Source organism: Rhinolophus hipposideros, assembly GCF_964194185.1.
Source record: "Rhinolophus hipposideros genome assembly, chromosome: 8".
NCBI lineage: Eukaryota > Metazoa > Chordata > Mammalia > Chiroptera > Rhinolophidae > Rhinolophus > Rhinolophus hipposideros.
In genome coordinates, this window is record NC_138054.1 from 68,040,995 (window position 1) to 68,110,448 (window position 69,454).

Genomic DNA, 69,454 nt, shown 5'->3' on the forward strand with positions numbered 1-69,454 from the left:
AGCGACTCAATGTCAAACCTGAAGAGCTGAGGCAGGGTCAAGATCAGGGTCTCAATTATTATGAGCAGGTGAAGATGGGTTACAACTGGCAGTTCAGGTATACTCACGGGCCCTGAGATGGTTCGTGGGTGGTCCTGCCTGGTTCAAAGAGCCAGGGCAGGTCCAATACATCCTGCTTCACAAGCCACCCCTTACTTTCCTTCTCCTGCTTACCTGGGATTCCTGGATCCCATGCTAGATTCCAGGGCCTAGTGTGGGAAAGTCAAGGGAAGCCACACACTGGCTGGCACCCTGCAGGGCAGGAGGGCTTCTCCCTGTGTTCACGACTGCCAGCTCTACTGCTGCTGTTGGAATCCCATGTCTTGTTCACCTGAGACAGAGAAGCTGTCCCCAGGAGGCTGGGCTTTGCCTTTCTAATGTCTTCGGGAATCAGAAAGAATATTCCAATCCAAGGTCTTTCCCCTAAAGGACTTAAAGTATTTTAAGGGGGGCAGTATTGTGTGGTAGCTAGAAGCGTAGGCTCTGGAGACAGACTGCTTGGGTTTAGATCCCAGCTCTGCATCTTTACTAGCTATGTGAACGTGGAGTAGTTGCTTAACTGCTCTGAGCCTCAGTTTCCTCATCTGTTAAATGGGAGTAATAACAGTATCTGCCTCATAGCGTGCTTATTAGGAATAAATTAATATGTATAAAGTGTTAGGATAATGCCTGGCACAAAGTAAGTTCTCTATATGTGTTAGTTATTATTAAGGAGCTCACAAGCGTAGCGGCGCAGTCAGATTCGTGCCCACATCATTCTGTCCAGGGTGACAGCCTTTCTTTACCCTGCTAGTTGAAATTCTTCCCCTGCTCTCCTGGGTCTCCTCTACTAGCTCCCACGTTTTACAGACTGGGAGGCCCAGAGACGGTCTTATGTGGTGTCATTGGCAAAGATGGGACCCATTTTAGAGTTTCAGATACCACTTCCAGCAACCCCTGCTGCCTCTCCTCACTTCCTCCTGCCTTGGGTTATAGTTCTCTGTGAGCAGGAATGAGTTCTTGCCCATCTCTGGGTCTCCAGGGCACAGAGCAAAGAAGGTGCTCAGGAAGTGACAGAGTCAGGACTTCCAAACACCTGTCCTTTGTGAGTCATCAACCACAGGGGCCAGGGATATGGCTGCTGACTGGAGATCCAGGTAGTGTTCTTATGCTGCCAGGGCCCCAGAGAGAAGACATACACTGCAGCCAGGAAAATGGGACAGGGAGGGAGGGAAGGAAGTGGGGTGGGGGGAGAGAGAGGGAGAGAGAGAGATATCCACTGATTCTAATTCCTCCCCAGCGAGGTTTGCTAGGTTTGCTGGGAGTTTCTAGGACCAGCTAGAGAAGCCTTGCCTCCACTCTTGGCAGGTGGGTCCTCATCGCCCACCCATCACCCGTTGCCCCGCCCACCTCAATTTTTGCTCCCACAGGAAAAGTCCCTCCTTTTCCCCCCTCCCCCCCTGCTCTTTAGCATCCCCGCTCCCGACCAATCCCCAGACACCCCGACACACTTTTGACAGATGCCTAGAAGTCCCTCCACTGCACATGGCCCACCCCGAGGCTGTCTGCTCCCCTTTCGCCCCCAGTTTGGAATAAAAGGATTCCTTCCCACAGCCTTGGGGTCGGGAACTCTCAGCTGCCAGTGCAGTCGGGGAGGCCAAGCCGAGCTTTGGGGAGACCCAAATGAGACGAGGAGGAGGTGTTCCCGGGGCCCTGAAACCTTCCAGACCCTCTCAGTATAAACCGCCTCGGGTTTGTGTCAACATCCGAAGCCGGAGACTGGCGGCAGCTAGGGACCGGCTCCGTCTACAGAACGGGAAGACGGGAGGGTGGGGAATAGAGGGGTCCATGGGGTTGGCAGAGGGGTCCTTCTGGGGAGATCTCGAGGTGCCTTATGGGGGGGGGGTCCATGAGAAATAAGGAAGGCTGGGGAGGGCTTGGAATTAGGGGCTGTAAAGAGCCCACGACTAGTGTGGAACCAGACAGAGAGCGGGTACTTCGCCATCCATACTGCGCTCTCGGCGCCCATCCACCCTCTTTTCCCATCCACCGCGTGAGGGGAGTGGGTGTGTTGGGGATGTGTGATGCGAAGGTGTGAGCTGCAGACCACCCCATCTCTTTTCTCCCCCACTCAGCTCCTCGGCAGCTCCTTGTCGCCTTCTTCCAATTTGGGGTGGGATATGGAGGGGGTCACATCGTGTGACTCATCATCCCCTCTTCTATCCCCACCCCCGCTGGGGCCCAGGAAGGGAAGGCTTAGAGACTCGGCTGTGGCTTTCCCGTTTCCATAGTAACAGTGCGGTTGTTTTTGCGAATCCACTTCAGTCGTTTACACTTTTCACCCCAGACTGTGGCCTGGGGTCTGAGCCTCAGGGCGAGGTACAGTTGGGGGTACAGCCCTCCCCCATCCTCGCGACTCCGGGAATGTCAGCGAAGGCAGGCGGGGCGCGCTCCTGCAGCCGGGTCTCACTGGCCATCCGGTCCCCACCTGAGACTCCGCCTGCCACTCCGCCCGAGCGGAGCCAATCAACGCCCAATCTGCCCTGGGTGGGGCGGGGCTTATGCAAATCGTGTCGCCTCCGAGAGACAAGTGATACAAGAGCTGGGAGGCGGCTCCGGCGCGGACCTGGGAGAACCTGGCCGCCAGCCCGCGAGCCAATCTCTGTCCCTGCGGCCCGCCGAGGCTCGGAGCCATCCAGCAAACCAGCGAGCGGCCTCAGGTAACGCGGGAGGGGCCGGGAGGAGGCCCTTGTCCCTTTCCCCTCCACTCTCTCCATTCCTATGCTCGTCTCCTGCCCCCTCTGATTCATCTCCCAGACCCCTGGTTCTGCCCTAGGTGGCCGCATCTGACGGGCCCACTCCTGGCCAGGGAACCCCTCACCCAAGTCCAGGCCCCATGGGTGCAGGAAAGGAGGCAGAGCTGCCTCCTTACCCCCAGCTCAGGTAAGAACAATCACTGCTCTGGCCCCCAACACACACGCGCGCACACACACGCAAACACAAACACACCTGGAAGTGTGATGCTCATGCTAGAGGAGGCATTAGTCCCCCTCCTCCTTTGGAGATAGGTAGTCCACCCAACCCCATGGCAACCTCCCACCTCAGAGATGGCCCCCGCCCGCATCATCCAGCACCAGCAGCAGCTCAACATACTTCACATCACAAGGTCCCTGCTCCCAAAGACCACCTCCACCTCCACAGAAAATCCCCTCCCACTTCACATTGTCCTCTCCTCCCACCCCTCAAGCTGACAGAGCTCACAGCATACTTGGGGGAGGGAAGAAGCTCCCCTCCCAAACACCCCCTCTCCTCCCCTTCTCCGCATGACTCTTTCTCAACAGCGCCCCCTCCCCATGGTCTTAGTGCTCGGCAGAGGCCCCATGTTTGGCCTCTTTCATCCTGGCTGGAGGATGAAGCAAGGACAGCATCCCCCAGGAGCCCTCCCATACCTGTCAGTCACTGCTGCCAAGGACCCAGCCTCTTCCATCCCCTCACCCCCCACAGTCGAAGCACCAAGTCCTCTCATTCTACCTCTCAAATGTCCGTCTAAGTTGTACTCTCTCTCGCCTTGCACCCAATTGCTCCCTCTCTCCTATCTTCCTGCTGCTCTGCAGGGACTGTGTCAAAGCTCCATATGAACTGTCACTCCTTTCCCTAAGGTGGCCTGAACCTGGAGAGCCAAAGAGCTGGGTTCAAATCTTGCTTTTGCCTCAGTGCTGTCTGACTTTGGTCAAGTCACTTCCCTCTCTGATTCTTCATGAAATGGGGAAGGGGTCAGAATAGAGGGGAGATTAGATGAGGTGATCTTGAAAAGACTTCCAAAGCTGACACACTCTGGTTCTATGGATGATTTTGAGAAAACAGGAGTCTTTCTCTCTTTCCCTGAACCAGGAAGCTATTTCAGAGAAGAGGCCTGAGGGGCTTTAGTCCTCAGCGAAGGGACATTGCTCCTTAAGGAGGCCTAGATCCAGACCTTCTCCTCCCACACACTCTCCAGGCCTGGGCCCCTTCACAGCTATTAGGAGTCCCTCCTAGACCAGCAGCCCACATGCCATGGGTAGCTACAAGCTGAAGGTGGCCAACAGAGCCCACCCTTTATCATCCCCTGACTCTCATTAAGAAGGGGAGGGAGAAGATGTGGCTGCTGCCGCTACGGCTGCTGCTTGGAGAAGAGCAAAGGGAGGAGAGGAAAGAGAGAAAAATTTCCTGACCAGGGAGCTATTGTCACTATGGCAACCGTCTCAGCACCAGCTCCTCTGAAGCTGGGTGAGGTGTGGGATTATTGCATCCCTCAGTCCCTCCCACCCTCACTGTCACCTCCCCATTTGAAGCCCACAACCCTGAGCCCTGCCCTCTGGAAGAAGCCTCTGGGTAAAGAGGGGCAGCGGCTTTATGTATGGGGCAGTGCCAGCTCCTTCACAGCTGGAGGGCAGCCCTCAAGAGGTAAGCAGAGGAGCCTGCACATGGTCAGCTGGGCTACAGCACCAACTGAACATGCCCTGAGTGAATTCTGGCCTTTGCCTTGCTGCTGATGGACTCTCCTTGACCTTGGGTGAACCCTTCCTTTCCCTAGGTCTGGCTTCTATTTCTCCTTAAGTGGATGCAATGGCAGGAGAATACAGATAAAACAACAGCCTGAGGCCATTCCACAGAGGAAGAAGGGGGTTCTATCCCTCTCATGTAATCCGCCAAGGAACATTCAGTGAACATTGCTGGGTTCCAGGCATGGCCTTTAGGTCTCTGCAGGGTGGTTCTGTGCAGCCACAGAGGGCAGAGTGGGAACCCGGGTGGGGCAGCTACAAGAGGGCAAAGTTAGGAACAATGGGAAAAATACCTTTCTCCCGGCCCCAAAGAGGACTGGGTCATATTGGGAGGGGATAACCTCTTTGCCACTGGGCAAAAAGACCTGGAGAACTTTTCTGGAGGGTCAGGCAAAAGTTTAATGCAAAGGCCTCTTCCAAATCAGTCTCCATCCTAGAATTCTAGAGCACCAGGTGAGGGTCAGAACGCATTGAAGTCTACATACTTGTGAGGCTCAACTCCATGGTCTCACAGGGTCTACTCATGCCCAAAATACTGTGCCATGCTGCTGACTGTCCACTGTCCAGGCTGAAAGAGGCTGATCATCAGAAGTGGGCTTCAGTCAGACCTGCAGGCTGACTGTAGCTGTGTCAGCCCAGGAGAGAAGAGAGGATATTAGGGGAGGAAAACAGCTAAGCACTAGGTGAGGTAGGTTCTGGCTGTGAGAAACTTGGCTTCAAAGGAGTACACAGTTGTGAAGGAAGCAGTGGGAGGTAAGGCTAGACAGTCAAGCACCTTGACACGAGATTCTGGAGTTTAAGGGGGCCTGTGGGCCATTTCTAACCTATATTGCACTTCTGGGCAAAAGCAGGAAAGACATTCCCTCAGAGGAATCAGAAGAGGAATCAGAGGAATCAGAGGAATCAGAAGAGGAATCAGAAGAAAGGCACTCCCTCTGAGGCCGTGAAGCCCATGGGCATAGCTTGGCAAGCAGTTCCCCAGCTGTATTTCAGCCTCCTTAGCTGTGCCCCTGGCACTGACTATGGAGAGAGAGAAGACACAGAGACTGTTCCAGGAGCTCTTTAAAAGAAGGAACAATAAAACTTGGTGGCAAGTTGGACCTAGGAAAAAGGGAGAGGGGAAAACTGAAGGTAGCTAAGATGGCATTTTCCCCTTGGATGAGGGAGGAAAGGAAAGGGCAATGGAGAGAGAAGGTCAGCCACAGGTTGAGGATGAGTCTGGTTGTACTTAGAAGTACTGGTGGGGTACCCCGAGGGGTGCATATTGCCTGGGTATCAGACACCATGGCCTGGAGCTCAGCAAGAAGGACCCACTGAGGCCAAGAGGGAGATCGGAGCTATGGTTTTCCAGAAAGGCAGGAGTAGGGAAGGCCTGTACTGGACAAGAGTAGCCAGTATTTGGAGAGGATGGACCAGGCAATGGCATGGATTCAGCCTGGGTGTTCATCTGGGCCTTTCCACTGACCAGCTGTGTAACTCTGAGCCAGTTTTCTCCTCTCTCTGGGTTTTCACTAAAATAAGGGGATTATCTTAAAGGGCATTGCCAGCTTTGACCTGCTGATCTGAGAGAAGTAGAGGGAATGAGGAGAAATGAAGGAGGAGACAGTTCTCAGTGCACCTGGGACCAAATGGGAGCAGGAAACAGGTATGGCCCCAGGAGACAGAATTGTGGGAAGGCAACACAGGCCAGGGAGGAGAAAAGGGGCAGAAGATGAGAGCCACACGGATACTATGACACACACAAAGACTGGTGCTCTGACAGATTTGCAGTCTCATACACTGACGGGCTCCCACCCACAGCCCGCCCCTCACACAATACACAGGCACATCCCACAGCAGACAGCGGAAGAGGCTCTGCCTCTCCTGTCAGACACCTCCACCTCCGGGCTCTCTAGCTTTCTTGACTGTACTGTGAGCCTTCAGTGTGCTTTGGAGTTGGGGAGGGCACAGCTGGGTTTGGAGCCTGATCTTTCTGCCCACTAGTTCCAGAGGCATGCTGGACTCTGGCTCCAGTGCCACTGTTTTGGACCCCACAGTTCCTGGTTCCTGAAGATGGCATGCCTTCTCTTCCCTGGCTTTTCCTGGGGGCACATAGTATTCTACATCCTCTGAGAGTGGTAGGTGGGGGGAGATGTCATCCCCAGCTTCATCATCCTCCTCAGGGCCCAGTGAAAGAATCTGAGTCCCAGAGATATCCGATAACTAACTTGAGGTCATGCAATAAGGGAGGGGGCATGGAGCAGACCGATCTCTGGTTGTTTAGGGCATTTCCAGCAGTAAAGATTAGAAGCCACACTGGCCTGGGGGTGCTGTGGAAGTGGAATTCCTTCTGCTGGTCTGAGGGCTTCCTTTTCCAGAGTATCTTCATGACAGGCTACCCTGGGGTTGGAGGCTGGTGCCCTTCCAAAGACTCCAGTCACCGTCAAAGTCACCACCCAGGCCATGTCCTGGGAAACTCAAGCTCTGGAGGGACATTTCTCCCATAGTGTTCGGACAAGAGTGTCCACCCAGCTTTCAGGGCTTGGTGGGGCCTCACTCTGGCCACGCTTCTTGGCGAGGGACTGTCCCCACTTCTGCAAACACTTCCTCTGGCACAGGCTACCTGAAGGGCTCACGTTCCAGCTGGGGACTGACTCTTCATTCTCAAACTTGCTTCTCAGCAACACCACCTCCATGCACTCAGCCCAAAATCTGAGCATCTGCCTCAACTCTTCTGTCCCTCTCACCCCACATCCAATCAGTCACCAAGTTCTCCGTCCTAAGATCCCTCAGTGCTTCCCCATCCCTTCTCAACCCTATGCTGGTGTCATCGTTGCTCACCTGAACTATGCAGCAGGCCCCCCTCTGCTCTCCCTCCTCCCCCACCCAAGTCATCTTGCACACTGCATCCAAAGGAAAAATTCTAAAATGTATTCCTTCTCTCTGGGTCCCCAGCACCTAGTTCAAGACCTGCTAGACTGTAAGCATTCTGTGTTTGTGGAATGAATGCTGTCTTTCTAGCCCTCGCTTTAGAACCCCAGGAGCTTCTGTCCCCTCCAGTAAAGGCCAAACTCCTTGGCATGGATTGAAAGCCCTTTGTAATCAGCCATCTACTTCTTTGATCCAATTATGAGTTATTGAAGGTTGGCTCATGTCTACTTTATCCCCATCACTAGCACAAGGCCTAGCACACAGTCAGCCTCAATAAATGCTCATGGAATGAATGAACTAATGGAGAGCAGAATGTAACGGGGATCATCAGTGCTACCAACTAGGACTTCCATTAGTACAGAGGAAGGAGGGAGAGAATCTGTTGGGGTGGTCTGTAAGGCCTTGAGGAAGAATTTGGGAGATGGCGCCAGGGGCACACATGAGGGTCCCTAGTAGGAGAGGAGCCTGCAGAGGCAGGTGGGCGCTGAGTGCGAAAGCTCTGAATAGCAAGGAGAGAATTAAGACTCTATTCTATGGGTGGGGAGAGCTATGGAAGGTGTAAACAGCAGAGGATGAAGACTGCAGCATGCGGTATCTGTCAGTGACAAGGAGAGCTGAGAACCGGAAGGCTAGAGATCCTGGGTGCCAGGAGAGAAAACTTGTCTGAGGAGAGGGGAGGGGCCTGCTGTGGAGGCCCTTTTATGGGAGAGGGTAATGACGGGAAGGGATCCCCCCATACCTCGTGCTGGTGGGGGGACAGGGGCAGGGAGGAGAGGCAGGAGGTCCGATGGGAAGGGATGTGGTGAAGGACAGAGTCCAGCTGTAGGAAGATGAGGCTTGTTGAGGGTGGTGGTGAGAGGAGGGGGACCCACCCTGGTGCAGAAGTAGGGATCCCGGCAGTGGGAATGTGGGGTTTGTTATGGGAGGTGGCTGTCATGGAGAAAGGGTACCCTGTCCTACGGGGACTTGGAGGACCGCTGCTGAAGTGAAGGCCTTGCCCTGGACCAATTTGAAGGAGACCCCTGTCCTCCAGGCCCCGCCATGGGGAAGACCAACAGCAAGCTGGCCCCAGAGGTGCTGGAGGACCTGGTTCAGAACACCGAGTTCAGCGAGCAGGAGCTGAAGCAGTGGTACAAGGGCTTCCTGAAGGACTGCCCCAGCGGCATCCTCAACCTGGAGGAGTTCCAGCAGCTATACATCAAGGTGGGCAGGCCTGGGCCGGCGGGCGGGGGCGGGGCCAGACACCCCAGGGGCAGGGCCGGCGGGCGGGGGCGGAGCCAGGCTCCCCAGGGGCAGGGCCGGCGGGCGGGGGCGGAGCCAGGCTCCCCAGGGGCAGGGCCGGCGGGCGGGGGCGGAGCCAGGCTCCCCAGGGGCAGGGCCGGCGGGCGGGGCCAGGCACCCCAGGGGCAGGGCCGGCGGGCGGGGCCAGACACCCCAGGGGCAGGGCCGGCGGGCGGGGCCAGGCACCCCAGGGGCAGGGCCGGAGGGCAAGGCTGTCGCCGCGCCCCAATGCCCCGCGTCTCTGCCTCAGTTCTTTCCCTACGGCGACGCCTCCAAGTTTGCGCAGCACGCTTTCCGCACCTTCGACAAAAACGGCGACGGCACCATCGATTTCCGGGAGTTCATCTGCGCCCTTTCGGTAACCTCCCGCGGCAGCTTCGAGCAGAAACTCAACTGGGCCTTTGAGATGTACGACCTGGACGGTGACGGGCGCATCACGCGCCTGGAGATGCTGGAGATCATTGAGGTGCGTTGCGGCGGATCGAGAGGCCCGGTGTGCTAGGGTGACGCGCCCCTTATCTTCCCTGCCGGGCCCCCTCGGGCACCGTCCTCTCCAGCGACCCTCCTCTGGGGCCTCAGGAGCCTCCTCCCTACAATCCACATCTCCGCCCACCCCGCCTCCCGGGTTCGGTTGGGCTCAGTGTAGGACAGGCTCTGTGCTAAGTGCTTTACCTAACAACCCTGGGACGTAGGTCCTGTCAGTAGCTCCTTTTACAGATGAGGACGCTCAGCAAGTAGTATGCAAGGAGTCTGACTCCAGAGCCTAAATTCTCGTTCAGCAAATATGTATTGACTGCCTACCACGTGCCAGGCACTGTTCAAAGTTCCTGCTTTCAGGGGACATTCGTTCTAGTGAGAAAATTTAAAAACAACAACAACAAAAAGAAAACGATGCTATGTAAGCAGTAAATGTTATGAAGAAGATATGCATAGCAATGTACGGGGAGAGAGAGCAATGGAGGGAAAGTAATTTTTTATGCGGTGAAATAGGAGCAGCAACCTGAATAAGGTGAGGGAGCTATCCACGTAGATGTCTGGGGAAGAGTGTTCTATGCATAGGGAACAATAAATGCAAGGACCCCGAGGTTAGATCGTGTTTGCAGTGTTTAAGGAGTGGTCCGGGGAGCCAGGGTGGTAGAGAAGTGAGCAAGGTGAGGGTCATAGGAAGGAGGTCAGATAGGAAGCCAGGCGCCCAATCACTTGGCATCTCATAGTCTGGGGTAGAGACTTGACTTTATTCTGAGTGAGATTGGAAGCCAATAAGGGCTCTCTTCTCTGTGTGGAGAATAGACCAAAGGGGTGGGAGAGCCCCAGAAGCAGGGAAATCAGTTACGAGACTTCCACAGCAGCTCAGTCAGGAGCTGATGGAAGTGAGAGCCATGGAGGAACAGTCAATGGAAGTGGTTGGATGTGGGATTTATTGCAAAATTAGGGCCGACAAAATTTGCTAAAGGATTGGATGTGGTGCGAGAGAAGGAGAGTCAAAAATGGCATCAAGGATTTTGGCCTGAACAAGTTGAAGAATGAATTTGCTATTTACTGAGACAGTAAATAGATAGTAAATGCTGGCGTGGGGGCGGGGCACCAAGCTGGAGGTGAAGCGTTGGGTTTTAGACATGTAGTATGAGAAGCTCATTAAATATCCAGTCTTAATGACCATACATGACCTTCCAGTATCCTCCCCATCTCCCAGTGTTCTCCCTGCCCACCCCCAGGCCCTTCATTCACCCTCTATCCTCCCTGCCTCGTGTGAGTGTTCACACCTCCCTCATTGCCTTACCAGGCTATCTATAAGATGGTGGGCACCGTAATCATGATGCGCATGAACCAGGACGGGCTCACACCCCAGCAGCGTGTGGACAAGATCTTCAAGAAGATGGACCAGGATAAGGATGACCAGATTACTCTGGAAGAGTTCAAGGAGGCCGCCAAGAGTGACCCATCCATTGTGCTGCTGCTGCAGTGTGACATGCAAAAGTAGAAAGCAGAGGCTGGTGAGGGCTCCTGCCAGGAGGGGTGTGGCCACCTCCCAAGTCCAAGACCTCTCTGGCTGGCCCTTCCCCAGGGGATGAGGTACTCCAGCCTCACTCTGTGGCCCACCCAACCCTCTGCCCAAGCCTTTGCTCCCTTCAATCAAGATCCTTGAGGGACCATTTCACTCTGAAAAAGAGACAGATCCTCAGGTATCCTGTGGTCTAGCGCCACCCTCAGTCTTGGCCCAGAACCAACATCCACTGGGCATAGGGGAGGTGGCTTTTACCTCTAGAGGCAGGGTTAAGGAGAAGGGCTGGGGTTCTGCTTTGAAATTCTGTTCTTCCTGGCATTATGCTTTATAGGACGTGGCCCCACAGACCCCAGTTACAGGGCCAAATTGAGTCTGTCCTTTGCTAAGGACCCAGATCCCTTAAAGGTGGTCTCTGCCCACCCCCTCGACTGTACCTGGCCCTTCTGGCCCCAGCCTTTAGAACATTCATTCAGTCCGTTCCCGTTCTTCAGCTAACATTTATTGAGCACCTGTTCAACGTAAGGCTTCTCTAGGCGCTAAGGGTATGGTAGTCTGCCAGCACATTCTGTGCCCTCTGAAAGCTCGTAGAGTAGTGAGGCTGACTTCCAGTGGTCAGTCTCAAATGGGAACATTGAACACAGCTGAGCAGAGGGTGCGGAAGGCTGGTCAGTTTGAGAGGAACTTTCCATTGAGTTCCACACAGAACTGCAGAAGGATGAAATGAAAGTGGAAGTCTAGGAAGCATGTGAGTGGAAGTTTTAAGAAAAATTAAAGTTTATGTAATACTTGTTTTTTTAGTACCCTTTAAAAGAGCTAAAGTCATTTTGTTAGTTTAGGGTATTAAAATATACTTTATATTACTTAGTTTTTTGTAAAATGATCAAAGGAATATAGACAATGCTAATTTTCATGAAAAGAAAAAGGGAAAATACCACCAAATTTACCAGATAAAGCTTTTTATTATCAGGCTAAATCCTGAGCTGTCACCATGAGCAACTTCTGCTGCTTCCTCTTTAATGACCTTTTTCAATTCAGCAAGCAACTCTGTTGTATACTTACTCTGATTAGGTGCTGACTTTGAAACAGAAAAAACAAGGTTGGCCGAGAGTGAGACAGTATATTTCCCACATCTTAGTAGTTCCTTTCAGGATTTGGTCTAATTTCAAGGATGGGCTTGTCCTTTCACTACTACAGAATTAGAAGGAGCTAAAAGAAGAGGACCACCTGGCCACTGTTTAGGTTGCCAGGTTGCATTTATGGACCAAATGCCTAAAAATGTGGTGGGCATGTTCCATTTGAAAAGCTTTTTCTAACCCCAAATCCTAAATCTGCCAGGTGATTCATCGTCTTCCAAGTGCACTGGCTTTGCTTTCCAATGTCTGCTTTCTGATTTTTGGATCCATGAGCTATATAGCTGCATGCTTTGACTGCCAGAAAATTCACCTTGCTTCTTCATCAAGTTTTTCACTTTACTTTCTCTTGTACTTGTGATCAGAAATTAGCTTTGATGTGCAGTGACAGCTGATTTTCTCTTGAACCACTGGTGAAAACAGCCTCTTACACAGGTGCTGTCAGGGAAGGATGGGAGCAGGGAATGGTTGCTGAGTCGGGGGGTGTGGGATAGTATCTGTAAGAAAACAATGAAGCATGCCTCTTACTTCTGAGTGTTCACCTGTCCTCCTTCTCTGTAGGTAGAAACTCGTGGGGATGCTGACCTTTGCTCCCCAACTCTGTTGGATCTTCCTTCTTGCTGCCCTTGGAGGTAGCAAGGCCACTGGGTGGCCATTCTCTTTCTATCCTGCCTGTGACCAGCCACATGGTAAGGCTGGGGAATTCACATCCTCAGGCAATAACTAGCAGGTTTTTATCCAATAACACCTCAAAGGATATTCCATTGCTCTCAGAAGATGGCCATTGGGTGTGTTGTGCTGTCAGTCAGCACCACGGACACAGAAACTCAACAGCCTGAGTCAGCTGACACTTCCCGTGGAGGCTTTTTACAAAGTGGGCTTCCTATCTCCCAAACATTGAATCTAACTTAAATCCCAATCATAAAGAACTTCATGGCTTTCAAAGGCTTGCCATCTACCCCATCTCATTCTATTCTCATAGCCTAGGGAAATGGAGGTTTTTATTCCTTTTCTCCAGACTTGGAAACTGAGGCACAGAGGGGGGTCCCTTGTGCAAGCGCACAGTGAGGAGGTGACACAGTGCCGAGCCTTGAACCCTAAGGCTCTAAGAGTGTTTCTTTCTTTAAGAGTCTCTTCCCTCCTCATTTCTCTGAGTTGTACAGAGGTTGACTGTGGGGCAAGCTAAGTTGGTTTCGGTGTTTTACAAGCTTCCTGCTAAGAAGTTTCTGAGGCTGTGGTCTTACGAAAAGAAACAGGAGCTTGGTTGAAGTCCCCATATTTTCAAGCATCTTGTTTCCTGCTTCTGGGCAGCTCGGCTAACAGGTCAGTGCTGTGCTAGGCGGCCTCTGACTCAGAACCCTGGAAGCATCTTGCACTGTCTTTACCATCACCTTTCTCCCTATGAGAACTGGTTTTTTGTTTGTTTTTGTTTTTTCCCAGCCGGTAGGCAAGTCCTACCTGTGAGGGCATATTTGATTACTCCAAGCTCCTGGACACATACCCCTGGGTGATATTTGCTGATCAGACCAAAGATTCTTAGACAGCCCAGCAATGTTGAACACATAATGCCAGGCCAAGAACCAGGACCACCATCTAGCTGATGGGAAGAGCCACAGGCAGGCCAGGCCCTGCTTCCACGTGCTCCTGGATGTCCCAAGGACTGTGTGTGTACTCAGGAGCTCCTGTGGTAGAGCACTGGCCATGCTGTGAGAGGAGACGCACGCCTCCCCTCTCTGCCCCAACTGAGAGGGACTTGTCACAGGGCACAAGGTTAGCAGAGATTGAAGTATGACTCACACAGACTCAAAAATATACAGACAGTTAAAACACTGACATATCCAAGTTCTGTTTGAAGTTCTGTATCTTTGCAGCAACTCTGAATTATAAGTTTCCAGAATCTGCCTTCCAACTGTATTCTGTCTTCATTCAAACTTTTGGATTAATTGATGAGCCCCTTATTTCTTCTCTCTAACACTCATCAGCAAGGGCTACTTCAGATGGCCACTCCAGCCCTTTGAGCTCTAGTCAGGATATATAACTTAATTTAAATCAAAAGTTAAGAAAAAGGAAGTGCATAAACAAAGACATTGAATCTTTTCCTGATGATGGCAGAGTTCCCTAGAGGTAGACGTTCATCCTGCTGCAGAGAAAGAAGGAGAGAACAAGAGAATAAGCTGGGGTTTCTAGGTAAGGTAGTAAGCTGACACTGTAAGTATTTTTACGTAAAAATTTGCAAAAGCAACAAATATTTCCTGAAGATCCACCCTGGGTGAGGCTTTTTGTGCTGACTTTAGAGATCACTGTGGGGGCAAGAATACATTTCTTACATATTTTATTCATGATTTTTGAAAACCGTATAATTCAAATCCTGCAATTGAAAAGTCTCAGAAAAATCTGGGATTTTCTTTCTGAAATTTTCAGGGTTTTCTTTTACCTTTGCCAGAATGTGGGGGCAGGACTGGGCTTCCCAGCGTGTCTGGCCCTTCCTGCTTGGTGGAGGCTCCAGGAGTGTGGAGGCCTGCAGGAGGGGGTCTGGGTGGCAGAGGGGGACCTCCCAACTCATTCTCCAGCATGGCCCCCTTCCCCCTTCAGGTGTGCCCCTCATTATACAACCCTATGCTACGTGGTATGTTTTTTTTCACTGACAGTGAATAAAAGGTGTGACTGTGTTGAGGGTTCCTCCTATTCTCTAAACTAGGATAGGGCTGGGGTGAGGGGAAAGAGGGGGAGCTCACACGGTGGGGTACCTCAGCAACTCCTTGGGGCTGAGGTCCCTGTTCTAGCAAGGACTCTGGTTCCATGGAACAGCTACCCACTCGATGGTTCAAAGGAAGGGGTAAGTGATTGCAAGGGCCCTACAGATAGAAAACCAAAAATGAACTACAACTAACAGTGGGGCTTCTCTTTTCTCTGGGCCCCAGTGGCTCTCAGGCCCTTGGCAATATTTGCATCTATGCTCTTTTCCTTGGTTTCTCTTCAGACTTCCTTGGTTTGCCTGTATAGAGTGGCTCCATCCCCACCTCTGTGTGAAGACTCGCCAGTGACTGACAAGTCCCCTCTGTGTCTCCTAATTCCAGTTCTTAAGCAAGAGAATCTGATTGATTAAGGTTAGCTTTTGGGGGGGACCCCTTGGTCCAATCATCTATGGCCAGACCAGATGCTGATATTTGCGGTCTGTGGACAGAGCAGTTCCCCCAGAAAGGAGCTAGTGGCAGTGGATAGTGTGGCTTAGTTTCTCCCTCTGTCCAGTGGAAGGCATCATAAAAGCCCAAATGTGTGCATAGTGGGAGAAAGGCCACAAGCCAGGATTACAATGGTCCATATGATGCCTTTTGTACAAATTAGGAAAAGGCGCCCCTTCTGAATGGAAGTATCCCCCAAAGTATGCAGTCAGATCAGTGGATGGCACCTATGGGCTAATTAGAAAAATATATCCCTTCTTCTGAACAAATATAGCCTTGTCATGCCATGATGCACAGCTTGACAAGTGGAGTGTGCCCAGGATTTTAGGCCCCACCTGCCCTGCTGGTCAGAGGTTGTGTGGCACGTAACCTGTTACACCATCCACAGGAGCCCAGCCCAGAGACCCCCAATATGATGGGGATGGGAGTTGGTGGTGAAATGTTTCTCTCAGAACATTCCCCAATAGCCAGAGAGACACCGTTCCGGCTGGGGTTGGGGTCCCAATAGCCAGTGGCAGCTGAAGCTGCCTGCTTCCTCCTGAAACGCTCAATTGCTTTTACAAGGGCTTTCTCAAGGACGCTAGGAGGGGGCCAGCTTCCTTGGCAGGAAGCAATTAGGACAGAGGAAGGAGGCTGACCTGGCCTCAGGGCAGCCATGAAACTAGTGAGGTGACTCAGAAGTCTGAGAACTTGGAGCTGCTATTCCCAGCTGAAGCCACACGGGGGATGGGGAGTCCTGTTTCCTGTCTGCCTTGGGGTACAGAGGTCTTGGGTTACCATCTCCTAAAGACTACCCCTCAGGCTCTCATCATGTCTAGCCCACGTTAGTCCACCTCTAGGCTTGCTTTCTGTGCCATCTAGCTGCTCCGAGAAAAACCAGAGCCATCTCCCTAAAGCACAAATCTGACCATGTCAACTTTTCAGTCTCCCCTCTGCCCTCAGTGTGATAAGCTCCTTAAAAGTCCCTCAAGGGCCTGCATGATGGGCCACCTGCTGACCTCAGAAGCCTGTTCTTGCCCTCTCCTGCACCCTGAATTTGAGCTACTCTGAATTGTCCCCATTTCCCTAAGGGATGTCTTAGGCTTCTGCATCTGTACACAAGCCATTGCCCCTCCCTGGGCCACACATTCCCCTGTCCCAATGATCTCGTCGGTGAAGCCCTCTCAAATCTCAAACAGTTGGCTCCTCATGTGTACACAGTCCATCATATTTATCATACAGTTTCTTATGAGATTCCCTGTCGACTGAGCCGGACACATGTTTAAGTCTCCAAGTAAAGGGGGCTGGATGAGTCAAGCCTTTCGGTTCCAGGTGAACAAAACCCAATTCAAACAAGCTCAAGAAAAAAGGGAGGCTTATTGGCTCATGTAATTGGGAAGTTCAGGCTTTGCTGGATCCAGAGGCTCCACCTTGCACCCTCTATCCCTCCTGGCTTCTGCTTCTCTCTGTGTGACCTCATTGTCCTCTTCAGAAGCACTTTTCCAATGATCTCTCACCTGCCACAGGGAAAGATGGGTTCCCAGCTCACATTGTCCCGAATTAATAGCCCCAGAGAAGAAAGAACCAAATTTCCCAGCATCCCTATGTAAGAGTATGGAGAGTGGCCCTGCTGGAGTCATGTGCTCATCCTCGGCTCAATCACTGTGTCTAGGGAAATAGGGTTCTACAGTTGGTCAGGTCTAGGTCACATGTCTACTCCTGTGACCAGAGAAGCAGGGCCAGTACTAGAAGAAGAGGGTGGGAAAGGTTGCTAACCAAACAAAACCATTAGCCACCACCTTTTTTTTTGTTGAAGCAATATGGAGAATCTCATGGAAATTTAGAGATGGGCACGATAGCCAAGATCTTAACAGAAGCTTGGAAAACTATCAGGACCAGAGGCAGCTCCCTCTCAGGGCAGCCTGATTTCTCTTTCTTGGGGTCTCTGCTGCCCTCTGCACATCTTTTCCCATCTTTATCTGCTGATTGGCTCATTCTTGTCACAGAGTTTCTATCCCCTCTTGATTTCATGCCAAACATAACTGCAGCTGCTAAGGCTCCTTCAGGTCTGTTGGGAGCCAACTGTACTTCACAGCATCCGCAGCTTCTATTCCTGCGGGTGACGATCCCTCCTGTTTCCCAATTCCAAATTTCTGACAAAGAGGAATCTGATTGGCCCAGATCATCTTTTCCATCCAGGCCACACAGGTTAAAGGTCACTGGACAGCATGGGGATGGTTCACTTTTCATCAGGTGCTCTCATCCATACAACCACTCCACATGTTCTTCCTAAGTGGCCTCCTCCTCCTCCACGAGGAACTCGAGGAAAACGGACCCTTTCCTGGACTGTCATTATTTATTGCTGTATGACAAGCCACCACAAAACTTAGTGCTCAGAACAACAGTTTATTAGTTTTCATGTTTCTGCGGGTTGGCTCGGCTCACCTAGGAGGTTTTACTTCTTCATGTGCTGTTAGCTGGGGTCACTCACCCAGTGGCATCGCACTGGAGCTGAGCTGGGGCTGGAACAGCCAAGATGGCCTCACCCATGTGTCTGGCAATTGGTGCTGATGGTCGTCTGGGAAACCACTGTTTTCCACTGGCTTCTTATCCTCCAGGGCCTCTCTGTGTCACCGTGTGGCCTTTCCCACAGGACGGTCCAGACTTCTTTACATTGTAGCTGGTTCCCAAGAGGGCAAAACTGGAATCTGCAAGTCCTCTTAAGCTTGGACACCATATAGCATCACTTCTATAGCATTCTATTAGTCAAAGCAAGACACTGAGTCAACTCAAATTCAGCTCCACCTCTGGATGGGAGAAGTGTCAAAGTCACATGGCCAAAGCAGGCATGATGGGAGAGAGTTTGGGGTCGTCTATGGAAACAATCTACCAAGCCCAGAGAAGGGCAAGTCTAAACATATTTCCCCAATCCTAAAACTTTTGTTATTATCTCCAGCTTCCTCCCACACAAGGTTTAGTTAGTTCCTCCCAGGACATGAAGGAGTCTGGGACTCCTGGGACTCCTCCATTCTGTACATCTTCCCATGGGGACGCTTTCCAGGTTAAGCCAGTATTTTCTCCTGCTGTTCCCACCCATTTGTGCACACTTCTAGGCTCACACAGAGATGCATGCCCCTTGCCTGCTTCCTAGATTGTGCCTTGGGATGGGTGGCATTAGTGTCTGCACTCCGGGCTCTCCACCAAGGGGTACAACGCCCTTAAACTCCAGGATGGTGATGCAAGTCTTTGATTCCGAGGCTCTCCTTTCCTACCCTCCTACTCAGCCGCTTTATGGCCTGCAACGAACCACCCTAAACGTGGCAGATGGGACCTGGGAGTGCGCGCCCCCTGCTGGCCATCGAGGGCCCAGCAAGAACTGAGGTTCAGAGTCCTTGGGAGTCTCCCAGTTCTGGGTCCTGGTCCAGAAAGAGGGGAATCTGGTCTCGCCACGGACTTCAAGGTCCCTTCCGCCTTGGTGGGGAAGTGCTGCCGGGCTGGGCCCTCCACTGTGCGCCCGGGTAGGAGCGGGCTCCTCCTCATGGACGGAGCTGTCCATCCACTACCCCCTCCGCCTCCACGGGATGGACTAGCACTTGAGGAGAGTCCTGGCATCGGAGGGGAAAGAGGAGGTTAGCTTGGGGGCGCGGGGCGGCTAGCTTTTCACTTTCTACTTTGGGATTCACCATCCTGGTGAAAGAAAAACAAAGTTGTCAGGCCTCCCCTCTCTCCTGGAGGGCCTGCGAAGAACACCATCCCGGCTGGCGAACACCACGACTCCGCAGCAGCCCGCAAGCTCCGCTTCAGGCTCCCTCTACCTGAGACCGGAGAGGCCCACCCCCACGCCACCCCTTTCATTTCGGGCGTGGGGCGGTCTGGGAAGGAGAGCTCAGCTGTCCCCCGATACACATACAGCAGCTACACACCCGCAACCCAGAGGGCGACTTTGGCACCCCCGCCCCCACCCCGCCCTCCCGCCCGCTCGCCAGCCGACACTCCCCGCCGCCGCCCGCCCCCTTCTCACAGCCGGGACGCGCCTCGCTCCGGCAGCCCGGCCCCGAGAGCTCCGCGTCTCCGCCGCCACCCGCTCTGGACGGGCTGGGTCACAGCCGAAGCATGGAGTCCGGGAAGCCCTCTGAGCCCCGCGAACCCGGGCCTGGGGCAGAGACCGCCGCGGTCCCGCGTTGGGCGGAAGCCAAGACTTTCCACGACAGCCTCGCGCCCAAGAAGAAACCCAAATCGGTAAACACAGGATGTGGGTATGGAGGGAGGGCAGGGGAAAGGTCACCAGGGGAGCGGTCATAAGCCCCCTGAAGAGGGACCTGTGGCGCCCTTCCGGGAGGGGACGCAGCCCCTCAGCACCAGAATGCGCCGGGCGGTTGGAGCGGACTCGTGTTTATTTTGGGAGCTCTGCTCCGGTGTTTTTTCTGGGACTCGGGTTCTACGCCAGGATCCCCCTCCCCCACGCTGCCATCAAGGCCCAGCTCGGGGCCGGAGGCTCAGCCCCTCCCGGAGCGGGCTGCCTGGTGCGTGCCCGCAGCACTTGTTGGCAAAGCCGGTCAGGGATGCCTGCGGAGGCGCCCTGGGCTCCGGTAACCTGACTCTGGAAACCGGGCCCCTTGCCGTGTCCTCTGTTTTCTGCCTTCTGGGTACCGGGCTCCGGACGCAAGCCTCTGCGTTTGGGGTCTGGCTCAGGGCCCGACGTCCTGGGCTCACTACGCTGTGCTCTCCGTGTCCTAAGGGTGCGTTTTGGACTCTGCGCCCCTGGTTTCAGGCTCCCAATGCTGGGCTCTGTGCCCCAGCTCTGGGTTCTGCTCCCTTAGCCGTGGGCACCAACATCTCCGCTACGCCTGTGTGGTTTCAGCACTCCCAGACTCACACAGAGGAGAGAGGTCCTCTGCCCCATCCGACAAGTTCCTGATGCCCTGGTTGGCGCCCCCAGGCCTTGTTCACTCCCGCTTACCAGATATCAGAGCTTGGGGAGGAAACTGAGAATAGACGCTGGCTCAGAGCATCCTCCAAAGAGCTACTGCCTGACCTTAAAGTGTCCCGCTACTTCCCTCTAAGAACCTTTCCCCAGGAGGCCCACCTGTCACAGTCATTTCTTGAAGTACCGCCAGGCCCCTTCGGCAGTGGGGACTGCGAGATGAGTTAGGCTGAGTCCCTGCCTCAGCAGCTCACACTGCACAGAGGGAGACCCTGCACATGGTGAGAGCTGAGGTGAAAGACCCTATAAGTGCAGTGGGAGCAGAGGGAGGGAGTGACTAAGTTAGGCTTTGTAGAGAGAGGTGATATTTGAGCTGATCTTAAAGCCTGAGTAGGCGTAGTTTCCCAGGCGGAGAGGGAAACAGGATGGGCAAAAGGTATGGAGATGGCAACTGAGTCAAAGAATGCGGAGAAGAGTTGGAGGGCTGCCAGAGACCCACGGACGGGCTTGAGTGCCAGGTTAAGGAGCCTGGATCTTATTCAGTGAGGAGTTTTAAAACTAGATTCCATAGAGCCCCGTGTTTCAGGGGGTCTGCACACATGTGAATCCAATTTATTTTCTTTCTTATTCAAAGTATGTTTTAAACAATTAAAAATGTGAAATAAAACTCAACACACGGAAATGTGTTATGTGTACGTTTTAGCACCTGAGAGACCACCAACATATTAATTTATACTGCAGGTTGATTAAAACCTCAGAATAAAGCTTTTCCTGTGATCTGTTTAATAAAAGAGTATCTTGAGGTTGCTGACAATTATTGCTGAGTCTCTTGAGGCTTGTAGTTTAAAACAAAACAAAAAACCTTTTACCATTTGCAACCACATATTGGTATGAATCAGGATTTTTTTCAACACAGTGCAAAAACCAACAAGCACAGAAACAAATTGACTAGATGATGAAGCTTACGTCTGCACTGGCATCCTAAACCCCCAGTTCCACATTTGTCATTACCCAAACAACTGTGTTCTTTTCAGTGGTTGATGGGATAATAAATACTTTATGTACTTATTTATGTAAATACAAATGTAATGCATTTGAATTTGCAAAATACATTTATATCAATAACATATGGTGATATCTGGTTTACCTATTGGGGTCTCCTCCAAGAGTTCATTTCAATAAAAGGTCAGCCTACTTTTTTAAAAAGTATGAAAACAATAATGGAGCTATTGCAGGATTTTTCAGCAAGGGATTAACTTGATCCCATTTTCATTTTAGAAAGATCACCCTGGGCAGTGTGGTGGATGGATTGGAGAGGGTGTGTCTGGCAGCAGGCAGGGTCTGAGGACGAAGCTGGATTAATGTCATGGGGAGGGTGATGAGTGGGGCTCACCAATCCATTTCCTCCCCAAGCACCAAGGAACCAGGGAACCAGGCCCAGTTGTTACTCATGACTTCTCTGTCAGCCCCTGACCCTCACAGTTCGGGGAGGAAAGGAGCTGAGTGGTTTCCTGGCCCCTACTCCTTCCTGCAGTAGTCCCTCCTCCCACAGGCTATTTTGGGGGCTTTAGGCCTCATGGGCCCTGTGGGGACAGAGTCCCAGAGAGCAGTTGGCCTCACGTAGAAAGGTCCTGGCTTAATTATTAGATGGCCATCCACTGTGGCTGGGTGGCCATCAGCTGTTACCAGTTAGCCATTAGCCACTAATATAACTGCCGTGGCTAAGCTAGCAAGTACGGATTGCAGCTAGCAAGTGGGGGTTGGCTGGTTGGCAGAGAAGTGGACGGTAGATTGCTCATCATGTGGCTCCTATTTCCTGTGTCTCCAACCCAGCCGCCAGCGAGAAATAGTGGTATGACTCCCCTATCTATGGCTCCATTGGTGCTCCTTTTTGGCCTCACGATATCCTGCGTTCTTATGCGGGGAGCGGGAGCTGAGTCCCTGCATGACAGGGCCCATCATGGCCTGGCCTGGGCTTATGCTCATTCCCAGGGGCCTGTGTGAAATATTAAGCTCTGAAGGCCCATAGGAGGCCCTTACCTCATGGGGTCAGAGGATTTCCTCAGTATAGACCTCTCTGTCCTACTCTTCTCCAGCAGCCTTTCTCCCTCCCAGTCCTTCTACAAATAATAGTGTTTGGCCATGTTCCTATCTTGGGTCCAACAAGCAGAAGCACATATCAGCCAAAATGAGAGCTCCTGAGACACGCTGGGTGGGGCTGGGCTGTCCTCCATCATCCCCTCATCGTTATTTCCCAAGCCAGAATAACCAGCCTGCCTCTCCACACACATCCCAATGGAAGGCAGAGAGAGCTGGCAGGCCCCTGGCTTCCTGGAGGCCAGTGTTTCCAGGCTGAGTCCTTGGTTTAGGGTAAGGGTCTTTCTGACCCAATTCCCAGTCTGGAATCTGGACTTCTTTCTGATTTATGGAGGAACGATCCCCAGGTCACCTGACAACGCGTGACAGGGTGGCCTCCCTCTGCAGCTACATCCAGCAGGGACTCTAAGTGCTCACTTCTCCCCCCTCTGGGCAGCCCCTTTCACCTGTTCCTTAGCTCCTCCTGGAGGCTGGACAGGTCGCTCATCTTTTCCAGCTGGGATCCTTATTTCCATAGCAGCTTATATCCTCTAGGCCCTTAGACTTTACTTGTACAGCGTAAGAACAGGCTGAGCCGGGAGGCAGGGTCCTGTCCTTGGGACCTCCATTCTGAGGGGAAAGAGAGCCCTGCCCTTAGAAACCTTGGTCTGAAGGTGCCATTCCCCTCACCATTTCTCCCAAATCCAGAAAGGAAGAGCTGCGTGAGGAGAGTGTCCCAGAGAAGTGGCTCAAGTAGCAAGGGTTGCCTTCTGGGAGCTATTGAGGATGGGCATATGAAGGGGGCTGCTGTGTGGACAGAGGCCAGGCTGTAGGCCAAAGACTTGGGATCTTATCCTGGCTCTGCCTTGGCTTTGCTGTGTGACCTAGAGTAATATTCTGCCCCTCTCAGGGCCAATTTTCCCATCTGTAAAAGAAGGAAGTGGAGACTCCTAGAGCCAAGGAAGCTGGCATAGTTTTCTTGCAATGGCCCAAGGTGGGATGGGATGAGGTCTGAGCAAGTCAACCAGAGGGGACCCAGAACATGGCTGCCTGGCAGGGATTGTGGGATAGAAAGTGAGGAGTGAGACCTTGGCTGGCTGCCTGGGCTGGAGTGACGGGCTTGGGAACCTGCCTGAAGGGGCTGGGAGGACATCCCGCTGTCTGTCCTTGAAGAGATGATGGGCCTGTGCCCTGGGGCAGTGAGCCCAGGGGGCGGAGTAAGCTCAGCCCGTGTCCTGAAGGCCAACAGGCTTCCTGGGTTTATGAGAGTGGGTCTCCCTATTCTCCCAAGCCCATCCTTGCCATTTCTGGCCATCCTTCTATTATCCCTTTTCTTTGGGTCTTTTAAGTTTACCTTCTTTTCTTGAAGGCTCACAGGCACTGAAGCGGTTGGGAGGTAGGCAGCCCAAGGACACACAGACACACAGGGGTGGTCAGCAACTGGGAGAGTACTTGAGCTAAGCCCCAGGGGAGAGGCACCTGTCCTGCCACTGCCTGGCACTGACCCTGCTGGCCACATCCTTGGTTGGAGTAAAAGTCAAAAGCAAACTGAGGTTCACCTCATGAGCTTGTGGAACTCTTTGGTCTTCCACTCCTACTTTAAGGTTCTAAAGCCTCACTAGCCACTAGCCATTTGCAGATACTTAAATTTAAATTGATCAAAATTAAACACAATTAAAAATTCAGTTTCTCAGTTCCCACTAGCCACTGTCAAGTTGCTCCATCGCCACATGTAGCCATGCAGACCTCACTGGACATTTCTATTATCACAGAAAGAGAGCGCTGTTCTAAAGAATGACACAGATCCCTGCCTTGGGGACAGAGCATAAGCTCCATGGGGGCAGGGATCACACTTGTCTCCTTTCCTGCCATGTACCCAGCCCAGTGCCTGTCACATGGGCATCACTCAATGTTGTCAACTGATTGGAAGCTGGCTTGACTCCAGAGGGAAGCAGCGGGGCCGTGCATGGCCCGCAGGGCTATCAAGAGCAGGCCGGAGTGCGAGGTCCATTTGAGTCTTGCCTTCAACTTGAGCCCCTGTGTCCTCATCTGTGTAGTGGGAATCGTGGTCCCAGGACTGCTCAGGTCGTAGAGATGTAGTGAGACTCTGGGTGTCTGTGAGTCCATTGGGCACCCACATCTGCCCTCCCCTGGGATTTTCAGCTGCCTCCCCTGTGATGGCATGCCCTTGTCTCTAGTCCACTGGAGGTGGTGAAGGAGTTCTAAGGACCTCCTGGGGCCCTGAGAGAAGGCCCTCTGCAATCGAGCACCTTACCTGTACTCATCTGCCCCCCTGCCCCCATGCCCTGGGCTCTGCTCACCTGTGTGAATGCACTGTGTATGTGCATACCTCTTCATGCCTTCCTTCGCCCTGCTCCTCCTTTAAGGCTCTGCTCAAATGCCTCCTCTCCCGTGACAACTTCCTCTGAACCCCTGTTGTCAATACTTGGCTTTCACCTGTATTCTATCACTCATTTCAATCCCTTTTACAACTCTGTTTACCTGTCTTTCTCCCCTAGCAGCCTGTGAACTCTGAGGGCAGCAGCCAAGTCTCTACCAGGACCACCCCCCAGGCAGAAGCCAGCTGTCTGGCACAAAGAACCAACAAATATTTGCTAAATTTGCATCAACCAAAAAAATATTTTCTGAGCACCTACTATATATTAATAATCTGAACAAATTAGGGCACTGCACTGAAGTTTTCTAGTTCATGTTAAATTCATCGTGGCAAACGCTGTTTCTTGTTGAAATACATTACTTAAAAGTTTGGAGGCATTAAAAATTTGCTGAGCACCTACTATGAGCTAGGTGCAGTTCTGAGCACTAGAGATACAATAAATGAACAAGATAGTCATAGTTCCTGCTCCCTCAGAACTTAAGCATGATTCCTGCCTGCTTCCTCTCTAGAACTCTGCCTAGAAATAGAAATGATTAAGTAAGCAATTACGATTTAGTGTTAAATTTTACTAAAAAGGAAATAGGAAAATAGGAAAGGAGAGTTAACAAACCCATGACTAGGGGTGAGGGAAGGCTTCCTAGAGGTGACATGTAATTTGGAAGAAGTTAGCTGGATGGAGAGTCAGGGATAGGTCAGGCAGGAGGAACATCATGTGCAAAGGCTCAGAGAAAGACGGAAGGTGTGCTTGGACGTGAGAAATGTCAGATTGAGCAAAGTGGGGTCATGGGAGGTGAGAGCAGAGAGATAGGTAGGGGTCTTGTGAAGAGTTTTCTACTCTATACTAAAGGCTATCGACTAGGGTCTGAGGAGTGGGCACCACACAAAGGGCGGGGTACATGACCAGAACTTGAGAAAAATCCCCTGACAGCAATATGGCTGACAGATTGGAGGAGATGAGAGATGGTGATAGATTGGACTGTGGTAGAGAAGACAGAAAGAAGTGGATGGATTCTAGTGGAGCTGACAGGTTTTGATAATTGGTTGATAGGGAAAGGAAGTTGAGGAAGAGGGAAGACTTGAGGCTGACTTCTGGGCTTCTGGTTTAGGTGATGACTGCTTGGTGCTGAGCAGTGAGCTGAAGGAGGGGGAAAGAGACCAGGTTTGGGAGTGGAGAGAATAGCAGGAATTTATCCTTGGGCATGTTTAGTTTTAGTGTCTGTTAGTCAACTGGGACAGTTAGATATATGAGTCTGGAGCTCAGGAAAAAATTGTGGGCTGGAGATAAACTTTCTTATATAATTGTCGTGTGTCTAGGCACCATGTCTTCCTAAGGACATGTAGCTTTCATCTTATAATGGAAACCATCTGGAGACCATCTTGAGCATCAGTCATACTCTGGCTACATACACTGTATTCAGTTTTCTGTTGTGTCCAGACGACTGGCTAGATTGCAAACTCCGGGAGGGCATGTTCTTATCCTGCTGTGCTCCTCTTCTCCGTCAGTCCCCAGCTGGGTCCTGCACTGAGGGGGTCCCGACGTAGGTCTGCCCCTGCCCGAGGCTGAGCCTCCTGAGGGCAGAGGCTGGCCTGGGTCTTCTCCCTGCCCCACTACTCAGAGGGGCCAGCACAGGACACTCACGTCAGGGGAGTGTGAGTGACGGCCCTTCTCCTGCACCTCCACAGCCAAAGCCTCAGAACGCGGTCACCATTGCTGTGTCCTCGCGAGCCTTGTTCCGCATGGATGAGGAGCAGCGGATCTACGCGGAGCAGGGTGTGGAGGAGTATGTGCGATACCAGCTAGAACACGAGAACGAGCCATTTAGCCCGGGGCCGGCCTTCCCCTTCGTGAAGGTGAGGGGCAGTCCCACTGCTAGCCATACAGTGCCTTTGTGGGGGCTTAGACAAAAGCACCCATGGGTGTCTGAGTAGGGGAAAGGGATCCGCGGGGTTGATGCCACCCGGCAGGAGCAGGGCTTGTCTAGGGACCAAGCCATGGTGGGAAGCAGAGCCCGCCCCATCCTCTCAACTAATGCAGCCCCACGCCACACCACGGAACCAGCTTGCTGAATGGCTCAGGGGCTGGATTTCAGGCTCCACTCACTCTTGCAGTGAGGCAGCCCTGAGCAATAATCAACCTGCAGAGATCAGGAGGGACAGTCCATGCCCGCTGATCACCCCAAGCCTGGCCCCTGACCCCCCCTCTCCTCCCATTGGATCCCAGCACCAACTCCAGGTATCAGTCTCTGGGGTCTGAGTTGGAGAGCCCCCTTTCCCATGCAGGCTCTGGAGGCTGTGAACAGGCAGCTGCGGGAGCTGTACCCCGACAGTGAGGACATCTTCGACATCGTCCTCGTCACCAACAACCACGCTCAAGTGGGCGTCCGTCTCATTAACAGCATCAACCACTATGGTGAGCATGAGAGGTGTGGCCAGGGGACAGCCCTCCCAGACTGTGGGGACAGGGCCACACCTCTGCAGGGTAAGGACATACCACCCGAAGCCCCAAACCCAGTGGTGTGCTGGGAAACTGGCTCCTAAACACACACACACACATACACACACGCACACACACACACACACACACACACACATAAACTGACAAGAAAACCCTGAATGTAGCATTACTGTTTTCAGGGTATAAACATTCCCACTGTGGCTGGTTTCGAGCTACCAACAGTTGAACGATCTAACTGGCCCCCAAAAAATCCCTGAATGTTTAACATCCGGCTCTTAGAAGCCGGTACAAGCCAGCTCCAACGCACCACTGCACAGGCCCCACTCTCTGTGTGACCAGGCAGGGCATTTGCTGCCTCTGTACTTCAGTTTCTCTATTTGCAACAGGCCCGCAAGGCTGCTGGGAGAAGCAGCCGCAATTGTCAGAGTAAAGGGGCTTTGTGGCTTAATTCAACTTCTTGATGGAAAGTAATGGACTCTCCAGAGCTAGTGCAAGTTGAAGAGAATAATCTCTTATTAGGTTACCGGGGAGCCTCTTAGCACCACAGGCTTGGAAGTAAAACTGGGCTTACAAAGGCCCGAATCCAAGAATCCAACCTCTTCTGGGCTGTTTTTCTCTCTGTCACGTGAGCCCTTATTTCTGCTTCTCTCACCATGTCTGTACTTCTTCTCCTTCTTTTCCTTCTCCTTCTCCTTCTTCTCCTTCTCCTTCTTCTCCTTCTCCTTTTCTTTCTCCTCCTCCTCCTCCCCCCCTCCTCCTCCTCTCCCCCTTCCTCCCCCTTCTTCTCTTCCCCATCTCTTTCTCTCCTCAAACTAGGTTTCTCTGCTTTTCCTCAACATGGCCAAAATTTATAAGTTTATGAGTGTTTGTTTTAAGCAACCAAGAGAGTCCAGTTGGCATTTTAAAATCTGATTTCAAAGTGCTGGGAGTAGAGTGATATTCAAAATGTTTAACCACCTGTGAGGTAGACTCCGAGCAATTAGACAGACCGCACCTATAGTGCTGGAGCAGGTAGAGAAGGACCCCTGCGGCGCCCGGCATTGGGTCGTCCTGCATGAGGGGCTGGGTAATGATGGGCTAACTCAATGGGCTCAGAGCAGCAGCCGTTTACCAACCAGCAAATATTTCACAACCTGTGTAGACATGGGTACTAGGTGACTATCAGCCCAGGCTGGGGAAAACATCTGATTGGTCCAGCTTGGGTCAAGTGTCTGCCCCAATCCAATCAGCTCTGTCCAGGAGGGTGACTCATGGCTGGGACCCACCTTTTGTAGTACTTTTGTAGTATTGTGATTCCCTGACAAGAGGATGTTACTGTGAGCCAGGCAACTGTTCCAGAGATGTGATCATCCCCATTTCTTGGATGAAGGGTGGAGGGGCTTAGAGAGAGAGAACCCTGGCCTAAAATCACTCAGAGAATCACTCTGCTACCCCACCACCACTTAGAACCAAGATGACATCCATTGGACACGGAGGGACCACTCTGAGGCCCTGAGGGTTGACCCAGGCATCACCTGGGTGTTCTCTACCTCCTCCCCAGACCTGTTCATCGAGAGGTTCTGCATGACAGGTGGGAATAGCCCCATCTGCTACCTCAAGGCCTATCACACTAACCTCTACTTGTCAGCTGATGCGGAAAAAGTTCGGGAAGCCATTGATGAAGGTGAGTCAACCTGGGGAGGGAGAATATGGGGAGTCTGGAGAAGAGGTCCTAGAGGTGAGAGGCCTGGTCCTAAAGCTCTGAGCAGGTGCTAGGGGTTGCCATGGTAACTGGAAGGGGAGTACTGTCCTTAATTCCCATGACCTGTCCTGTAAACTTCGAGAACAAGGCCCCACCTATTCCACTTATTGCCCATCTATTCCCCTCTCTCACCTCCTGCCCTCCCCAGGAGTAAGGATGCTTTCATTCATCAGCATCACCCAGCCTTCTGTCTCCATGGAAACTCTCCTTACGGCCCACAAAGTTTCTCCCTTCTAGGAATCCTCCAGGTCAGTAGGAGTTCTGATTTCCTGTGTGACCACGGGCAGTCTCTGTCCCTCTCTGGGCCAGTGGGGAGGGAGATCAGTATCTAGTTGAGCAGCGAATGGGGTTTGGGAAATGGCCAGCATTCCAGCAGCTGGGCTGGCCAGTGCTGAGCTGAGGTTAGGAGCCCCAGCTGCAAGTAGTGACGGAGAGAATTTTCCTGCATGTGTCTCCTTCAAGGGACAGTTTGGGGTGGTAGCCATAGCCCTGGTCCTCCGACAGAGTGTATATTCCTATTGCACGTGGAAGAAAACAGGCCGACAAGGGAAGAAGGCCGGCCCCACTGCCTGAGAGCTCTCCTCAGGCTGAGCGCTACTGGCAGGTTTCTTTATCAAACAACAATATATTCTCTTTTCTCTTCGTCTTTCATGCTGTCTCCTGCCTAGAAGCCTGGCCTCTCTTCCCCCTGATATCTCACTCCTCTCAGTTGCTTGGGGCTCCAAGAGGCTTTCTTTAACCAGGAACCAGAAGCCATTTCGCTCCACAGATGTCACAGCCTCTGGTTAGGGCCTTGACACTGGCCCGCATGTGTACCTCTATATGTCTGCAATTTGAGCTCAGGCTAGAGATGGGGGGGGGGGGTCAGCAGGGAGGCCCTGCCCAGGGTGGGGGTGGTTCTGGCTCATCTTGGCTCTAGCATTGGCAGAGCTGAGGAGGTGCTTGGCCTGATGCCCAGGACCTGGTCCTGCTTATAGTGAAACGCTCTGGGGTTGGCACTGCTCCCTGCTCCCAAGCCTGCCTAAGCCTGGCCCCTTTGGTCCCAGATTCTCAAAGAGTAGAGCTGAAGTGGCCTTTGGAGAGGTGAAGAACAGGGAATGGACTAAGCCAGCGGCCCAGGTCTCCAGCCTTCTAGCACTGGCTCTTTGTTGTCCAGAGTAGCTCTAGTCTGGAGCCTGGGTTCCCGACCGGTATCCTTGACCCTCAGGAGAAGCACAGGGTTGCAGAGAGTCTGTGTACAGTCAGATGTCATCAGTGCTACTTCCCATGGCTACCACATTGCCTCAAGGAGCCATGAACGGCCAGGCTGCCCTGAATAGGACATACCTGGGTGCTATTGTGGCAGCAGACTGAGGGTACCTGCACCCTCTACCTCAGACTGCAGCCTGGGATCTCAGCCCCAAAAAGAGCTGAAATATCCTTAAAATTACCTTGGCTCAGAGCAGGTGAGGCGCTTGCTGGAATCAATAGCAAGACAGGAAAGCCAAGCCAAGCCAAGTTGGGGCTCCTTCCCAGCGTAGGTCTGTGTCAGGGGCCTGTGAGGAACTCCTGGAAGGACAGCAACGGCCTGAGGGACACTTCTTTCCCGCCAGGACTGACATTCTGCTGGTCTGTAGCAGCATGACCTTATTAGATATTAAAGTGTTGACATTCCTCCATACTGATTGATAAAATAGTTCCTGTCCTGAGTCCTTAAGTGCCTCCCTGTTCCCTGGGACCCCCACAAACCTTTCCACAAAGCAGCAACTAAAGGGAAATTCTGGCTTAGGCCAGAGCCCTCAGAGCCCCACTCAGAGCAAAAGCCACCATCCATTCTTACTGGCCAGTTTTTAAATATTCTGAATACTAGCCTTTGTTAGCCTTGCCCCAAGTCCTGGGTGAGGCAGGTGGGTGAGGCAGGTGGGGCAAGGATAAACTGACATAGCCCTCTCCTGGTTCCAGACAACTGAGGCGGGTGTCACAGGGCCCCTATTGCCGGAATAAAGACACAACACTTGCCTCCTTCTGCCCAGGGATCGCAGCCGCCACCGTCTTCAGTCCCAGCAGGGACGTGGCCGTATCCCAGAGTCAGCTGCGTGTGGCTTTCGATGGGGATGCTGTGCTTTTCTCAGATGAGTCAGAGCGCATCGTGAAGGCCCATGGGCTGGACAGATTCTTCGAGCATGAGAAGGCCCACGAGAACAAACCCTTGGCCCAGGTGCTCCACATACTCCCCAGAACCCCTGAGTGGAGAAGGTGGCTCCCCAGAACCTGCCCTTGACTGGAATCTTCAGCCTAGAACCAAACCCTGAGCTTGGCCAGAATCCAGCTAGCTCCCTTCACCAAGCCTCCAGCCCTCATCCCTCCCACCTGAGCCCTGGCTCCCCTTCATGGAGCCCCGGTCCTTCTCACTACAGTCGCATCCTCCCTTTGAAGCCCCCATCTTCGCTCTAAGTTCTCATCCTTCTCAGAAGCCCCCAACTCCCTTTCTGACATCTCCATTCCTTCTCTAAAGTCCCCACCCCACTCTGAAGGCCTCATCCTCTTTCTCTCTGAAGTCACCATCCTCTCTAGAACCTTCATCTCCTCTCTGAGATTCCCTCAGTCCACTGAGTAGGCTTCCCTCCCCTGAAGAAACCCCATTTCCCTCCCTGGAGGAAAGGAAAAACTGGAATGGTGCCCCTCCTTGGGGCAGCAAGATCCAGCTGGGTGTGGGGTCTGGAGCAGCCCCTCTGCTTTGGGCCATACCAGCCCTTCCCACCTCCTGCCATCCATCCCTTCTCCAGCGGGCTCAGGGACCCTTACTCATCGTCAAACAGCTGGAAGCCTGCTTTGCTGAGAGCAGAATATGGCCTAGAGCCTGGGGGAAGTTCCCTGGGGTTGGAGCTGTTGGGATTTTCCAGCCTTCCTTGGAGCTCCTATTTGTGCTTTTAACAAAAATCTGGGTGCTCAATCATCTCAGCCCCCCTTCCCAAGAACTCAGGAGGGTCCAGTTGTGGCCCCTGAATATTCATTTTACTTCCATTCTTGTTAATCCCTCAGAAATCCTTGAGAATCAGGTCAGGACAGTTTTCCCACTAAATGGTAGACAGAGCCCAGGAGACCACTGCTTGCTCCAGTCACTCAGCAGGTGAGGGGTCTCCCAGACTGGAAGCCCAGCTTTCCTGGTTTCCAGCTGATGTAGCAGTTTTCTTCATCATCATTTGTTTCTTTGCTCATGTGTCCTGATTAACCTTCATTGTTCTGGGCACTGTTGAGAGGAAATCTTTTCCCTGACCCTAGGGAGCTGGAGCATGAGACCCTGAGCCAGTCACACATGGGTCTATTTGTCCCAGTTGTTTGAAGTGGGAATCCATTCTGCCTGGAAGTTGCCCATGCCATAGTTACTAAATACTTTTAATATCATCCCTGCTGGTGAGCACAGAAGGCTACACTTACAGAGCTGCAGGGCAAACACCCATGTACGTGAGGGACACCTGAGTGGACCTACATAGTAGCAGCTACCCTGGTACTATGCTGACATGGACATCCCAATCATAACAGTGTGGACACCCAGACTGACAGGTACCTACAGTCCCATTGAGCAGGCATAACAGATCTGAGAGATTTGGGGATCCTGAGAAGCTTTTCTACCCCAAGACACTAGTGCTTTAGGGAGGAGCCCAGCTGGAGAGGGAGCAAATGTTTGGGAGAGGGGTGAACTCACAGTGTTCCCTTGCCTTCTCATAGGGCCCCTTGAAGGGCTTTCTGGAGGCGCTGGGTAGGCTGCAGAAGAAGTTCTATTCCAAGGGCCTGCGGCTGGAGTGCCCAATCCGTACCTACTTGGTGACAGCACGCAGTGCAGCCAGTTCTGGGGCCCGGGCTCTCAAGACACTACGCAGCTGGGGCCTGGAGACGGATGAGGCCCTGTTCCTTGCGGGAGCACCCAAGGGCCCCCTCCTCGAGAAGATCCGCCCACACATCTTCTTTGATGACCAGATGTTCCATGTGGCTGGGGCTCAGGAGATGGGCACAGTGGCCGCCCATGTGCCTTACGGCGTGGCCCAGACACCCCGGCGGACGGTACCTATGAAGCAGGCCCCAGCTGCTCAGTAGCTGAGCTACCAGCTTCACTGACCCGCAGTGCTCCAGGCACAGCTCTCTGTCATACTTTGACACGTCGTCCAGTGGACCCTTCTCGTTCCTCACACTCTGCCCTGCTGGATGTCTGCCCTCAGCCCTGTGAGTGAGGTACTTGGTGGCAATTATGCAGACTGGGCAGCATACTTACCAGCCTCCTTCTGGGCCGACACTGTGCCATGGTCCTGGCTAGGAAAGGAAGACTGTGCAGAATGGCTGGCTCAGAAGAGCTGGGATGCCTCAAAGGGGGTTTGGGATGAAAACACGCTCAGTGTAGTGCAAAGAACACTGCTCTGAGAGAGAAGGGATCTGATCTCTAAGCTCTGGCGTGGCATTAGCTGCATGACTTTGAGTATGTCCCTCCCCTTCCCAAGCCTCAGTTTCCAGTTTCCCCATCTTTTATGTGGTTTTCTAACTCCTTTAGCCAAAGAAGTTTGGTTTATAAGATTGCCTTCCTTGGAGGAAGCATTCTATGCCGGGGCTGCTGACCCATATGGCACCGTGGTGCAGATTACAGAAGGACACTGTCTCTAGAATGAATTATGAAAAGAAGACCCCTCCTCTGGGCTGATGCAGATCACACTGGGGTACACAGCTTGCTTAGCAGGATGGAAGTGGAATTTCAGCCCCTTCTGACTCCTCAGCCCACAGAGGCCTTTGTCAAAGGTGCAAAATGCACAGTTGTCCACAGCAACCCTACCTATAATCTTACAAGTTTGGAAACCACTGGACAAGATGACCCATCTGCTTCCTGTGATCCTCTGACCTGAGTCATCGGGGGTCAGCTGCCAACTGGGGTGGTCTGTGAAAGGAATGAGGGATTTAACGTAATCTGTACGTAAATTCTGGTCCAGCCAGCAGGGGGCACTGAAGACCCCTCCTGGGAAGGAGCTTCAGTGGCGGCCTGCGCAGTGCTTCCTTTGCTTTTGCTTTTAGCCAAATTTCAGTTGTCCCTGCCTGCCAACCCCCTCGCCTCAACCTTCACTCCCTCCATTATTGTATTCTGCTGTGTCACCAAGCAGCTCTGCCAGTGGGGAAAGAGGCAGAGCATCAGGGTTTACTGTTGTTGGCCCATGGAAGAAAGCTCAGTGGCTGAAGTGGGAGGTTGTTCAGGCTGAGCCCGAGGGAAGGCCGCCTGGGGTGACATGGGAAATGTGAGGACTGAGGAGCTCTGATCTGAGGCAGTGACCAGTTAGAGGAGAAGGAGCTGAAATGTGCACTAGAAGATTCTCCAGCTACAGGATCGAGAGTGGAGGTAATGAATTCTCCATAACCGGGATGCTATGCAAGGGACACCCTCTGAGGTACACCTGTGAATCCTCCACCCTGCAGGAAGCCCTGCAGCCCCTTTGTCACGACTTCCAGGGTAGAACTCTCACTGCTGGATGAGTCAGCTTCCTCCTTTGCTGACCAGCCTGGCTCTCCCGAGGGATGGTGGAGCACTGAGGGCTGGTCCCTCAGGAAGACCTAGAGGGCTGAGCAGATACCTGTACGGGCGGCTTGGCTCCCGGGGAGCATCCTCGCTGTGAGCGAGCAATTTGTGAAGGAAACCAAAGGTGTCATCAGAGGGGACAGGAGTCTGGAGGTGTGTGCTGGGGAGCTAGAGCGCTTGTGGGGTCAGGAAAGGCCCTGAGCAAGGGCCATTCAGGGCCTGACCTTTGTCCCTTTGAGGACTCAGCCCAGGGTCTGAATGGGCACAAGGTGCTGCGCAGTGTAGGGCAGGGCCATAGTTGCAGAAAGATCATCCAGGAAGGAGAAAAAGTGAGAAAACAGAGGTGGTTCTCAAAATGAGCAATAGTTGGGGCCAGAATTGAAGTGCTGGGCTGGGCTTTCACTATCCATATTGCAGGCCACTTAGAGGCTGCTCCTGGGGAGGGGACAAGGCTTTGCTGAGTGCCCGGGGCAGACGCCCAGCACTCACTGCTTTATCAGGGGAAGGCGGGTGATGAAGATATGTTTGTAGGTCATTTCATCCACAGCCAGGATCTTTTTGGACCACAGAGGAGTCCTCAGGGCAGAAGGCCTGGTTTTGAGCTCCAAGCCCAGCCAGAGATACTGTGAGATCTAAGAACAGCGTTGAGGAAAGGAAATGAGAAAGAGAGCTCAGCCGAAGTCATCTTTGATCTTGGCTAAAACGCCTTTTGTCCTCCATCCCCTTGGATGAGCCTGCAGGGCTCCCAGAGCCAGCTGGTGGCCCACAGAATGGCATTAGGCTGCGTGACCAGGGTGGACACAAGCATTGTGAAGGCAACACCAGATGTCGCCTAATTAAGATAAACCCCAGGGATTCTGGGAACCAAGAGGCCCTGTTCCCAGGGCCCAGTGATAAACACCACTGATTCTCCTAGGTCTGTCAGGAAGGAGAAAAATATGATGCTGGCAGCAGAAAGATAAGGTGCAGTTAAAGCCTGGGTTTCACTGGAGCCACTGTTAATAGACAGAGACAGCTCTGGGCAATGAGAGACAGTAGGGTCCAAATTCTATTATTGAAACCATAAATGAGCATCTCAGGCCCAGAAAAAAGCTTTCAGAGGCTGAAATAAAAGGCCAGAAGTCCTGAGGGCATGTTTAGGCAGCAGCCAGACACACCAGATTGTTTCAAGGAGTGAGGAGCATTCGCCAGGCAAATTAAAAAGCTAGGTGAACACAAGAGCCCCAGGCCCAACTTGTTCTACAGCCATGGGGCAGAGAGACCATAATTCCTGACATGCTGGACCCTCGTAGCCAAAAGTATTGCACCCCAAAAAGTCCTGCAGAACACATCCCAGGAAATGATTGCCAATAAAGTCCCCCATCCAATGGAAACTGCCACTTAGCAGAAAAACAGAAGTCCTGTTATTATGCACTGAGACTGCTAAGATCATAGCAAAACAGCCCCCTCCCCTTCCTGAGAGCCCAAGCAGAATGGTGGGGACACAGCAGAAAATGCCAGAAGAGATCAAAACCAGCAAGAAGTTCATATCCAAGATGATTCCAGCATTATAATGATATTCAACAGGTATGTACAGTACAGCCAAACTGGTGCTTAAAATATGGAGATATCTCCATAGCAATTGGTAAATAGCTCTGGCCTGAGTCCCTCAGTGCCCCTCAATGACCTCAGTTGCCCTGGCCCCTCTATTGTGACTGCTGCATCTTCCCACGATCCAGGAAAAGGGTCTTCTAGGAGGCTGCACCAGTGTGATGGCCAGTGTCCCCTCTGCTGGTGCCCATGCTGGTGTAGAGAGGTAAAGCAACTTGACCAGTCCCATAGTTAGTAAGTGGCAGCATGGGGACTCAAGCTCATGTCTGGCTTTTGCTGGGACCCAGGCTCTTAACCATTTTGTCGTATGGCCCATACATGTGCATAGTGGTGGTGATAGAAGCTTCATAACAAAGGAGTTCACCTGACCGTTAACATATCGACCTCCTTCCTGCATATTAAAATACTATATATAACACATTTGACTGAGTACATTTTGGTTATAGCTTCCTAAATAGCTAAGAAGAATTTTAAATTAGAGCCAAACATTTGCAGAGCCAATGAAGAACCTCCAACACACCCAAGTTCTATGGAACCCATTTTGAAGACCCCAAGTTGGGCTAATGCAGGGTTGGCAAACTATGGTTCTTTGGGCCAAATTGAAACTTTTTTTGGAACATAGCCATGCCCATTTGTTCATGTACGTCTACAGCTGCTCTCACATCTCAACAGCAGAGGTGTGAATTGTTTTAACAGCGATTGCGGAGTTGAAAATACAGAAGGTGCCAAAAAAATGTATACACATTTTAAGAAAGGAAAAAACTGTATTAAACTTGTAATACTCTATATATACTGATAACAAAAGATGAATACAAGTCATGTGTATACATTTTTTTGGCACCCTCAGTATTTATCTGGCCCTTTACAGAACAAATTTGCTGACCCCTGGGCGAAGGCAAACATCCCAGGCCCGCTCTTCAGTGGCAGAGACCAGCTTACATCCACCTCAGCACTCAGGCAGAGGACGGCTCCACTGCAGGGGTGGGGGTGTGGGGGGAAAAGCACAGGGGGCATTGTGCCCATCTGTGGGCGCTGTTGGAGCTACAGAGTGTCACAAGTACTAGCTAAGTACCTTGATGTTAAACACAACAGACCCTTATCATCTGAGGATTTAAGATTTCAAGTTTTGACCACTTTCAGTGACCCAGGGCCTGTTGTAACTTGAAATATGATTAATGTACAGATTTGATGTGAGTGGGCCGCACCCCCACCCCCACCCTCTGCCCCCAAGCTGATGGCTGAGGGGCAGGGAGCAGGACCGCTGTCCAGGGCTAAGCCCAGCTGGCTGTGCAGCACCTGCTCAGGGTGGTTTTGTGGTCCTTGATTTGTCATTGCCCTCATTGGGCCTTTTGGGAAGTGATAAGCCACCAGTAGATGGGTGGGCTTTAGCTAAATATGAGTTTTGGAAAAAGTGAAGTGCCCAGTGTTGACTGTGGGGCTTAGCTCTAATAAGTTACCCATATGCTGTCTGTGGAAGCAAGAACAAATGCTTCACAAAGATGGGCCCAGAGAGGGCGTTAGTTGGCTTAGAAGTTACTGAGCAAGTGAGAGAGAAACTCCAGTGAAAGTGGGAATGGCAGTTTTCTTGTGCTGGGAGGGTGTGAGCAAGAAACACATACCTTCACAACGGAATTGTGGAGCAGGAGAAATCTGCAGATTTAGGATCCGCTGCAAAAATGGCAAATGTGGAAGCTGTTCTCCCTACAGTTATGGTTCTGTCACTGTTCTGTCATGATACTCTTCTCTGCTAAGCTCAGACGTGACCTCAGAATCCTCTGTCAGTGGGTTGGAATTGGCGTGAAAGATGAAAACCTCTTTCGCCATCTCCTTTGGTGTCAGATATTGCTTTCCACGGGACATGCAAGGCCCTGAATGTTCATTTTCTGATGCTGTGGTGCAACTCTGAGGATACCAGGGCTTCACCCCACTCAGGCAGAACACAAAGAGGCGGGAACCTGCGGTTGGTGGCTTCCTTAGAAAGGGTGCCTTAGAAGCAATATCCCGGGTTTCACCGTCCTCAAGCCGAGTGCAAACACCCCTCCGGCCAGTAGGTGGCACTGTAGGCCAGCACCCAGCTGCTTCTTGTATTCGTAGTGGTTTTATTCAATGGTTACTTTTCTCTCCTTCCATGAATGATACTTGGTGCTGTGCTGGACTCCAGCAGGTAGCTCAGCCGAAAAGCATTAGGTTGGTGCTAAAGTACTTGCGGTTTAAAAGGTTAAAAACAATTGCAAAAACCGCAATTACTTTTGCACCAACCTAATACTTTAGGTGCTCTGAAAATGTTTGCTAAATGTACCTGTGTGATGAGCTGATTGCTCTTACCACTGTGATTGTACGTATGGACACACTCCTAAGCGTGTGCAACAGGATAAAAATTACATGTATGCATGTTTATGTGTGTGTGTGTGTGTGTGTGTGTGTGTGTGTTTGTGTAGGATGGTTATCTCTGTTGACTAAGTATCCTGGACCTACTAATGGCCAGCTCTGCTTCCTGAGACTATTTCTGGCTGTTCCTATCATCTCATGGGCATTTGCACATGTGCATCATGAAGGCTGCTTAGGCCAGGCCCTTTATCTTTCTCTGGCCAACGAGGTCTTGGCTCCTAACACTCCACCTTCTACCCCTACCCTCTGTAGCCTTGGGAAAGAAGTGCTAGGTCACCCCTTTTGGCTGCACCTGCCTCATCTCCACTTGTTTCTTCCTTCCTCTTGACAGTTCCAGGGCCAACATGTACGGTTGGGCAGATTGTGCACTGCACAAATTCATATGGAGCCATTCGTACTAGCTATGACGTGAGTGGTACCTCCTAGGCATCCGTAAAACCTGCCAACTCTACACAGCTCCCCTGGTCATATATGGCCATGGATAAGAACGCTTCCTTCTTTACTGCCCACCCCACCCCAGGCCCAGCCCAGCCTAGGCTGGGATTCCTTCCACTGCTTGGGTGTTCTAGTCTAGCCCAACAGTGACTTACCCATGGCTTTGATCAGAAAGTATCTCCCTGATGGGCCATCCCCGAGAGGCCTTTGGGATTCAATTTATGAAAGTGAAGTATGGCTGGCAACTTTTCAGTTCTCATCTGTAAAAGAAACCAAATCTCAGCAGACTGGGGTCACTGACCCCCACACTGCTACCTGCAGGTGCATATGCCTTCATGGGCCGACTGGTAAGATGGGTCTGCCATGGAATTAGGGTAAAGGCCTTGGGGCTAGACTTAGAGCTGCCACCAAGTAGAAAACCATAAGGTCACCACAGACTGGATGCCTGGGCCAGGTCCCAAACCGTGATGCCTCCAAGGGCCAGGCAGGAAACGAAAATGAGCAAAGAGGACTATGCGGGGTCTTTAGTGAAATGGAGAACACAGACTCTGTCATCTGACGTGGTTGCTGCTGTGTGGGAATGTGGGCTGGTGTTGCCAGATATTCCACCCCCTCTTTCAAGAGAACCTGGAAATCTGGACTTTTAAATGTTGGCAACTATTTCAAATTGAGAAAACACTGTGCAGGCCAAATAAAACACATCTTGTAGGCTAAATCTGGCCCTTGAATCTCCTGTTTGCACCCTCTGACCCAGGCCCAGTGAGTTGGGTTTTTTAGAACCAAATACCTGAGAGTGTAAGGATATTACACTCAAACTCAGAGTTTTGGATCTTTAAGAGACATTGGAGATAACCTACTTCATCCCTGTGTGTTTTAAACTGTGTACATACAAACTTCTTTATTACCTTAATAGCACACATATCCTTAACTTCTAATTTTCTACTTAAAAGCATCTCAGTACCCACAATTTAGAACAAGATTTAAAATGAAGCCTCTATGTCTAGTGTGCTTGTATCTACCTGTCAGAAGCCCTATCTTGTACCATTTGCTTTATGAGAACTCTACTTCTATCTTTTGCAAACATGGGCTGCCCAGTCTTCCTTATAACCTAACTTCCTTGGGTTGCTTTTTATGGCAAACCGAAGTGCCTCCTTAGAAAGTTGGAGGTGTGCTTCTTAATCAATGGGACTTCCCTTGCCTGGGGATAAGACCACTCATACCTTCCCCAGCTTTGCTCCTTCTTTGTCCACTGTCAGCCCTTCCCAGGCCCCAGGTCTGTCTGACTCTGTAGCATTTACTCAGTCACATGATGAAGGGTGCCGCGTGCTTGTCAGTGTGGATCCCTCTTACTCCTCGTGCTTGTCCTATACCTTAATTTTACAACGTGGGCCTTGGCTTCTTAAAGACCATTCAAATAAATAGAAGATTTTAAAAAATAAGTGTATATTATCTAATTCCCTCCCCCCCATAACCATATTCATACACTGGCTGAGGGTCCCCTCAAGAAATAGCAATGAAGAGGATGTAGTAAGGAGGCCTGGAGTCTGTTCTATCCATGGTGCCAGTGTCTCTCTGTAGACTCTCCCAGCCACACGAAGACCACCCTGAGGGGAGATTCTGTGATGGACAGCAGCCTAAACCCATCAGAAGGCAAGCTTCCTGCCCGCCCCCTCCCCCGCCCAGCGGTACTCTTGGCATGGATTCAGTGCTCCCATCTGGAACTACCAGGGGTTGGGGCTTTGATGGAGTGGGAGGAAGAAGAGGAGCTAAGAAAGGATGTGAGATGGAGAAGGAAGGGGGTCACTCAGGCTCTAACCTCAGCCCTCACGTAATACTTCTCCTGCCCCTCAGGCCCCTCCACAGTCCGCCCAACCTAGGGCCAATACCTCTACGCCAGTCTATCCATGACTCTCATTTCTCCTGCCACTCCCTTCCCCTCCATCTGCTGAGGCTCCGTCAGGGACCATCTCAAACACAACTTCCTCAGCGAGGCTCCCTCAAAACTATGTATCATGAGGGACAGATCGCTTTCTCCCTTGAACAATATTTACGTCCACGATTCTTTCTCCCATATCCAAAGGAATATCACCAATTTCATTTTGGTGTCCCCAGCCCTAAGTGGGTGTCAATAAATGTGCCTATAATTGAATGATTGAATTCAGGGCTCATAGGACTGGGCCAGCTGTTTGCAGCCAACGTCATTTCATTCTGAGCAATATTGTGAAATATTTTGGATACCTTTCCCAAAAAGATCACCAAAGGATCACCTGTGTACTATTTGGGTGGGAAACCGAAGGCATGGGAGCCCTAGTTATCTATTGCTGTGTAACAAATTACCCCAATATTTAGCAGCTTAAAACAACCAACATTTATTTTGTCATGGTCCCTGTGAATCCAGGAGCCACTGAGCTGGGTGGTTCTTGCTCAGTGTCTCAAAAGGTTGTTGTCAAGCTGTCATGTGGGGCTGCAGTCATCTGAAGACTTGATTGGGGCTGGAGGATCCACTTCTAAGATGGCACATTGACACAGCTGTTGGCAGGTAACTTCAGTTCCTCGCCACAGGGCTGCCTGAATATCCTCATGACATAGCTGCTGGCTTCCCCCAGAGTAATCCAAGAGAAACCAAGGCCAACTTACTTTAAAAGCTATCTTTTAGGACCCAGCCTTGGAAGTGACATTACATCATTTCTACCGTATTCCATTGATCACACAGACCAACCTGACACAGTATGGGAGGGGACTACACAGGGTGTGAAGACCAGGAGCTGGAGCTAATCGGAGGCCATCTTGGAGGTTGGCTCCCATGTATGATTATACCCCCATCAGCCTGGTATAACTTATCTTACCCAAGTTTATCTTAATAATTCACCTGCCTCTGGTCAAGACTAGACCTCAATGTGCCTCCTTGGTTCTCTGACCTGCAATCCCTCACCCAGGCCCAGGAATAAGGAGAAATGTGACTCTTTGTCCACTTCCCTCCTTATACCTCCCATCCAGCAGATTCTTTCAGGGACTCTGGGGCCACCTACTTGGGAACGTCATGGAAACTTTGTGGTCGGAGACTCCTTGGTCTCACTGTGAAGTTTTTATAACATCTGTAAGGCCAGTACTACCAGAGCTGCTTCCACTGGTTTGTAACTAATGGACCATGTCTAAAGTGAGGGAGAAAGCAGCAGGGGGTAGAGGGATGGTGGCCCAACACCCTCTCCTGCCCAGGCCTTGGGTGAGCAGACCCAACCCTCTGGTGACATAACTGAATCCTCTGTTTTCTGGTGTGATCTTGGAATAGATTTGGACAAAACCCCACAGCATGGTAGAAATGTGCTGTGGCATGGAACATCGGGATGGAGAAATTGTGCACACAGTTCTTTCTCTTCCTTTGTACCTTCCCTTTTCAACTTGCGACACTTCCGAGCCATGAGAGCTACATGTTCTATCTTTGTTTTCCTTTTGTTTATTGTGTAGTCAGTTTTACTTTCCAATAAGTCATTTAAAAAAAACCATTTTTTTTTTAATAAATAGGTAGCTCAAGGATAAAATTGTAAATTCACATCATAATAGTGAATAGAATAGATTGGGTTCTAAACACTTTATACAAATCATTTAATTTTCATAGTAACTCTATAAAATAGGTACTATTATTATTCTCGTTTTACAGATGAGGAGACTAAAGTTCAGAGAGTATGTCGCAGAGCTTGATTTAAACTCAAGTTGTCTGGCTCCAGAGTATACATCTTAAGTGCTACACTATACTGACTCGCGCGTGCATATTTTAAAAATAAAATGCATATAAGAAAATTGAAGCTTACATTAAGTTAGTTTGAGCTATGCCCCCTGAACCTCAGGGACAATACAAATTATTTTCTGCCTTTTGGGTTACTCCATTCAGTGGAAAAATTTAAGGAGCAGTCTTTAATAGGCACCTCTGTAAGAAGCAGAGCCATCTTTCCAGAGACAAAAATACTGGTTCCCCTCATCCCTCTGTTTTTGGATCTGGGCTAGGAACACAGGAGTGAGACATTCTTATCCACATCTTGCAAAGGTGAAAACCAAGTCTTAGCAGAAGTGACTTGTCTGCAGACACACACTAGTAAATGCAGAAAGGAAATTCGATGCCAAGCTATTGTTCCAAATTCAGTGCTATTCCCTCTGAAACACCATATTTTCACCCGACTTCATCTGAATCTTCATTCCTTCATTGGTCTGGCAAAGTCCCCTTAGAAGCCCTGTGAAGTTCTGTGTGGTTTAAAGCTCACCCCAGTGTTAGCACAGTGCAGCCACCACCCCAGGGTGTGAACTTGTCACCTGCTCGCTGGACTGGGTGACCTTGTAAAGCATGTATGTTCTGCAGCTGCCAGGAAGGTACATCACTCATATTTGCCTTCAAGAGAACCAGCTGCAAGGAGTGTCATTAGCCAACAGCCTCCAGCTGTTGTACCTTTGGATCTGCAGATAGCATGCTTTCCCAGGGCTGCTCCCCGTCAGTGGCTGGCCACGAGGGAGAGACAAGAGCCAGACTCTTTCTGCCCTACATGGGGCCCCTCTAATGGACAATGGGACTCAGACCTGCATGATAGTCTGAGGCTCTTCCTACCCCATCCTTCCTTCTCTCTCTCTTTCACAGAGGTCAGACCTCTGTCACGGTTAAAAGGCTCTTCCTGCTTACTCTAGCTCCCTCCCTTCGTCCTTACAAGTGGTTCCCTCAATAAATCTTTTACACCTCTAATTGGCCTTAGCACCTGTCTCCTAGAAGACCTGAACTGACAGATCCTTTCTGGGAAAAGGATCGCCCATCTGCCCCTCAGGATAGCTTGTGCCTGATGGTCTTACAATTCTCCATCATTACTAAGTGGTGTAATAGAAGTGTGGTTTCCCTGTCAACACCAGGAAAAATGATGGAATCTAATTCCAGCATAGCCAGAGGTGAGGAACGTCTGCTTCCCAAGTCTGGGGCTCCCACTCAACCCATGCCCTGCCTCAGCCCCTTTATCACTTCCCAGCCTCCATATCCTTCACCCAAGAAGGGGAAAGGGCCTCAGGGCCTTGGACTGGGGTAGGAGCCCCGAGTTCTAATCCAGCCTCTACTGCTGACTTCCCTTCTCTGGGCTTCAGTTTTCCCCATCTATACAGCGGGGCTTTGGCTTGGCCGGTCTGGGTGGGGGAAAGGGGGACCATGGCTGTTTTGGGGGTTTAAGAAATGCTTTTGTAGCTCGTGAGGACTAAGTTACTTCCTCTGCTTGTTAAGACTACATCAGGGGAGATGGGTGGGAAACTTTACCTGGCGGCATCAGGGTGGGGACCAGGCCTAAAGCCATGTCCTGATTATGCTCGGACACTCACAGGTTGTGGGGTGCTGTGCCTGGGTTCCTGAGAGTGGCCATCAGCCTCAGAAAGGACAGCTCCATGAGGAGTCGGGGAAGGTAAGTAGCAGTATGGTGAGGTCAGGCTGCCATAGCGAGAATCATGGGAGTACTAAGAGGCCTTACTGGTACCCGAAGGAGGCTGGACAGGCTTCCTAGAGAGGGACTTTTGTGCTGGGCTTTGAAGGCTGAGTAAGAGTTTTCCAGATAGAGAAAAGGAAAGGTTTTCACGGTGAACAGAATACAGACTCAGAAGCAAGAACCCATGTTATGTGTTCTAAAATGTGTGAGAAATGACAGGACTGGGGTGGAAGTCAGGTAAGTGGTGAGAGAGTGAGCTGTGCCCAGACCATGAAGGATCTCCAATAAGGTCAGGATTCTATATCCTTCACTATTATACATAGGAGGTAGATACTAGTCTTACCTCCATTTTACAGATGAAAAAAACTGAGCCCCCGAGAGATGGAGAGGGGCTCCAACAAGAACGCAGTGGGCAGTGTCAGGACCCAGTCAGGCTTGGGAGCCAGAGACCAAGTCATCCTCTTCTTACTGGGTGGGCAATGCCAAAGACCAGACTCTCCCCCATCGCCCCCCTCATGGCCATCTGACTTCAGGGAGATGGTGTCTTCAGCCCCTCCACTCCCTCCACCCCCAATGTCCTAGTCCTGCTGACATCATGTACACATAGAAGAGAAATCTGCAGAGATTCCAGAGAGGCCAGAGTGTGGGAACCAGGACAGTTGCTGCTGGCGCTGCCCCAGGCCTGAGAAGCCTCTGGAGCCTCTGGGCGCTGCCAAGGGGGCTCTGGAATGTGTCCGAGGCCTCTGGCTTCCTCCATTGCAGGCTGTCCCCACCCCCACCCCTACCCCCAGGGCCTGGGAAAGCTACGGAGGCTCTGATCACCCAGCCTGCCATTAGGGCCCTGGGCAGCCTCTGTGGGGCTTTGTACTGTCTGCACACAGGAGCAGGAGTGTATGTGCATCAAGACAACTGGGCCAGCCCGGTCAGTCTGCTCTCAGGGTCCCCGAGCTGGGGCCACTGGAACCCCATAGGTGGAGCATGACCCTCATGAATTCTGCAGCCCAGGGATGGAGAAAGGAACCAAACCGATACTGTTCACCACCTTCCCTGGAGAAGGAGTGCGTGGAGTGCGTGTGTGTGTGTGTGTGTGTGTGTGTGTGTGTGTGTGTGTTCTAGACTGACAGACACAGACAGATGGTCCCACCCCCACCCCCGCTGGCCCCAGGGGTGGCTGTGCACCGCCTGTTCAGCACATGTGGCTCTCAACAGCTGCACATTCCGTCAGTGACCAGCTGTGGTGGCAGCTGGGGAGGTTGGGAGTGAGCGCTGATGGGTCCCAGGGGAGCAGGGGAGGAGGGCAAAGGGAGGACAGGAAGGGCCTGGGAGAGCAGGGGTCAAGGAGAGGCTGAGGCAAGGAGGCTCAGATTGTTCTCAGGATTAAACACCAAACAGGAAAGTGGTGATGGGATGCCTGACATCTGGGCTGGAGGCCCTATAGATGTGGGCTTTGGCACAGAGAGCTGGGGGTCGGGGGTGTTTATAGGGCAGGCCCAGCAAACCCTGGCTCGGTCTTGGCACATAAGTGGGCCAATGTAAGTGTAAGAGAAGGACTGGGCAGTTGGATATATGGGTCTGAAGCTCAGAGAAAAGGTCTGCATTGGAGACATAAATTTGGGAATCATTGGTTTACAGGAGGTAAAGCCACGGGAGTAGATGAATCTCCTAAGGAGAAAATGCATGGAGACAGAGGCTTAGCCAAATGCTAACACTACCAAGCTCTCATGCTAAACATTAGGCACTGTTCTGTGCATCTTACCTCATTTAACACTCGAACGGCCTATGGAGGGAGCAGTTTTGTTATCACCCCATTTCATAGATGAGAAAACCAAGGCACAGAAAGGCCTCTCTTATCCTGGCTTACCTCCTGCCTCACTATGAAGCTCGAGGGAATTTCTGCCTCTCTCTGGGTCTCAGTGTCTCCAGACACAAAAGGAGGGGCAAGGCCCTGCAGAGGGAAGACTGAGTGGTACCCAGGTGCTCTAGCCCTCCTCACATTACCACCTCTCCCCAGGCCCTGGGCCAGGACAGTGCCTGCTGTGACTGCTGTTTTCACAGGGGCCAGGCACCACCTCCCCCAAAGGGAAGGCCTTCAGGATCCCTCCAGCTTCCTTTCCTATCACTCGTCACTCAGCCAGTATTTATCAAACACCTACTATGTGCCAGACACCACTAGGCACAGAGGAGACGATAGTGAGCAAACCTCACCTGGTTCTTGTCTTTATGTGCCAAAGACAGACATAAATTATTGCACAATTAATAATTACCAACCACTGCCCATCTCTGTGCCAACCAACATCTTCCCTGGGACCCCCAGATACCTCTACCAGCCAGCAGTTAGAGGCCTGGTGCCTTGCCCAGCAGAGGTTCCTGTTTTAGCATATAGCCCACATGCAACCTAACCATTTGGAGCCCAGGCCGTGTCAGTTTAGTAATCTGAATACCAGCCCTGAGAGAAGACAGGGGCTGACCTAGTGTAGGAGTCAAGGATTGCGACAGTTCACTGGAGCTGGAACCTGCCCTTGAAAATCTCTTCCTGCTTGCTCAGCTCCAGAGCAGGGGGATGGGGAAGTGGGGAGGGTAGAAGTCCCCTCTCTGCCTCACTCCCTTTGGACTGAGTCTGACTGCTACTACTCCTGGGCTCCCCAGGGCCCACCTCTGTGTACACCTAACACCCTCTCCATCAGCAAGCAAATCCCCCGAGACCTTCCTGGTCTCTGGAGCTGCCTGGGTGCCCTCTCTCATTGACCTGCCCCTTCTTCAAACCTGCTTCTCCATCGTCCCCCAGACACTTCCTGATCCATGGATCTGGCCCCTGCTTCTGCCTCTTCCACTTATGCCAAGGCCTCTGTGACCTTGTGATTGCACATTTTCCTCTTAGAGCCCCTGGACTGCTGATCAAGCCCTTGTTCTTGGCCCTCTCTGATCTTGGCCCCTGGTGCTCCATTTTTGCCTGAGTTTCCTTCTCCTTCCCCGAGTTTCTCTGGCTGTTGTTCCCCTGGCTTCTATGCTGGATTCTCCTCCTTCTTGCTCTGCACTAGCTCCTTGAGTTATCTCATGTACCCCATGGCTTCAGCTACCAGTCCCCAAATCTCTACGCCTGCTTATTCATTGGCATTTTATTCTAAATGTGACGGGAAGCCTATGGATGGTTTTAAGCGGAAGTGACACGAACTGACTGACATTTTAAATCTTGCTTTCCTCCACCTCCCTGGCTGTTCCTTCCCTGTCTCCTCTGACAGCCCTTTCTCTTCTGCTCTACGTCTAAATCTTGGAGTTTCTCTAGACCAGTCATTCTCATTCTCAAAGGGGTGATTTTCCCCCCAGTGAACACTTGGTGTTAGCTAGAGCCATTTTTAATGGTCACAACTGGGGCAGGTACTACTGGCCTTTAATGGGTAAAGGCCAGGGGTGCTGCTAAACATTGTACACTGCACAAAAGAGCTCCACACAACAAAGAAGTTTCCAGTCCCAAATGTCAATAATGCTGAGATTAAGAACCTCTTTACTAGATTAGCACTGTCCAATTGAAATAGAATGGGAGTTGCGCATACAATTAAAATTCTTCTAGCACCCACACTAAAAGCACTAAAAAGAAAACAAGCGAAGTTAATTTTAATAACATATTTTATTTATCCAAGATGTTGAAAATATCATTTCAACACGTAATCAATATAAAAAATATTAATGCGATCTTTTGCTTTCTTTATTTTTTACAACATTCTGGTGTGTGTTTCATACTTATTACACATAATAATTCAGACCAGCCACATTTCAAGTGCTTAGTAGCTGCATGTGCCTTGTGACTATTGCATTGATGGCACAGCTTTAGGCCCAGTACTAGACAGTGTAGCCTCATGTGTAAGAGCTATATAAAGTAAGAAAGCCTAGTGATTTGGCTCTGGAACCAAATTACCTTGTTAAATTCCAGCCCTTCCATTTACTACCTGCCCCTCTTAGGGAGAGTTCGCCTACCTCTCTGTGCCTTTGTTTCTCAATTGTAAAGCAAGGATGATAATAACGTTACTATTCTCTACAGTGGTCAAGGATTAAATGAGGTTATACCTACAAAACAGTTTCAGGTGTTACAGTCAGCGCTTACCAAACGTTAACTATTTAGTTAGGCCTCTCTGTCTCCATCCACACTTTCTAGGGAATCCATCCTTTCCCATAGCTTTAAGTGCCACCTAACGATGTCTAAATTGAAATACCCAGCTTAGACCTCTTTTTGGAGCTCCAGACCCCCTATCTAACTGTGCCCCCCATTTTGATGACCTGTGCCATTTCACACGAACATACCCACAACAGAGCCCTTGACCTTCCGGTGCAAATCTGCTCCACTGCCAGTCCGTCTCAGTCAGTCGCACAGGGCAGATACCTGGGAGACATGGTTGATTTCTGCCTTCCCGGGGACTGCAGAGTACATGGATTGTGCAACCTCTATGTTGCTTGAGGTTTCCCCTCCACTAGGATGTGCCCACAGAAGTCATGCGAGTGCTGAACACATTCAGAAGCGTACATAGGTGTGGCTGGGGTGACCCCCAGGGCCTCCCGAGGAGGCACAGGCTGTGGGTACCGACTGCTCATGCCAGCTGTGGATCAGCATGGTTGTTAACTTGGCCAAACTGTTGTGTCTGTGGACATGTGTGGAAGGAGCATAGGAATGTTCTTTCCCACCATCATAATCTAGTGTCCCCAAGAAAGTCTTGCTGTAGGGGTGAAAGTGCAGTCATTCTCAGACGACCAGCTCCATTCTGCAAATGAAGAGGTGGCTTCCTCTGGGTCCTGGTGGGTGAGTCAAAGGGAAGGACTTCTCTGACCCACCACATGAAGCCTGCCTTCCCAACTCCTCCTCCCTGTGCTTCCCCCTTCCTAGATGCTCCCATGTGCTTCTTCCCCAGGTACTGGCCCATGAGGATGGCAGGTGAATCTCTGAGAATCTTCTGTGAGTCCCCTCTCTAGGGGCAGGGCAGCTGGAGACCCCACTGAGTGAACAGTTTGGTCTGTTGGAGGGAGGCTGGAAGGTGCCTCTCTGCCCAACTTTGAAGGCCCTGCCTCAGCTTCAGAAAGCCCTTTTCTGGGGCCCTTGGCCTCCTTACAGCTCTGCCTCTGGTACTGGGAACTGACTCCCAGAGACAGCTCTCACCACCACCACCACCACCACCCACTTAGGCCTTCAGGAACTTTGGTCAGAGCCCATCCTGCCCAAGTGGTGCAGCCACAATTTCAGCAGCCCCTTTTGGAGATGACAGCCGCCTTTCACAGGTCTGACCGCCCTGACCCCATCCCGACACCCCCCCTCCCCCCACCCACATTCCACTTGCTTTCGACTCCTGTGGGAGAAGCTGCTGTGGGATTTTTGTGGAGGATCAGGCCACAGCCATCCGCACCAACCTCACCAAACCCGACATGTCCTCAGCCCCCACAACCCCAGAAGGCAGGAGCCTGCGGGGTCGACCTTTGCAGAAGCTGGGGCATCGCTGAGCGGCGCCTCCACGGATTGGCAACGTCCCGGGCGAACTAGTGACAGACGGAGACCCCTGGCTTCCCCGGGAGGCCTCCAAGGGCACCTGCCCAAGGCCACCCAGCGCGCGGTGGCCGAGGCGGCGGAGCAGAGCCGGACCTCCCAGCCGTCGGTGGGAGCGGCGACCGCCCGAGGCCTTCCCACGGCTCCGCCTGCGCGTCACCGCGGGGGCGAGGGGGCGCCGGGCCGCCCGGGGCTGCCGCACAGGAAAGGGCCCTGGGAAAGGGCGGTGGCAGCGCCCCCGAGGCGGGGCCGGGGCGGGGCCGGGGCGGGGTGGGGCCGACTTTCCGGCTGGGAGCCCGCAGCGCTGGGCTGAGACCTGGCAGCCTAAGTTCGCAATGAAGCGGCCCAGGGAGCCCAGCGGCTCCGACGGCGAGTCCGACGGACCCATCGACGTGGGCTGCGAGGGTGAGCTTAGGTAAGGACTGCAGTGGGGGGCTGGGTGCGCCCACGGGCTCAGCGACCTCGGGGACTAGTCCTCGATGCGGCTTCGGGAGACGCAGGTGTGGGCGACGGCCCGCAGACGTGTGTGGGGTGGGGTGGGGAGGAGCGGTGCAGTGTGTGTCGTTACACGCGCGAGTGCCTGGGGTCCTGTGCGCCCTTGGCCATCTAGGGCTTGGGATGGACGTAGCGTTCAGCTGGTGGGTCTGAAGTCCAGCTGTAATCTCTTTCTGTCGAAGCGCCCGGGTGAGGCTATTGGCAAGGAGTTTTCCCTAAAGCTCTTAGGGAAAAACCTCATAGACTGTTGGCTCTACACCCCCTGTCCGGAATCCGCTGACTATGCAGAATAACCATACTTTCCCAATTTTTACCCGGACTTGGGTGCCACTTGGCATATAGTACACAAAAAGCTTCCAGGGGAAGAAAGTCTCCCCTGCCTTGAGCAATTTGGACTTTGGAATTAACGTTCTGGTATTGAAGAAAATAATAGCTGACTTGCCCGTGGTCAGTGCAAGAGCCTAGGCTCCAATTCCAGTGCTCTTTCTACTGCACCACCCTGCTGCCAGTGTCTTTCCGCGTTGGTAAACGTTCCGACCTGCTTCAAACCTGTAGAACAAACTGCACACGTATAGTGCTGTTTTCCAGTTCTGTGGACAACCTATGCTTCAGTTCCCTCACCTGTAAAATGGGTGTAAATAACAGAACAGACTTCATGGGAATATTGGGAAAATCAAACGAGATAGCATATGTCAAGGGTTTAAGACAGGGCCTAGCACTTAGCACATAATTAGTGTCACGCACCCAACACGTGATGCTCAGAAAACTGAAAGAGCTGCAAGGGCTAATTGGGAGTCTACAGGCCTGGCTCCCAGCCCCAATATGCCACCAACTCACCATGTGAGCTTGGGCCATTGCTTTCCCTATGTGAGCCTGTTCCCTCAGTAGTAACATTAGGGAGGAGAGGGAGTAAGAAAAGGAAGGCTCTCTAATCTGTCCTGACTCATCCAAACTTGACTCTCTAGAACATAATTAGAAGGGGAGTTCAGTTCATTCTTAGGGATATTGTTGAGGGCATTTCATAATTTCAGTGATCTCCAGTTTTCTGAGACCAGGGGGTCCTGCCTGAATCATAAATCCTAGTAAAATGCCACCAGCTTTCAATTATTTATAGCTTATAATAGGAGGTAAGGCAATAGATGTCTCCCTTGCATGCTTACATTAGGTTTTGGGGTATCTAATACAATTTCCTATGCAACTTAGTAGGCTTTATAATTGTTTAGCAGAAACTGCTCTTTAGAGAAGCAATCCTCTGAGTCTGTGTCTGCTGGGAGCAGGGGAAGGGGCCAACACCATGTGATGGATACTGGAGAGGGGTCTCAAATTCAATGTCATTGGGTATTCATGAATCAGAAGCATGAAATTGATGCCAGAGAGCTAGGCTGATCAGAGTTGGCTTCTGTCTTTTAAGAATTTGCATCCTGGCCAGTGATCAGCCAGGTCACACAAAGACCATGGACAGCATGGAAGAAACAGAATGTGGGTTGTGAGGGCACCCAAGCAGGGAGAGGTCATTTACAGCCAAAGGCGAGAGGGAGGGCTTCTTGAAGGTGGTGGCATTTGGGTTGTAGCCTTAAGGATCAGTGGGCAGTTTTTTCCTATACAGTATTTTGTCCTTTCAGCCAAAGCCCAGTTTTAGAGACTGTCTCAATTCTTAGAGGAGTAGACCCCATCAGAGGAGAGAAAGCAGTTGGACATCTGGCAGAGCTGACTTATAGACTCCTCTTTGTAGCACTCACCAAAGGACCCTCCCCCCGACAGACATCAATACTTCAATTCAGGGAGTGCTGAACGATGCCTGCTGTGGCCCAGACCCTGGGCTGGGTGTGGGGGGCCCAGATGTATCCTGCTCAGCCTCTGCCCCCAGGGAACTCTCAGAGAAGAAGAGCTTCGTGTACAAAGACAGCCAGATAAACAGTGGCAAGGGCCATGGGACTGGGGCAGCCAGCCTCCCTGGGGTCAGAGGCAGGGCATGAACCCCCCACACTCAAAGATGTGAGAGTAAATAGCAGAGTGTGTTCCATGTCACTGTGGGCATATGCCTGGTGGTGGTATCCTGCCCCATCCGTGGGAATTGCTCACTGAGTTCCTATCTGAACCCAGCCTCCTGACATGTTGGGGCCCAACTGAGACTATAGCCTTTCCCTTCCCCCTCTGCAAACATTTAATGAGCACCTGTCACATGTCAGGCATTGGGTCAGGGTCTGTGGGTTGTTCCTACATGATTTAAGGCACATGGTAATCTTTGAAATCACATGGACCTGGGTTTCACTCTCACCACCATTAACTTGGGCATTTCGGAACCTCAGTTTTCTCCCTTACAAAATGGGGATGCTAATACCCACCTCACAGGGTGACGCTTTGATGAGGTAATGAACCTAAAGCACATAGCTCCCTGCTTTGGCACAAGGTAACTTCCAATTAATGCTGCTGTCTAAGGGGTTGCCATTCAGTTGGAGGATGCGTGTTCATGAGGGAGCATAATCTAATGAAAAGACTGGAGATTGGACTTTTCATTAGATTGAAAATTGAACTTACTGGGCATGATTCTTAACTCTGTGTCTCTGTTGCTCCATCTATCAAATGATTATTTTTCCTAAATGTGAAATGGCCCCAATAATACTTAACTCACAGGGCTATTGTGCAATAAATGAGACAAGTGAATGTGGATATGCTGTCTAGAACAAAAAGTACTGGCTATGAGATATACAAGATGGGATGATGAATATATGGGGTGCATTCGGAAGAACACTGGTTTAAAAGCAAGTAGACTTGGCTCTAGTTCTGGCATTTCCTCTAATTTGCTGTGTGGCCTGGAACAGATCCCTTCCCCTCTCTGAGTTTCCTCATTTTACCAGTAGGCTCAGTGCTCTCCGAGGTCCCTTTATTGGGGACATTGTGATTCTGCCTTTGGTCTATGCAAAATGAGTGGGATTATCTACAAGGGCTCCACAGGGGAGTTCCCAAGGGGAAACTGAGGATAAGCACAAAGGGTGGTCAAGACTGGCAGCCAGACCACCTAGAAAACTGCCCCCACCCCAAGAGACCACCCCAGAATTCTGGCTGGGGACCATTCAAAGCGCACGGAGCAGATCTTGGTGGTCAACATATCTTCTCTGGGTCTGTGAAAATCTGCCTTATTTTCAGACTCTCAGCCAAGAAGCTCTCACACCTCCTCCCAGAGTCAGGGCCAGATCACAGCCATGAAGCAGCTCAGGCTGAGCTCTCGGGAGCTTTAGGGATAAGGGGACTGGAGGGCCATTCAGACAGACAGGAAATAGGAATTAAGAGGGAAAACAATGATGAATTTGGAGCCAGAAGACATGGATTCCCATGCTGGCTTTGCTCCTTAGCAGCTGTGCAGTCTGGGCAAGCTGCCTTAGCTTCCCAAGCCTCAGCATCCTCATCTGTAAAATGGGGCTTTTGTTAGGCTCACAGGAGGGCAATGTACATAGTGATGCCAAGAAAACTGTAAAGTGAGGTTTTCCTGTGGGATAGGGAATGGGGTCAGAGCGGTAATACTGCAGAGATCAAGGGGCCAGGAGACTGGAAAAAGGGATGGCAGAGCCACCTGCCCTGAAAGGGGCGCGTCAGCCTCCAACAGATGGTCCCTGAGGAGGGATCAAGCTGAGAGGCAGTGACGTGTGCAATGCTAACCCAATACCCCTAGAGACGCCTTATCCAGCCTGGGGGAACAAAGGCCGGTTTCTTAGTATACCTTGGCTCTCGGGGCTTGTCCCGAGTGAAGCTTTGTAAACAAGCTGCCCTACAGATCTCAGGATCTGGCCATCTGATCCCTGGACCTAGCTTGCTGGGCCATCCCTCCCAGGAGCTTTCACTGGTCTCTTACCAGCCCTTCTTGTCCAGATATTTGAATGGAGATACCCTTTTCCAGATGTAGCTGGACAACGCCAGCGGTGTAACAGCAGGATTTGACAAATGTTGAACTGGTTTCTCCTGCAACCTTCTCTCTTTGAGCAGTTGATAAAAATGATCCAACCTCTGACACCAAGAGGGAAATCACGGGGGCTGGGACACTCCGGGTGAGCCACATACACCCCCATTTCACAAAAGCCTAGGACATGGATTTTTGTGGTGTCACCTCTCAGTTCCCCAGTAATGCCAAAGATGAGGGCAGGAGAAGGGAGCTCAGCCATGAGCTCTGCCATGTGCCACGCACTTGCCGAGTACAGGGATTACAATAATGAATGAGATAGACATGGTGCATGGCCTCATGGGGCTTACAGACTTGTTGGAGAGAGAGAGAGACATTAATCAAATAATCATGTAAAGATGAAGCAACAAACGGGTCTAACTGCTGTGAGTGCAGGATGCTGACAGAGAGTAGAGTGGGGGATACCTAGTGTAATGGGGAATGTTGGAAAAGGCTCCCCCAGGAAGGTGACATTTGAGTTGAGACCCGAAGGGCGGTATAAGTTACTCGGCAAGGGGCTGGGGCTTGGGGGTGGTGTTGAGATGGGGTACACCAGAGAATTCTAGGCTAGGGGAACAGTATGTGCAACCACAGGACAGAGTATATTCAAAGACTGGAGCACATAGTGCAAAAGAGAGTTCAGTCTAGGAGGTTACAGGGACCAGCTGAGTCACGTGAAAGATGGTGACCTTGATCCTAAAATCATTGGGAAGCCTCTGAAGAGTTTTAAGAGAGTGACAAGATTAGATTTGCATTTAAACCATCACTCTGCCTGCTTGTAGTGGGTCACAAGGGAGCAAAGGGACCCAACAATAGACTCTTGCTGTTGTCCAGATGAAAGATGATAGAGCCGGCCGGGTCCTGAGAGCAGCAGTGGAGAGGAGGACAAGTGTGAGATGTGTTCCAGACATGGAACAGGCAGGTTTTGACAAGGTGGGGTGAGGACTCAGGAGGAATCAAAGATGGTGGCCAGGTGCCGGCCTTGTGGAATTGGGAGACCGAGTGGCTTGTCTGAGATGGGAACCCAGGGGCAAGAGGAGAAATGTGAGCTCATGGGTTCCTGTTCAGATGTGTGGCTTTTTGCATTTGAAATGACAGAGGAGTCACCTTGTATAAGGTTATTTGTTGATGTGTTGTCTGCCCATGGGAGCTGAGCCTCTGGAGGGTGGGGCCTGGCTGACCCATGCAGTCCAGCCCTGGCCCTGAATGGCACCTCCCTGGTGTGGGCCAAATGAAGGATCCTCTGTGCACCCCAATTAATCCTTTCCATTTCAAAAGCAGGAAACAGTTAAGAGGGCGAACAGTGGGGCTGGGGAGGATTTCGGTCAGTCTGGGCAGGAAAACCCGAGGGCTGACTGAGCCTCTTCCCTGTGATGCGAACTCCTGGCGTGCAAGCAAATATCCGTCCTTTAGCCAGGCCGATGTGAGGCAGGGCTGAGGCCTTCTCAGGAGGCCAAGTCAGTGTCCCCAGAGTCCGAGAGTGGCCTGTGACCGGGTTGCCGCTCCCCCTCGCCCCCAGCCGTTCTGCGTGGGAGGCGGCGGCAGCTGCAACCCCAGCGGAGGGCGGGCGGCCGGCGCGCCCGGCCCGTGGGAAGCGGCGGCATCTGCTCTTTCCACGCTCGTTCCCAGCGGCTCCCTCTGAAACCCAACCCGCCGGCCGGCCCCACCGCCGCTGGCCCGTGCCCTCGCCGCCCCGCCTGGGGATCGGGTTGCAGGAGCCAGAGTGGCCAGCCGCGGTTCCCGACGCCCGCCCTCAGGCCGGCCTCAATAAAAAAGAGGGGCATGGGGCAGGGGCAGGGGCGAGAGCCAATCACCCCCACGGCCCTAGCCGCCCTTGGGCAGGAAACAGAGTGCAAGGGAGGACTTGGCCCCGGGAGAAATGGGCCCCGGGGAGAAGGGGAGAGAATGTGTCTCTCCCACGCCTGCCCTGCACCTCCTGCCAGCTTGGGAGACCACAGCCACCCAGGAGGGGGCTGTACCAGCCTATGAGGTCACCCCAGGCCAGGGAGATGGTTCCCCCAGCTCTGAAAAATTTGCCTTTCTCTTCCTCTCCAGCCAGATGGCCAGGCCACTGTCCACCCCCAGCCCTTCACAGATGCAAGCCAGGAAGAAACGCAGAGGGGTGAGTGTCTGGCAGACTTGCCCAACAGAGGTTTATTCGGGGGTTTTTAAGGACCTGGCCTGGGGAACCCTGGTCAGAAACATCACCCCAAGCTAGACTGCCTGAGTTCAAATCCTGGCTCTGCCAGTAGCTAGGAGGGGTGACTTTGGGCCAGACCCTTAACTTCTCTATGCCTTATTTCAACTGTGTAATTGAAATAATGATAGGACCTACCTCAAAGTGTTGTTTTGAAGATTACGTGAAGTAATGTAACATACTCAGAACAGTACCTTATATACAATTAGCCATTATTATTTCTTCCAGCCTTCATCCTCTTCTCACAGAGCCCAGAACTTTCCTTTTCTTTTTGTGTGCTGAAGGGTGAGTAAGGGGAACAGAGGAAGGAGGCCCCCTTTCTGCCGTCGGCCGTCTAATCGCGGGCCCTCTTTTCCCCCAAGACGCAGCTGTGCTTCTGTGCTGAGAGCCCAGAGACCTGGGACCTGGCAGAACCACCCTGCCACTCACTGATCATAAAACCTGAGGCAGCCGTGGCCGGTTAGCTCGGTTGGTTAGAGTGTGGTGCTAATAACACCAAGGTTGCTGCTTCGATCCCCGCATGTGCCACTACAAGCTGCGCCCTCCTTAAGAAAAGAAAAACCTAGGCAAATCACTTCTATCCAGCCTCATTTTCTTCACTGATAAAATAGGGGTCATAATTTCTCCCTGCGATCAGTATTCTGCTCCCAGTATTGTGAGGTGAGAATGGGATAGTGTGAATAAAAGGCCTTTGCAGCTGGAGAGGACAACGCCTGTGACTTCTCAGACCTCATGACCCAGAAACTGAAGGGGTACCACTAGCCCAGCAGGGACCTCCAGGGCCTTTTTCAATGCTTTGGCTGATGACCCTGTTCTGATTGGTTGGTGCCCTGCTGTATCCGTGGTCAAACATTTTAAAGGTCCCCCCTACAGATCGAGACAAGAGATCTGAATTCTACTTCCAGCGTTGCACATCCTTGCTGTGTGACCCTAAGCAAATCACTGCCCTTCCGTGAGCCTCAGTTTCCTCCTCCATAAAGTAAGAATAGATTTATCTCTCCCACAGAATTATTGTGAAGGGAAAATAGGAGTCAGTGTCCATCAAGGCACATTGGAAACTGTACCTCCACATAACTTCTTGTCATTGTTTTTTTAGATCATAGAGAAACGGCGTCGGGATCGCATCAACAGCAGCCTTTCTGAATTGCGGCGCTTGGTCCCCACGGCCTTTGAGAAGCAGGTATGTGCCATTGCCGATTGTGCTAGAGGAAATCAGCTGTTGGCGTGGCAGATGAGGTTCATGTCACATGGCATCCCTATTGATAGGTAGCAGCTGTGATATCATTTACTGATATCTGTCACTGGCCAGGGATAAGGGGAATGAAAATGTATACTTCCTGACGTGTCTCAGGTGTTGTGGCTTATGTCCATCATCCCATTGAATTGAACCCTCAAAGTGATCCTGAAGGGTAGGGATTATTAATGCCTGTTGCACAGGTAAGGAAACTGAAGCCCAGAGAGGTGAAGTAATTTATACTGGGTCACACAGCTACCGTGTTTTCCCGAAAATAAGACCTAGCTGGACTATCAGCTCTAATGCGGCTTTTGGAGCAAAAATTAATATAAGACCCAGTCTTATTTTACTCTAAGACCAGGTATAATGTAATATAATACCGGGTCTTATATTAATTTTTATATTAATGTTTTATTAATTTATAAAATATTAATTTTTTGCTCAAAAAGCTGATTGTCCAGCTAGGTCTTATTTTCCGGGAAACACGGTAGTAAATAGCAGAGCAGAACCGGAACACAGAACTCTAAGATTCTTATTCCTCTGCACGACTGACATTTCCAGAGCTATTTGAAAGTGGAACAGGGTGTTTAGGGAGAGAGCACTCTGCCATTGAACACGTTGGGGTGGAGGGACCACAGTGGGAAGTCAGACAGTTGAAATGATCAGACAGCCTCAAAGATTCTTACCCTGTGCTCCAAGGCATGTCCATAGGTCATGTGCCTTCCTTATGCTGGTGAGAACAAGTCAGTCATTGCACAGACATTCACTAAAAGCGTCACAAGACCAGCCATAAACTAGACCTGCTACCTGCCTTCAAAGACTCTCACGGAGAGCCTGACCCTCCTCTTTCACCTGGGAGCCCAGGTGATTCTGGAGGCTTAGAAAACATTCTCAAGAGACAGAATAGAGGAAGGCAAGTGCTTTGGGGGTAAGTTGATGAGCTAGATCTTGGTGTGGTAAATGTGAACCTGAATCCCCAGTACAGCTGGTCTAGGAGATGGATGGGTATGCAGGAGTGGCATTCTGGTGATGAAGCCACAGAGCTAACGAGACCCTCTGGGGAGAGTGTGCTAAGTGAGAAAAGCGAGCCAACACCCACTGGTGACACCACCATTTTAAGGGACAGGCAGAGCAAGAGGCAAGGTGAAAGGAGAACCAAGAAAAAGTGGTGTCATGGAAGTCGAGGGAACAGGAGTTTCAGGAGGGATGGTTGGCAGTGCAGTGGACAAATGGACTAACATGAGAACTGAAGAGAATCTATTAGATTTGGAAACCTTGGCCAAAGCAGAAGCCCAACTCAGGCAGTGGTGGGGTGGGAGGAAGATGAGAAAATGGAAACAGTGAGTGCTGATGACACTGCAGGGGAGGTGAGTGACCGAGTTCAGCTGGAGGCCTTCACTCTTCTGTCTCCCCTACACACAGGGCTCTTCTAAGCTGGAGAAAGCTGAGGTTCTGCAGATGACGGTAGATCACTTGAAAATGCTCCACGCCACAGGTGGGACAGGTACTGATGCTCTCCTCTCCTGGGAGTCATTCATGCAGCCGATATTTGGGGGCTGGGCTCTGGGGATACACTGGGGAGCAAAGTAGACATGGTCCCTGCTCTCATGGAGCTCACAGTCTATAGAGAGACTGAAGCAGATCCAGGTGGAACCTTCACAAAGGTTGTCTCTCTTCTTTGTTCGGCATCTCCCTCTCCACTCTCAGTGTCTCCATTTGTCCCAACCCTTTCCTCAACCCCACTCCTTCCAGCCTAGACCTTGGAGGAGCTCTTCTCCAACAGACTGTTACTATTCATGCCACCCACCCCAGGGCCTCATTAAGCATTCGCCTAAATGAGCTCATTCTCACTGGAATCCCAGTAGAAGGGGCCTGCTTGAGATTTTTAGCCACAGATGGTTGGTCCACTGGTCTTGCCTTCTGGGCTGTTGTGTCCTAGGCAGTCCTGGGGTGATATGGGTGCTCGCAGCTCAGTGGAGATCAGTTGTGGGCTTGTAGTGGAATACAAACATCACTCCTTCCATTATTTTGAGCTAGTCTGTTACAATGAAGTCATGGAACTGTGGCTTTAAAAAGACTTCCGGACAAATAGAAATTTTGTCTACATGACGCCTCTCTGTGTATTTTGGCGATTTCACAATTGGGAAACATTGAAAGCTCCACAGACTTTGCCACAAAGACCCAAGTCCTTAAATCTTGACTTCCTCCCTTTGGAGGGGACGGTTGCATTTTAAGTGGCTTAACCTGGTGCTTCTCCATGTGTAGCAATATCATCTGGGGCAGGCAAAGTGGTAGGTTGCACCCGGAGATTCTGATGCAGTATATGTGGATTGGAGTGTAGGAATTGGCAAGATCAGCAAGCTTCTCCGATGACCCTCATGCAGTTGGTCACTTGGAGAACTTCTGCCAGAGGAACGCATGGCCAACAGTAGAAACTTCTCTCTCTAATCAACCAGTGGGGTAGATATTTCAAACTACATTTGTGGTCACCCAATTAAAAGAAAAATCGTGACTAATATTTGGGCAACATTTTATCATTTCCAAATGCTTTGACTACTGTTATCTCATTTGGTTCTCACAAGAACCTCATGAGTGGGGTTGCTGTCTTCCCCATCTTCTGGCTAAGGGTTAAAGGGAAAACAGAATTGTGGTTGAGAGCACACTGGCTTTGGATTTGAATCCTGGCTCCACTACTTACTACTTTCATGACCTTGGACAAATGATTTAACTTCTCTATGCCTCAGTTTCCTCATCTCTAAAATGGGAATAATAAAAGGATTTTTATGAAAATTAACTTAGATAATGCAAATTAAGTCCTTAGTTAGAACTCAGCAAATGCTACTTCACAACAACAGCGAACACAGAAGATGAAGGGATTTCCTCCAAGTCAGCACAGCTAAGTAGACAGCAGAGCCTGTGCCCTTGCTCCCACGGAGGCCTGACTCCAAACATCATTCCCTGCCCAGCTGTCCCTCTGGAGGTCCTCAGTCTTGAACCAGAGACCAGGGATTTGCTGCCGTAGTCATGAAGTTGTGCTCACCCGGGCTTTTCTGGCTCTGCCCAGATAGTGCTTAAGAGAAGGGCAGGTGTAAAGAGGCAGTGAGAATACATCTGTGGGCAGTCCACATGGGCATTCCTCACTGAAATCATCCAGAGAGTGTCCCCAGCCTCATGGCAGCAGCGGAAGACCAGAGTAGGCGCCTGCTTTCCAGTCTGCCCTTTGGGCTGGGGGACAAACTGAATTTCCTATAGGGGCCCAGCCAGTAGCATAAATGATAGCTAACCTTTAATGTACTGAGCATTTCTGTGCACCATTTCATTTTCCCCCTCACAATTCTATACAGCAGGTATTATTCTATGCCATTTTATAGCTAAGGAGATTGAGGTATAGAGAGATTGAGAAACCTGTTCACCACCAAGCAGCTAATGAAGTGGCAGAGCTGGGATTTGAACCTCCAAAGACCTCAGGCTTCACTGCTACACTATGCTGCCTTCTCCAAGGAGTCTCCCATCATCTGCCTGCATTGGCAGGCAAGACTGTTTGCACTTCCATGGACACCACCCTTTGACACCTGGCAAGTGTCTACTTAAATGAAGTATTCTTGATTGCAAAGTTTCTTCTTTGCATTAGTCATGAATTATGCTGAACACAATATTCTACATTTTATAATGCTTTATAATCTAGTGAACTCATTTGATTCTAACAAACCCCCTCTACCCGAGTAGGGATGATGATTCCCACTTTACAGAAGGGAAGACCAGCTCAGAGAGGTGAGGTGACATGCGCAAGGTCACACAGGGAGTGAGTGGGGGAGGTAGGTCCAGACCTCAGACAGTCTGCCCCCAGACTCAATGCATGCCCCCCACCAGGTGTGCCCTCATCATGCCTCACTTTGCAGGATTCTTTGATGCCCGAGCCCTGGCAGTTGACTTCCGGAGCATCGGTTTCCGGGAGTGCCTCACCGAGGTCATCAGGTACCTGGGGGTCCTGGAAGGGCCCAGCAGCCGTGCGGACCCCGTCCGGATTCGCCTTCTCTCCCACCTTAACAGCTATGCGGCTGAGATGGAGCCTTCGCCCTCGCCCTCTGGCCCCCTGGCCTTCCCTGCCTGGCCCTGGTCCTTCTTCCACAGCTGCCCAGGGCTGTCAGCCCCAAGCAGCCAGCTCTCCATCTTAGGAAGAGCTCCCGGCCCTGTCCTCCCCAGCGCCTCCTCTCTTGCTTATCCCATCCCAGCTCTCCGAACCACTCCTGTGCGCAGAGCTGCTGGCACCATCCTGCCAACCCGGAGGAATTTGCTGCTCAGTCGAGGGGCATCTTCCACCCGGAAGGCCCGCCCTCTGGAGAGGCCAGCTGTCCCTCTGCCCATGGCCTCCAGCGGCAGAGCTGGCAGGAGCAGCCACATGGCACCCCTCCTGCGGTCTTCCCCCACGCCCTCTGGTGTTGTGGGGTCCCCTGCTTATACAGGTGTTCCTGCCTCCAGGCCCTCTTCCCCAGGGCCAGCTGGGAGGCCCACAGGAGCTGTGCTCTGCCACTCCTGGGTCTCGGAAATCACAGAAGTCGGGGCTTTCTGAGCTGACTTTCCCCTCAGGAGCTCTGAAAGTGACACTGCCTTTTCTGCCCTGCCTCCTGGACCCTCTTCCTTTGGCCCATCTCCTCTTCACAGCTTGCCCCAGTTTGTCCACCCAGCTCTCCTGGAGCTGTTTGGACCTCAGAGGCTCGTGTCACTTCTTACCTGGACAAATGAGCCCTGGGAGAGCCCGAAGAGCTGTACCCAGACCCCTCTCCTGCCCAGTACACATGGGGCAGCAGGCGTGAATCTCAGCTTTGGGAACAAAGCTTTGACCTAAAAGGTATGGTGGCCTGAGGCTGGCTGCTTCCCTAGAGAGATCAGACCCCAACCAGCATCAATGACTGACTGGCCACAGCCTTCCCAGGCTGAGGGGCCAGAGCATGGTGTCTGCCTTGCTTCCTGAGACAGTAATGGAGCATTGTAACAAGGGAACCCTGTCTGCCCCTACCCACCTGTCTTCGGCCCACCCCATCGCAGTGAACCACAGTAAAGACCTGTTGTCCACCACGGCCAAGGCCTGTGGGCTGGGGGCCCAGCAGGGCCTGCTCCTGCCCTCTTTCCAGCTGCAAACACCCACTGTCCAGCTGCCCAGTAGTTCCCCGCTCACAGCTGGGAGGTTTCCTGGCCGCAGTAAGACTCCGCAACAGGGTGTCCTTACCACCATGCCTGGGACAGCTTTCCCAGACAGGAGCCAGGATTGAGCAAAGAGCACCCAGCACCCTGCCTCTCCTACCATCCCCATCCTCCATACCTGTGGTCCCTGTTACGTGCACAGCGTGGAGAGCTGTGTTCCCACGTGATGGCGCCCAGAGAGGCGTCCTCTTGGGATTCAGCACCAGACATTTGTGCTGCCTGCTTTGCATCCGGCCCTCAGAGCCCAGACTGCTAGGACAGCCAAGGGCTGTCAGGCTGGACAAAAATAACTGCGAGGAGGGGCAAGAGGAAGGGCTGTCTGAGGCGGCTTGGCCCTGCAAGGTCACACAGTGGGTCGAGGGCCTGAGAGCCTGTTCACCCAGGATTCCATGCAGCTGCCTCTGCTCAGAGGCCATTTCATTACCCACCTCCAACCCAGGCCACTGTTCCTCTGTCAGAGGGAACAGATAGATGGCTCAGCGACCCTTCCCAATGGAAGAGCCGAGACTGGACAAGATTGGGGCAGACCCAGGACTGACATTCAGAGCAACCAGTGTGCCAGACCTGTTCTTAAAATGCAGAAACACTTCTGTGCTCGTTAGCAATTACCTGCTTCTCCTGAGTGCCCTCCCCAGCCCCCCCCCCAGGTGGCCTTGCCCCCAGGGCCCTGTGCTGGTTAAATGCCTAACAGACTCAAGGCTATAGGGTCCTCCAGCTGGCAATTCGTTCTTTGGTGCTTATTCCACACTGGTTATTAAATACTTTGAATGTCATTCCCGAGAAGGTTCTCTCACCCCCACCCTTAGGTGGAACTACCAGAGGCTGAATCGAGGAGACTCCTTGGGCTCAAAAGTAGAGTTTACAAAAACTCTAGGGAAAAAGGGCCCTTTCAGAGAAGTGGGTCAGAGGGCAGAGATCATTTAAATGACCCAGAAAGCTCTTTTGAAAAGGCAAATTCCTCAAGGAGGCCTAAAGAGCTAAAGTAATCCTTTCACTCCTCAGTGTTAGCTCCATCAGATTGCTGTCCTCCTGGACCCTTCCAAATGTGCAGCGTTGAGGAGAGAGGCCTTCATGTCAGGGAGTGGGTCACTGGCCTGGAGTACTCCTGAGGGAGATAGAGAGACAGGGCAAGGGTCAGCAGGTTCGCAGGAATTGGGAGAGGGGGACAGAGGGAGGTGGCACAAAGCTAAGACCCATTCCACCTTTCTCACAAAAGGCAGGAAGAACTCTTCCTCCTTTTCTTCCTCCTCTTCCTTCCTCTCCTTCTTCCCCTCTTCCTCCCCCTTCCCCTTCTTCCTGCCTGCCCCCCCCCCCCAGGTGGTGGATCAATGTTCCCAGGATACCAGGTCAGTGCTGCAGCCCTCGGGACTTCCTAGCCCGAGCATCCAGCATTTACTCATAGTGGGGCTCTGGGCATCCCGTTTCCATGTTTTCCTGCACCCAACTCCAAAAGAATCTGTTGTATGAGGTAGAAATGGCCCAGAACTTTCAGCATCTTAGTTGATATTGGGTTCATTCTCCCCAAGAGATTGGGGGGGGCGGGGAAGGTGACTGGATGTGTTTTTTTCTCTGGTTGAGGATTTGTATCTTTTGTTTGTATTCCCAAGCCTTTCTGGTGCCTCTGACTCCCACCCCATTGCTGGGGTTGTTGCAGATATCCAATAAAGTTTTTTTTTCCGGTTCTTCTGGAAATCTCTGAGTGATTCTCCTTCTTAGGTTCTCTAGAGTCCACCCACTTCTCTAAACCCACAACCATCCCCTTCCATATGGCCCCCTGGCCATATCGCCTACCTCCCAGGTCACTGCTCTACGTAGGCCTGTCACCTTACCCTCCTCTTGTTTTGTCATCCAGTTCTCAACAGCAACCAGACAGAACTTTAAACATGCAAATAGTATCACTTCAACTCGAGTTTAAAACCCTTACCCAATTACCCTATTATTCCAAAGATAAAATCCAAGCTTTTCCTCTTCTGGTTTCAACCTCACTTTCAGCCTCATTTTTTGCCAATTCCAATCTTGTTCCCTGTGTTTCTGCCACTTTCATTTCCTCAACATTCCAACTGCGTTCCCACCTCCTGGACTTTGCATAGGCTGTTCCCTTGCCCAGAATGCTCTTCCCCTACCCTTTGCATAGCTGAGCTTTTCATACCCTCAGCCTTGTCTTAAATGTCACCTCCCCAGAGAGGACTTCCCTGACTACTGTGTTTGAACAGTTAACCTATCTGAACATCCCTTATTCTTTCCTTTCATAAGGAACTTGCCACTGCACATCTACTTATGTGTGTACTTGTTGGTTGACCGTCTCCCCCACCAACATGTCAGCTTCGTGAGGCTGGGACCATGCCTGATTTGCTATATCCAACACCAAGCACTGTGCCTGACTCCAAGTCGGTGTTCGGTAAACATTTGTTCACTAAGTGAACGGGGGAGGTGAAGAATCTTCCAGACTCAAGCTGTTGAATGGTACAGGCCCTGTCGAGGTGAACCACTCACTGATTTTGGGGGGAGGCTGGAGAGTGAAGTGAGTCAGGGCCAGGGGACTGGAAGTTCTGACCAATGGTGAGGAGGTTCTGGCCAAAGAACAGTGCTAGTGTGCTGGCCGTGGAGTGCACGTGACCGCTGAGAACAGGCAGGCATCCCTGCCAGCAGGTATTGTTCTCCACTCTTGGCCTGCCTCTCTCTGATGGATTTGGCTCACAATGAATCCAACAAACATTTGGGGAGGTCTGCTCTGAGCCAGGCCAGTCATGGCTGAGTCAGAGGTGACAAGGACACTATCACCCTGAGGGTGTGTACCCACTATCTAAGTGACAGTTTGATGAGGTGAGAGTAGAGAAAGAAGTCTGTTGAGAAGGCTGAAGCGTGGTCATGGGGGAGAGGAGCGCTGGGAGGAAGGCTTCCTGGAAGAGCATGAGGAGAGGTATTCTAACAGCAGAGGGAACTGTATGTGCAAAGACCTGGAGACCTCAGCAAGATGAGCTCTGGAAGTTGGCTCCAAGTTGAGTACAGGCCTTTTGCAACAGAGCGAAAAGTAGGCTAGTCTGGGCACTGAAGCCAGACTCCCTGGGTTCAGGCTGTAGCTCTGTCACTTATCAGGGTTGTGGCCTTGGGCAAGTTACTTAACATCCCTGAACTCAACTTTCTTTTCTATAAAATGGGGATGATGCAGTAATGGCTACTGTTAGCTGAGCGTTAACTACGTAGCAGACATTATACTAAATGTTTATCTTGGAATGTCCCATTTACAGATGAGGAAACTGAGCCAAGACACCTAAGATTAGGTGAGACATGAATGGGGTAACACACATAAAGCCCTCAGGACCACGCCTGGGTCATATGAAATGCTCAGCCAGTTGTAGCCATTTGTGTCATTACTAGAAAGAGGCTGGATCCAAATTGTGAAGGGCCTCACTGCCACACAGAGTTTGGGCTTCAGTCCGTAGGCAGTGGAAGCCATGGGAGGTTTTGCCAGGTGAATGCCAAGGTCATACCTTGTTTAAGAAACTCCTGCTTGGGGTGGTGTGCACAGCTGACTGGGATGAGGCTTATTCACACTCAGTTCTACCTATTCATTAGAAACACCTACATGCTTTTTAAAAATGTCAGTGCACCTGTCCCAGAGATAATGATTTAACACGTGTGCGGTGGGGCTCGGGCACCCCATAAGGAGATGTGAAGAAAAGAATCAGGATTTCTTTCCTAGTTAAGGTCAACTTCCATTTAGGAGTTGAACTAGACTCCAGCTTGTGAGGATGAAAAGTGCTGCCACTTTCTGAGAAGTGAAGCAGAAATTAATTGCCACAAGAGCATCTCTGTCCTCCAGCCCCAGCATGCCCTATTCCCCTTCCATGATCTATTTTTGTCCATCTTCGTTATTCATACTAAGAAAAATACAAAATTTTTCTTATTTTGTTTATTGTTGATCTTGCCCCCCCTAGAATGTAAGCTGCAGGAGGCAGAGATGTCCCTCTGTGTGTGTGTGTGTGTGTGTGTGTGTGTGGTTGTCCCATCTTCCGTATCTGCAACAGAAGTGTTAGACCACAGTAGTCGATAAATATTGGTTGAGTTAATAACAGTAGCTCAAATTTATTAAGTACTTATTAAGTGCTAGATGCTGTTCACTTTTCCTGTATCATCTCATTTCATTTTTTTCAATAGTCTTATGAGGTAAATCCTAATATCCCCATAGACAGATGAGGAAACTGAGGCACAGAGCTCTTATGGTAATAGCTGGTATGTGATGGAGCCAGAATTTCAATCCAAATGGTCTGACTCCAGAGACTGAATTCTTAGCCATTTTGCTATGTTGCTCTCAAATGAGTGAATAAAAAAAAGGAATGAAAGAAGAGTAATTTATTGTACCCATACCAGAAACAATGAATTTTGGAATCAGACAGACCTAGGTTAAAAATTCCAGATTTTTCTATGTATTAAAATACATGATTTGGACAAGTTTCTTAACTTCTCTAAATCTCAGGGTTCTCATGGGCAGAAAGGAAAAAAAACCTGCCATTTTATCTACCAAATGTTAGCTATTCTAACCCTTTTATTAGTACATTGTACCCATTCTTGATCCATTACTGCCCTCTAGTGGTCAGTTAAAATAACGACTTTGTAACTGCTATATTAAATACAAAATTCCATAAATGTTGTATAACCCCAAAGCCAGCAGTTTTTACAAATAAAATAGATCGTGGTTCTTGGTTCCTTTAGTCTCCTGGGTCCCATTAATCTTCAGGGACTAAGGGAAGACCAGTCTTCCTCAAAGGGAAACAGAAACAACTAGCCCAGGTGGTTCCCTGCGGGGCAGAATGGCTCCAAAGAAATGATCCTCATGAAAAATAAATTAACCAAACTCCCCACCTGAACAAACACACACAAAAAGGATAACATGTTCAATAGATCACACAGTTGAGTTTTCCAGGCCTTCAAAGAATATATTCTCCCTATGTGATACTTAATTTCATGTGTTAACTTGACTGGATGATGGCGTGCCCAGATATTTGGTCATACATTATTCTGGGTATGTCTGTGACAGTATTTTTGGATGAGATTAACATTTGAAATGATTGCCTGAGTAAGCAAATTGCCCTCCAGAATATAGGTGGGCCTCATCCAATCAGTTGAAAACCTGAATAGAACTAAAAGGCTGAGTAAGAGGGAACTTGGCCTGCCTGACTGTTTGAGTTGGGACATTGGTCTTTTCTGGCCTTCTGAATCAAACTGAAACAGCCAAACCTTCTGGTTTTGGACTGAAACTTACACAATCAGTTCTTCTGGCTCTCAGGCCTTCAGACTCTTCAGCTCTCCTGGGTCTCCAGCTTGCCAACTGTAGATCTTGGGACTTTTCAGCCTCCATAATCATGTGAGCCAATTTCTTAAAATGGTTCTCTCTCTTCCTCTCTCTCTGTCTACACACACACACACACACATCCTATTGGTACTGTGTTTCTGATTAATACACGCTGTTTTTTACAAACTATTATAGGGGATTTTCTAATACTAGTATAACCTTGACATCAAGCCCAGGCAAGGGCAATTAGACGTGAGGACATTATAGAACAAGCTTAGTTATAATTATAGGTGTAAATATCCTAAATAATAAAACAGAAAACTAAATGCATATTATATAAAAATATAGAAATATTTAATACATTTTAGCCAAAAATGCAAGAATGTTTAACACCAGGAAAACAATGCCTATATTCTGAACCTTAATATATTAAAAGACTAAAAGCACCTGGTCGCTTTAATAAATACATAAAAATCATTATATGAAATTAAACTCTCATTTTTTTCTTAATCTTGGCAAAATAAGGTTAGCAGGGTAATACAGCAATCTGATAAGGCTGTTTACCAAATATCTCAACATGATACTTAAGGATAAAACTGTAGCATTCCTGTAAAAACAAAAAAGATAAGAATTCTCTCTATTCACAATTTTACTGGCATTTCTAGCTAATGTAATAAAATAATAGATATAAGAGGTTTAAGAAATAAGAAGGAAGCTTTAACACCATCCTTAATGTATTTGATTTATTTTCTATCTATAATTTAAGGAATCTACTTGCAAAGTATTAAAACTAATAAGAATATTTAACATAATTGCTGAATATTAGATCACCCTACATAAATGAATAGCATTCTTATTGAATGCTTATTAGATTAGCAACAAGAAAATATAATAAAAAAGATACCATTTCCCATAGCAACAAAAATTATCAGGCACCTAGCAAAAAATTACTAGACATTTTCTCAGAAAACTGTAAAACTTTTTTATGTAAAAGAATACAAAATTACACATATTCTTACCATATGATTCAGCAATCGTGTTCCTTGGTATTAACCCAAATGAGTTGAAGATTTATGTCCATTCAAAACCTGCACACAGATGTTTATAGCAGTTTTTTTCATTATTGCCAAAACTTGGAAACAACCAAGATGTCCTTCGGTTGGTGAATGGAAAACTAGTACATCCAGACAATGGAATATTATTCAGCTGTAACAAGAAACAAGCTATCAGGCCATGAAAAGACATGGAAAAAAAAGAAAAGACATGGAGAAAACTGAAATGCATATTACTAAGTAAAAGAAGTCATTCTGAAAAGGCTTTATACTGTATGATTCCAACCATATGATGCTCTGTAAAAGGTAAAACTATGAAGACAATAAAAAGATCAGTGGTTGCCAAGAGGTAGTTGGGGGGAGATATGAATAGGCAGAGCACAGAGGATTTTTATGGCAGCAAAAGTATTCTATATGACACTATAATGGTGGCTACATGTCAATGTACATTTGTCAAAACCCCTAAAATACGCAACACTGAGAATGAACCCTAACGTAA

General features: G+C 50.8%; 3 protein-coding genes across 8 annotated transcripts; all 3 read left to right on the top strand.

Moving 5' to 3' along the window:
* The first annotated feature begins 2,564 nt into the window (after positions 1-2,564).
* HPCAL4 (hippocalcin like 4) lies at positions 2,565-14,554 on the top strand. The gene is made up of 4 exons (XM_081055775.1): positions 2,565-2,738; positions 8,503-8,672; positions 9,001-9,216; positions 10,534-14,554. The coding sequence occupies exons 2-4, from the start codon at positions 8,511-8,513 to the stop codon at positions 10,729-10,731; spliced, it is 576 nt and encodes a 191-aa protein (XP_080911901.1). The 5' UTR covers positions 2,565-2,738; positions 8,503-8,510; the 3' UTR covers positions 10,732-14,554.
* A 142-nt stretch (positions 14,555-14,696) lies between these two features.
* On the top strand, positions 14,697-40,007 carry NT5C1A (5'-nucleotidase, cytosolic IA). 2 transcript variants are annotated; one of them, XM_081058013.1, is made up of 6 exons: positions 14,697-19,285; positions 26,128-26,295; positions 26,725-26,854; positions 28,440-28,562; positions 30,653-30,837; positions 32,349-40,007. In XM_081058013.1, exons 1-6 carry the CDS (start codon positions 19,160-19,162, stop codon positions 32,712-32,714), a joined length of 1,098 nt encoding a protein of 365 aa, XP_080914139.1. In that variant the 5' UTR covers positions 14,697-19,159; the 3' UTR covers positions 32,715-40,007. The 2 variants fall into 2 exon arrangements, with proteins under 2 accessions (XP_080914139.1, XP_080914140.1); XM_081058014.1 differs by lacking the exon at positions 28,440-28,562.
* Positions 40,008-49,832: 9,825 nt separating this feature from the next.
* Positions 49,833-64,308, top strand: HEYL (hes related family bHLH transcription factor with YRPW motif like). Of its 5 annotated transcripts, none has more exons than XM_081054669.1 (5): positions 49,833-49,963; positions 56,033-56,099; positions 57,271-57,354; positions 58,831-58,903; positions 61,308-64,299. In XM_081054669.1, the coding sequence occupies exons 1-5, from the start codon at positions 49,884-49,886 to the stop codon at positions 61,976-61,978; spliced, it is 975 nt and encodes a 324-aa protein (XP_080910795.1). In that variant the 5' UTR covers positions 49,833-49,883; the 3' UTR covers positions 61,979-64,299. The 5 variants fall into 5 exon arrangements, with proteins under 5 accessions (XP_080910795.1, XP_080910794.1, XP_080910792.1 ...); XM_081054668.1 differs by having other exon boundaries at positions 49,853-49,963; positions 58,831-58,912; positions 61,308-64,308; XM_081054670.1 differs by lacking the exon at positions 49,833-49,963 and having other exon boundaries at positions 55,791-56,099; positions 58,831-58,912; positions 61,308-61,383; positions 61,641-64,293.
* The last annotated feature ends 5,146 nt before the right edge of the window (positions 64,309-69,454 follow it).

Excerpts from the sequence above, each read along its gene's own strand:
- HPCAL4 (XM_081055775.1), top strand. The coding sequence starts at position 8,511 with ATGGGGAAGACCAACAGCAAGCTGGCCCCAGAGGTGCTGGAGGACCTG. Across the intron at positions 8,673-9,000 it reads TCCAGCAGCTATACATCAAG|TTCTTTCCCTACGGCGACGC; the intron begins GTGGGCAGGCCT and ends TCTCTGCCTCAG. Across the intron at positions 9,217-10,533 it reads AGATGCTGGAGATCATTGAG|GCTATCTATAAGATGGTGGG; the intron begins GTGCGTTGCGGC and ends TTGCCTTACCAG.
- NT5C1A (XM_081058013.1), top strand. The coding sequence starts at position 19,160 with ATGGAGTCCGGGAAGCCCTCTGAGCCCCGCGAACCCGGGCCTGGGGCA. Across the intron at positions 19,286-26,127 it reads CCAAGAAGAAACCCAAATCG|CCAAAGCCTCAGAACGCGGT; the intron begins GTAAACACAGGA and ends GCACCTCCACAG. Across the intron at positions 30,838-32,348 it reads AGAACAAACCCTTGGCCCAG|GGCCCCTTGAAGGGCTTTCT; the intron begins GTGCTCCACATA and ends GCCTTCTCATAG.
- HEYL (XM_081054666.1), top strand. The coding sequence starts at position 55,857 with ATGGGCCCCGGGGAGAAGGGGAGAGAATGTGTCTCTCCCACGCCTGCC. Across the intron at positions 57,355-58,830 it reads CCACGGCCTTTGAGAAGCAG|GGCTCTTCTAAGCTGGAGAA; the intron begins GTATGTGCCATT and ends CCCTACACACAG. Across the intron at positions 58,913-61,307 it reads CCACGCCACAGGTGGGACAG|GATTCTTTGATGCCCGAGCC; the intron begins GTACTGATGCTC and ends CTCACTTTGCAG.